This window comes from Macadamia integrifolia, chromosome 3 (assembly GCF_013358625.1).
Source record: "Macadamia integrifolia cultivar HAES 741 chromosome 3, SCU_Mint_v3, whole genome shotgun sequence".
Taxonomy (NCBI): Eukaryota; Viridiplantae; Streptophyta; class Magnoliopsida; order Proteales; family Proteaceae; genus Macadamia; species Macadamia integrifolia.
This window is the reverse complement of record NC_056559.1, coordinates 30,064,486-30,118,694: the sequence shown is the minus strand read 5'-3', so window position 1 is coordinate 30,118,694 and position 54,209 is coordinate 30,064,486. Positions and strand designations below refer to the sequence as shown.

General features: G+C 37.2%; 3 protein-coding genes, 1 long non-coding RNA gene and 1 pseudogene across 5 annotated transcripts; 3 read left to right on the top strand and 2 right to left on the bottom strand.

Moving 5' to 3' along the window:
* Positions 1–9,432: 9,432 nt before the first annotated feature.
* LOC122072662 (glycerol-3-phosphate dehydrogenase SDP6, mitochondrial-like) lies at positions 9,433–21,457 on the top strand. The gene is made up of 7 exons (XM_042637042.1): positions 9,433–9,970; positions 12,500–12,973; positions 17,403–17,734; positions 18,933–19,093; positions 19,638–19,896; positions 20,872–21,169; positions 21,263–21,457. The coding sequence occupies exons 1-7, from the start codon at positions 9,601–9,603 to the stop codon at positions 21,268–21,270; spliced, it is 1,902 nt and encodes a 633-aa protein (XP_042492976.1). The 5' UTR covers positions 9,433–9,600; the 3' UTR covers positions 21,271–21,457.
* Positions 21,458–22,749: 1,292 nt separating this feature from the next.
* On the bottom strand, positions 22,750–27,412 carry LOC122074900 (probable CoA ligase CCL7). The gene is made up of 6 exons (XM_042639888.1): positions 26,320–27,412; positions 25,873–26,062; positions 24,943–25,088; positions 24,010–24,077; positions 23,795–23,897; positions 22,750–23,186 (listed from the first exon to the last, which is right to left on the bottom strand). The coding sequence occupies exons 1-6, from the start codon at positions 27,337–27,339 to the stop codon at positions 23,073–23,075; spliced, it is 1,641 nt and encodes a 546-aa protein (XP_042495822.1). The 5' UTR covers positions 27,340–27,412; the 3' UTR covers positions 22,750–23,072.
* Positions 27,413–29,498: 2,086 nt separating this feature from the next.
* On the top strand, positions 29,499–33,627 carry LOC122073878 (annotated as a pseudogene).
* A 1,378-nt stretch (positions 33,628–35,005) lies between these two features.
* Positions 35,006–39,314, top strand: LOC122073879. 2 transcript variants are annotated; one of them, XR_006138897.1, is made up of 2 exons: positions 35,006–38,721; positions 38,927–39,314. It is a non-coding gene; the product is annotated as an uncharacterized LOC122073879 (long non-coding RNA). The 2 variants fall into 2 exon arrangements; XR_006138896.1 differs by having other exon boundaries at positions 35,006–38,792.
* Positions 39,315–51,348: 12,034 nt separating this feature from the next.
* Positions 51,349–53,105, bottom strand: LOC122072661 (transcription factor RAX2-like). The gene is made up of 3 exons (XM_042637041.1): positions 52,840–53,105; positions 52,575–52,704; positions 51,349–52,477 (listed from the first exon to the last, which is right to left on the bottom strand). The coding sequence occupies exons 1-3, from the start codon at positions 52,973–52,975 to the stop codon at positions 51,682–51,684; spliced, it is 1,062 nt and encodes a 353-aa protein (XP_042492975.1). The 5' UTR covers positions 52,976–53,105; the 3' UTR covers positions 51,349–51,681.
* Positions 53,106–54,209: the final 1,104 nt, after the last annotated feature.

Genomic DNA, 54,209 nt, shown 5'->3' with positions numbered 1-54,209 from the left:
CGGAGGGGCGGTTGTCCAACCCAAAATCTTAGGCATTAGATGGATATATCTTTGGTTCGAAATAACCAATGCGGGATTATAGCTCTATGATTCCCAACATTAACATATCAGAAGATATGCTTGTGCCGTTTTAGTGACGACCTAAGCCCACTGAAGAAGATATGGATGGGCATATCAACTTGCCTCGATCTGGTAGTTCCAACCGTTGGATAAGGTCACTTGTCGAATTTTAAACTAAAATTCTATCATAATTCTCCCATATGTTGGCAATCTTTTCTATGGTTGTCTATGCACGCTTTTAGTCAGACAAACTTATCATAACCCCTGATTAATGCTTTGTTTTACCAGTGGCAAACTCTTTTTTCGTTTGAGACTTGACATGGAAAAAAATCGTCTGCAATTCCGATCTCGTACAATTCCGTGCAATACCACCTTCAGGGGGTGACACGTGTATTGATACCAATGCAATGGTCCAGATCTGATTAAAATGCCTCTTCACTGATTTAATGTTTTATTAGTTGTACCATATCTGGACCATTGTATTGGTATCAATACACGTGTCACCACCTGAAGGTGGTATTGCACGGAATTGTACGAGATCGGAATTGCAGACGATTTCAACCCGACTTGACATCCTTGCAAGGGAAAAAAATCGTCTGCAATTCCGATCTCGTACAATTCTGTGCAATACCACCTTCAGGCGGTGACACGTGTATTGATACCAATACAATGGTCCAGATCTGATTTAAATGTCTTTTCACTGATTTAATGTTTTATTAGTTGTACCAGATCTGGGCCATTGTATTGGTATCAATACACGTGTCACCGCCTAAATGTGGTATTACACGAAATTGTACGAGATCGGAATTGCAAACGATTTCAACCCCCTTGCAAGGGATTTTATGGTCTATATGTTCACAAAATTTCAATTCCAACCAACATGTGTCATGTGGTAGGACTAAATGTCCTTCCATGGTTTCATGGGCATGCCTGTTCATGAAACCTATCCCCATTTAAGCTATGTCTGGGAGTTAAAGAAGCGAAATTAAATCAATATTAAATTAAGAATTTTTGTAATCAATATCATGATTGTGTAATTGATTTTAAAACATTGAAATCTAGTTATTAAATTTTGGGAGACGATTTCCAGCGATGCTAGAGCAGGGGAAGACTCCCATGCCACAACAATCGAAATGTAAGAATCAATTTCGTCAATAGAGATGTAAGAATCAGGGATATGAAAAGGCGTGGGAAAGCATCCCCACACTGGCATGGGTTTTTCCCTTAAATTGCCATTTACTTTGCAACCAAGTCCTGAAAAGAATTATAAAAATAAAAAATAAAAAGGAAAGGAAAAGGCTCTCTAAGCTTAGTACACATACTCACATGAATTATTATATAAATTTTTTAGGGAGAAAGAACTTGCTCGAGTCACCCCGTGATTGATCTGTTACACGAGTCAGGTGTGGTTGTATGTAACCCGTGTCAACCCTCTTGGGCAGGAACCATAAAATTAGGTAGGTTCAAGGGGTTCCTTATTAGTAGAAAGAGCTCCGCTAGTCTAGTGTTGCCTATGCCTAGACATGAGTGGGTGCAAGCCACGTTACCCTCCTTCATGCCTTCACATTTGCTGTGTGCCGGTGTTGTCTATTGTAGACTAGCATGGTTTTTTCTCTCATTTTTTTAAATAAAAATGATGACTTGAAATGTCAGATATGAGACGGTGGAAAGTACTTTGCTTGCTCAGATAATCTTCTACCTAAAACAACAAATATCTAAAAAAGAATAAGGAAAAGAAGGTTGCTGTGAGGACGATGCGGAGATTCCTGTACGTACTCTCTCTCATCCCTGTAGACACCACAGTCTCTCTCATCCCTACTTTGCCCCACATGTGTCCCATCCTCTTCTACACTCCCATTGGTTGGGCATGAGCTACATGACGATTCCATCTCATGCCGCCAGTGTGGTGATTTCCTTCTCTTTTACTTGCAACTTGACAAAAGTGATAAGATTTTTCATTTAATTACATCAAAATTCAAAATATAAAATTTAAAATAATTTTTATAAGAGGGATTGTAGCTTCTACGTGTGCATGGATCAATGAGAGGCCATCAAGAAAGCATAACATGGTGTATTTTGAAATTTAAAAGGAATGGTTCATTTGCCCTCTCATGTGTGGGCGCATAGACATGCTAAAGTAGAGGTTACGCCACTTCTCTCTCTCTCCACTCCACATCGGCTACTGGTTACCAAAATAAAAATATCACCTGCCAGCGTGGTTTTGAGGATACCACAAATATCTCTCCTGCTTCTGCTAGTGCAGTGTATGTTACTAGTGTAGAACTGCTGTGAGAATCTGTAGAAACAAGGGCTAGGGGCTTTGGGGTTTGGGCTTGGGTCTTCTTTATCGGACTTCAAAACCATGGCCACGAGGCTATAGTGACATTTCAGGTGCTCCAATTGACTTGGAACATGATGTGGCATTCACTCATTGGATGGAAACCCATCTACCACGTGCTTAAACGACCGTGCCACGTGGTGTCTTCGTTAATGTATTATCTATCATTTATTCCTTTCCTTCACAGCCATTATTACATTACAGGTCTCAATGAAGAATTGTACTCCACAAATAAAAATAGATCAGATCTTCTCCTTCTTTTCCTCAACCTTTTGACTCTCCTTTCTTAGCTTGCTTATTCTCTCTCTCTCTCCCCACTGCTCCTCTCTTATCTCTTACCAATCTAGCTCGATATAAGTCTCTCTCATCCTCAACTTTCTTACTCTAAAGTCTCTCTCCTCTCTGCTCTTCTCTTTTCTCTCTCTCTCTCTCCTGATAGTTGTGAGATGGGGTGTGGAGCGAGAGCTTGACAGTCAAGATGTCGCGTATGTCTGCATTTGCACCTGCACCCAATAATTAAAACCCTAGATCCCCAGAGAGGCGGGAGAAAGATTTAGAGAGGGTGCAGGTGCATATGCATACAAATGCAATCTGGGCTTTGTGATATCAATGAATGTGTATGTGTGCTTCAACTTTGGATCAGTTGTGTTTTACGTTGATCGATCAGAAGATCAAAGTTAACCTTCCATGGTTCTCTCTCGAGGTAATTATACATGAACGAAACCCATATGGAACCACCTGTGGCTCTTTTTTTTGCATGTAATCTTGATTTAAATTTCCTTCACATGGAGAACTTAAAATTTATTGGATTTCATCTTCTGCTTTGAACTGAGATTTTAGAAAACCACCCCCAAGAAAAAGGGGGAGGGGAGGGTGTATTAATTTTTCTTCTTTCTTGTAGGCTTATCCACCCCCCAAAAGCCAAGATCAGCCATGGCAATGGACCAAGCTTTTACTCTCTCTCTCTCTCTCTCTCTCTCTCTGTGAATGTGGCTACATACATGAGAGAAATTTGGGCCTTCAAAGAGTGTTCATAAAGCTTGGAACTTGAAATTAGCACAGGCAACATCAGAAAAGGTTTATGGACAAACCCAGTTTTACCCAAGAGCTTTTAAATGTTCTTCATGGGATTCTTCATAAGAAGCAGCATCATCAATGAGGAGGAGTTCGCCTCCATCAACAGACATGGTGCAGATCTAAGCCAGCAGCCATCTACATATCAGATTCTGATGATCTTGTTACCACTGTAGGTCTTAGTATTTTTTGGTTCCAATGCCAAACCAGTTCAGCTTAAAAATCCATTCAAAGGCGCTTGTAATCCTATGGTGTACACCACCAAATCTACCTTATTATCCAAATCATCCTGCCATGAGAATTGTGACTAGATAGATAGTGTCACAAGGTATACTACTCAAGGAGAGTTACAACTTAACAACCCTCAAATCCTTGATGGTAGCAGGAGGTGGGTTGGTAGTGACAACCATCAATTATAAACTCCAGTGTACATAATTGATCATGGTAGTATTAAAGCAAAAACATATCTAAGATCCTTTCCTTCTTTTCTGAATATCTTTGATCTTTTCTGAATATCAGAAACCCCAGGTCTGTACCCGCACATTCTAGGGTTTTTTAACAATTTGTTTACATCATCCAATCCAGTTTTGATATACCTAACTATTTTTCTTGGGATTGGATTGCTCTCCATGCTTTCACATCTGGGGTTGTATACCCCTAAGGTGTTGAGCTGTGTACATGTGAGAGGTTGGAGGGAGATTGGAAGGAAAATCTTGGAGAAGATTCAAAAGGAAGGAAAAGAAAGAAGAGAGAACTTCTGGCAGGGAAAGGAAATTGCCTTTTCCCTGTTCCTTTTCATAAAAGATGGGAACTTGGGCAAGTTTGGAGGTTTATCTAAATCTGTAGAAAGGCAACATTATGAAAAGGCGTGAATTAGGGTTTTCATAGGGATAAGGACGAAGTATTTAGGTTTCTATAATGTGCTTAGGCTCTGTTTGGTTGCAAGGGAAGTGGGGAAAAGGAAGTGGAGGGTAAATTTATTTTTCTTTTTAAGAAAATATTTATATTTTTTAATATCTTTGATCTTTTCTGAATATCAGAAACCCCAGGTCTGTACCTGCACATTCTAGGGTTTTTTAACAATTTGTTTACATCATCCAATCCAGTTTTGATATACCTAACTATTTTTCTTGAGATTGGATTGCTCTCCATGCTTTCACATCTGGGGTTGAATACCCCTAAGGTGTTGAGTTGTGTACATGTGAGAGGTTGGAAGGAAAATCTTGGAGAAATTCAAAAGGAAAGAAAAGAAAGAAGACAGAACTTCTGGCAGGGAAAGGAAATTGCCTTTTCCCTATTCCTCTTCATAAAAGATGGGAACTTGGGCAAGTTTGCAGGTTTATCTAAATCTGCAGAAAGGCAACATTATGAAAAGGTGTAAATTAGGGTTTTCATAGGGATAAGGACGAAGTATTTAGGTTTCTATAATGTGCTTAGGCTCTGTTTGGTTGCAAGGGAAGTGGGGTAAAGGAAGTGAAGGTTAAATTTATTTTTCTTTTTAAGAAAATATTTGTATTTTTTAATATCTTTGATCTTTTATGAATATCAGAAACCCTAGGTTTGTACCCGCACATTCTAGGGTTTTTTAACAATTTGTATACATCATCCAATCCAGTTTTGATATATCTAACTATTTTTCTTGGGATTGGATTGCTCTCCATGCTTGCACATCTGGGGTTGTATACCTCTAAGGTGTTGAGCTGTGTACATGTGAGAGGTTGAGGGAGATTGAAAGGAAAATCTTGGAGAAATTCAAAAGGAAGGAAAAGAAAGAAGACAGAACTTCTGGCAGGGAAAGGAAATTGCCTTTTCCCTGTTCCTTTTCATAAAAGATGGGAACTTGGGCAAGTTTGCAGGTTTATCTAAATCTGCAGAAAGGCAACATTATGAAAAGGCGTGAATTAGGGTTTTCATAGGGATAAGGACGAAGTATTTAGGTTTCTATAATGTGCTTAGGCTCTGTTTGGTTGCAAGGGAAGTGGGGAAAAGGAAGTGAAGGGTAAATTTATTTTTCTTTTTAAGAAAATATTTGTATTTTTTAACAGTCAAACGCCGAAAAGTAATTTTTTTTCAAATATATTGTACTTCTTGAATATGTATTTTCACTTCTCTTGCACCCAAACCGAATTGCAACTTTGGAAGATTTTAGTGGGGTTGGGCTTAGACTATGAAAGCTCAACATGTTCTTGAGTTGGGCTAATCCTAGGCTTGTCCCCGCGGGCCTTGCCCATTGGAATTGGGCCCACAATCCACCAGCCCATCTGACAACCATTATCACTGTAAACATACTTAAATCTTTGCATAGGACATATTTTCCATGTCTTTTTCTGCTTATTTTCAAGGGAGACACAAACAGCTTAAAGGCTGAGTTCTTGTCGGAAACTAATGAGATCGCCGGGATTCCTATGAACCAACCGGAAAATCTTGCCGGAACCATTGGAATCTTCATGGATTATGAAATCTGAGGTGTTAAAACCCTATACCCTTAATTATTTAGGGATTATCTAGATGATGCCTTTATCTTATAATTATGTCATTATAAAAAAGGATAGATTTTTCCTTCGTTAGTGGTTGAAGGATGGGACAGTTCAGATGTGACCCCATCACTCTCCTCACCTCCCGACACCCCCCTCTAAAATTGGTCGAGATGGGCCATGGTGAATGGGAATCCATGGGTTTAGAAAAACTCGATCCTTGGAAAAAACTACTGCGAATGTGGACATTTTTTTTAGTACAAATGTAAATGAAAAAAGTTACTCTCATTGAAAGAAAAAAAAAATACAAAATTTTATGATAGTGTTATACTAAAAGGGCAAAAATGTAAGATTATAATTTATGTGACACCTTAATCAATAATAAAACCCCATTTATAAAACCTATACCATCGAGGCCTAACCATTGAACATAAAACTTGAATATCGATTATAAACCTCTTAGGAGCTAAGAGAAGAAAATAAAAGAAAAGAAAAAAGTACTCTTTTTTGTACTTTTTTCTTGGGTGAAGAATTTTTCTTTGCACTTGGTATGTTTTCACCCAATAGAAGATTCAATTTTTTAAATTCAAAATTCCTCTTGGGAATTGTGAAGTTTTCTTTTGCTCGCCAAAAAATTCTGTTGCAAAAACACAAGAAAACATGAGAAAATATGAAAACATAATAAGACAAAAAATGAATAATTACATAATGATTTCCTATGTGTTTATCTCTCTCCCAAAATTCAAAACTTTTTGAATTTTTATTTTTTCTTTTCTGTTCTTCTCTTGGTAACCAAATATATATACTCTTTTTATTTTCTCACAATTTCTTTTCTTTTCTAGATTCTTTTTTCTTTTCTTTTCTTCTCTTGGCTACCAAACATAGCCTTAGGGTTTAAAATTAGAAATCGACTTTCAAATTGATAATCATATTACAATAGGTTAGAATCAGTGACAAATTGGCTAGAATCAGTCAAAACATGATTTCCATAGAAGGATCGGCCAATCCCCATTCTTTAGACCATGAAAGCTCTCATTGTCAATATTGGCATCTCTTCCGTCATCCATGGTGCAGTTAGGAGTGGGAAGAAGAAAGAGATGAGATAATCAAAACAAAGTTGCAGAGTCCAAGGATGAAGGTTGTGCAATAAAGGATAAGGGTAGAATGACAAGCCCTTAATTCCAAGGAGATTAGGATGTGAATGGGATGGTATCAAAAGACATTGCAATTAATTTGTCATTACACCTTAGGGACAACTCCTTATTCCTGTTTAGGAGATTATCACTTTTTCCAATTGTGTTTGTCTATTATAATTAAAACAAAAATAATGTTCACACTTTCTCCCGACACTCTTATCTTTTTCGATCATGTGAGCCCCTTCGCATATAAATTGAGAGGCATTCTCTTTTAGCATATGAGTCCATAGATATGATGTGGGAGATGCGAATATACGAGGATGGAGGATGGAGGATGGGCACGTGTAGGTCTACATTATCAATTTATACTTCCGTCTCGTAATCTGTGCCCCCCTACCATATCTTTATTCAAAATTGTTGCTGGTAAAAGATTTAAAGCTTTCACATTATCTGGACCTCTTAACATCTCCCACGTGGAATCAAATCTAATAAATGAAGACCCAAAAATAAACAATCAAGGGGAACCCAAAAAGAAGAAAAAGAACAATTTAAGTGGTATTTCCAGAATAAACGTAGAAATAAGCTATGAACGAAGAAATGGAAGTCTTTTATTTCCAGCTGGGTAACCTTGGTGGAACCTTACAAAGCGATACCTGAACCTAATTTATTGATCACACTCATCACCCGTGATTAGGAAGACACGCATAGCTCTTCACCCTTCTCCATCTCAAGTCTCAAAAAATCCACATTACTATTGTCTATAGTCTATACCAAATAACAAATTAAAGAGTTTGAGCACGGCTCTGTTGCACATAGGTGCACGCTTCTTTTACATCACGGCTCCTCTCCAACGAGTTGGATAATCTATCATTTACCTCTCACCCTATCAATGTTAGATGAGTTGAACATGCTTGTCAAGACCTATCAACATATAAAGATACACATTCAAATCATTTCAACCATTGAATGGATGAGAGGTAAATAGTTAGCTTTGGAAATGATCTCTTTGTATTTCTTGTATGGATGAGAATGATCAAGTATTTAGTTCAGGATATCAATCGTAGACGATACTGATATTCATACTGATACTAAATTAAAAACTTCATTTTTAAAAATAAAAAATAGAACGATCGTCCTTGAGGCTGTACCTTCTAGATCTTCTTGTTGATTCCATATTAATCCATTGGTTAAGCAAATAAAGAGCAATGCATGGTTGTTCTTCCCAAAATGGGCCAGAAACCTACCCGTTTGGATACGTTCCAAAACTGTAAGGAAACCCTCTCAGACAGCCAAGTTAATGTTTCTCCTTGTGTAAGAATATTGGTCAAACCGGAATAAAAAGTGAAACTAATTGCTCTTAATAAACCGGGTTCACCTTCTATCCGGAATATATATAAAGTACAAACCCAAGGAGAGGTTGACTCTAACCCGAACAAATGGATTGGTCTGTTTATCAGCTCGACCCATGTCTCTCTTAGTAAATAACTTCAATATGAGCAAGATAGGCATAGACTGAATCACTCATTCGATTTTCTTTTATTTGAAAAAAATTATTGTGCTTTATGTTCCCATCTTACCGGATTGCAAATAGATTAGATTCACTGACATCCCTACCTTATTGGAACTTTGTTATTTGTCCCAGAGCTGGAGGTTGAATTAATCGGTCAATTGGTAAAGTTTTAGTTAGGTCGAATCAGTTTTGATCTATTATTGGATGACCATCATGAAACCAAACCATCGAGTAAATTTTTTGATTTTGGTCAATTTTTTATTTGGCTCATTTTATTATTTGTTCTTGAGGAAAATTTTTTATTTTGGTCAGTTTTTTATTTGAATCATTTTATTATTTGTTTTTGTGATCAAGAGTCACGACTACTTTCGATTAATCTTATAATGACTCGAACCAATGATTGCGAGGTTAGTTGGACTAGTAATAATGCCCAAAAAAAAAAAAAAGAGGGACTACTATGGATCGTGGTTTCATCTGATCCGCTATCGGGTTTACAAATGTACACATAAGGAAAGTAATTGATGGGAAAATCCTACTTTTTTTTGGCTTTTGGTTCCTTATCAGGTTACTATTGCCCGGTCGATCTGGTTCGGTTTTATTTTCATAAAACCTAACTCAAAATCAAACCGATAAATATTAAATTTAAAGTCGATCCAACCGGTTCGGATTTCGGACTGAACTTCGCCGCCCTTAGCTGGAATTATCGTCAATTACTCATTCGTCAGTCGTCACGTTAGTTAAGCACCAGACGGATCTCATGAAGAAAAGAGAAGGGTAGTTTTGTAAATTTGTGGTAAACTGATAGTGCATTGAAAAGGTAACCGGAGTCCCAACGCAATCTTTGGAGTTTGTCAGTTTTTTGGGTTCTATTTTAAAGAACCGATCCACCTCTGCGTCTCCAGGAACTGTCCATTTCCTGCAACAGGTAAATTGTAAACTATAAAACGGTTGGAATCCTCAAAATTCAATAAGAAAAAAAGACAGAGGAGAAGAAGAAGAGACACGGTAATGGCAACAGCGATTCGATTGAGGAGGGGCTTAGGAGCTGCCGTAGTTGCCGTGGCCGGAGGCTATGGTGTATTGAGTCTGAGAGATCCAATTCCAAATGTGGCTCAGAGCGATCGAGGAGAGAGTTTCGAGACCTTGAGGAGGAAAATTTCTGACGTGAATGCCACCGTACCCTCTAGGAGATTCCAGGAGTCTACTTTGATTGGTTCAACCGCTGCAAATCCTCTGGACGTTCTTGTCGTAGGCGGTGGCGCCACTGGATGTGGTGTGGCGCTCGACGCCGTCTCTAGGGGCCTTAATGTTGGGCTCGTTGAGAGAGAAGATTTCTCTTCGGGGACTTCCTCAAGGTCCACCAAACTCATTCATGGAGGTATCTTCTGAAATTCCTCAATTACTTGATTGCTTTACTTCTTTTAATACGAGAGAGTTTTTTGGTTCTATAGTGTAGTGATTGCTGATCCTGGTTTTGTGCAACAGCGCAAATTCTTACCTCTAGTGCTTGAATTTGAATACTTTATTCTAGCCAGATTTTGCGCTACTAGATAAAGGATTGCTCTAATTACTTTATGTCAGGATACTGTCTATAGAACTACTCCCAGAAATAGTACTCATGACTGCAAAAAATAAAGAATTTCTTCCACCAAATTAAAAGGCCATTTATCTCTTTTTTTTTTTTTTTTTTTTTTTTCTGAATTCAAAATTAATGGAAATTACCTAAAAAATTTTTCAGATTCAAAAATAACAGTCCATAATAATAATAATAATTGTGCTAATAAGCTTAATAGAAAATCAACCGTTCTAATAAACCTATTTCAATGGCCTTGTCTAACCAATCTAGAAAAATGCGAAGAGCTGAGAAGACTGGAAATGAAAATTGGATGCAATGAGTAGACCAATTTTTGCTTATTACATAAAGGAATAAATCCAAGACATTAGACAAGGGAAAATCTCTCTAAGGAAAGAGTAAAATAACAGAATTTGCAAAACATAAAATTAATAAGCTATGAACAAATAAATGAAATCTACTTTGAAGGTTATCTAGTATCAAGATTCAAATATCCGATGATATTAGGTGTTTGGTTGATTGACTATGTTTTCCTTCTTAGGATCCTTATCAATTAATTTTATAAACTTTCTTCATGCATATTATTCACCCTTATGCTAAAATGTCAAATGAGGATGCTTTTGAGATAATTATATAGACATTGGAACCAGCTTTTGGAAGGAAATTTGATGGAACATATGTAAGTGTTATCTATTAGATTTTATCGCTTTCTAGTTAGTTGCTATGGGTTTTTCATCCTTCCCAACTCCTCTTGAGCTTAGAAGAGGAAGGAGCTTGATTTGGTTCATGGAATTGGAATTCTATTATCTGGATGAAATTTGTGCGGGATCAAATTCATACTTCTGTTTCTATCTTGGGTTGTTCAAACAACTGGGAATTAATATGATCTCCCCCTCTTATACTTTTTGGTTTCTTTATTTTTGAAAATCCTTGTGTGCTGGACTGCCTTGAATGGCTGAGTACTGCTCTCTAAGTTTGATGTTATCTATCCTGTTTTGAAGTTCTAAATTGAATTAAAGGTCCCACTATCATTATAGTAAAAAAATAAAATAAAAAAAAAAAATAAAAAAAAAAAACCTACAAAAGTAATGCCCACTCATGTCTCTCTTGAAAACACCCAAATAGATGGGACAAGTCTTAGTCAGGTTGAGTCCTATGTCTATTGGAAAGAACACCAAGAAATCTGGAAAAATAATGAAAAAGTTTCTAGGAAATTTGCAAGTATTGAAGAGTTTCATTGCCATCGTTAACCATAGAACCAAGGTTTTCTGATGAAGGGTGTGGCACAATGGCAAATGTTTTACGGGACATCTAACCTGCCATAGACCACCTCCTCCAAAATTATGTAGAAAGCAGTATGCAACACAGAAGATTCCACCAAGAATTTAAAACTCAGGACTAGGGATCTGTGCACCCTCTGCCAATCTCGATCTGGGTCATTCGGTATGTTTTGGCCGATATTTTGCTGATCAGACTTGTATCAGTGGATTTGTGTCAAGCCAATTCTGGTACGAATCGGCCGATCCACCCAATCCAATTTACCCCATCCAATCCTAATACTTGAAACCTTGGTTCAATGGAGTTGTATATAAGTTTAGGGAAAAAGAAAGCTGCCCGCTTAAACTACATCTAGACATAGGTGGGCACAAAAAGACGGTGCTGCGCCATTGCCCCATTCGTTGAAGATGCCTCCAAGTGGCCTCCCATTGGTCTGCACGCTGGTGCAGTGGCCGCACAAGCGAGTAGTTTCTCTTGCCCATACTTGATGTCCCAGGGAGCAAATGACACGTATATTACACAACCCACAACCTGTGATAGTATGTTTTAGGGATCTGAGTATTTGGTATAAAGCTCAGTAAGTTGGTTGATAGTACATTTTAGGGATATAATGTGTTGTAGGGATTCTGTAGCAGTTGTCTTCTTCTTTGAATTGGCGATCCTGACAATTTCTAAGCATCGGTGTCTGGTCTCTATGTGGGATTTGTCATTACTGGTGACCTGCTTTTGAGGTTCTCATCCCTATCCTAGAGTTAAAAGTCTATTCACACCTTAGTCTTGGTTGTGGATTTGATGAGGAGTAAAACACAATTAGAGAATTCTGGGTTCAACATAACCTGTGAAGCTCTTGGATGTATTTACAATTGTTTAGTAATGTTATATTTCCAGAAAAACCAGTTTTTGTGTTCACACTAATCATCTTTGGTATCTGGAATGGTCATCAATGTCAGGGAACTTCCATTAACTTGACCCAACACTTGCTTATTTGTTTGCTCTATCACTAAATTGACTTCATTCATTTTCCATGAGTACCTAATTTGTTCTAATTTTTGTCAGGTGTACGGTACTTGGAGAAAGCTGTCTTCAATCTTGACTATGGGCAGCTGAAGCTGGTCTTCCATGCACTTGAAGAGCGTAAACAGGTTATCGACAATGCTCCACACTTATGCCATGCTTTGCCATGCATGACTCCATGTTTCAACTGGTTTGAGACAGTTTACTATTGGTTCGGATTGAAATTCTATGATCTGGTCGCAGGACCACGCTTGCTTCATTTGTCTCGATACTATTCTGTACAAGAATCAGTTGAACTATTTCCAACCCTAGCAAAGAAGGTTGGGGATAGAAACTTGAATGGTACAGTCGTGTACTATGATGGACAGATGAATGACTCTCGACTTAATGTTGGGTTGGCATGCAGTGCTGCATTGGCTGGTGCAGCTGTGCTTAACTATGCAGAAGTGATTACCTTTCTTAAGGATGAGGTTACTGGCCGCATTATTGGTGCACGCATCCGAAACAATATGTCAGGTATGAGTGCTTTATTTTAACTTGTTATGACCAGTTAACAATGGGCTATGACATAATTCCTTTTTTTCCAGCCTTTTTCTATTGTTTTTTTTTTTCAATCCGTAGAACTTTGAATTAACTTTTGTTTATGTGATTGATGTTTTATTTTCTCATGCGTGAGAAACTTCCACTAAGAAAGTAGACTACTCTTGAGAGAATATTAATGAATACCTTCTTAGATGACTATTATATGATCAAGCATATTCAAAATGCATTGCAGTTGCATTATCGTGGCTGGACCGATATGATTGGGCCTGGAAACCCAAACTGAGGCAAACCGGGCCCAAACTGGTATTTTTAGATAAAGGAAAGAGTCTCAATCAATCTGGGGGGCTCTTCCAACTACGTCCCACAGGGTCCCTCTCAGGCTGCACCACCACCACCACTACAGCCACATTTTACACCACCACCATCACCATATGCTGTTGGCCGACCTTTTGATGACGCTCCCTATGGAGCTGAAAGAGGATCCAAATTAAATGTCCTTGATTTATGTGGGGACAATAATCCAGAGCAGTACTTGGACTAGATTCATTGCTTAGAGTCTTTCTTCTGATGATACGGGTTTAATGAGGCCAACAGAATTTTATTTGTAGGAACCAAACTGAAGGGTACGGCTCAAATCTGGTGGATCAAGCACTAGCAATAAAATCGGATTCAAGGCATCTGGGATGGCTGAACTACAAGAGGCTATGAACCGGGGATTTTTTTGCATACTGATTGCAAGCAGCGCATGCGTCTCAAGTTTGTGCTGCTTAGGAAAGACAACATGACCGTTGAGCAATATGTGGCTAAATTTTACTATTTAGCCACTCTATCTGATTTTGAATGGTCCAAAGAGGTCTTGCTGCACAGTTTCGGAATGATTTGCATCCTTATTTTAGTGTTGCATTGGCTTCTAGTCTTATCAAACAAAGTGGCTTTATCAACATCATAGACCCCCGCCAGAAACAAAAGAGATTTGTCTAGATTAATGCGAAGACCTAAAATGCCTTCAAAGAGCTGCAAACTAGACATAATGGTCTCCGAGGAAACAATTATGGCTTTGGAGAAAATCATCAGATCATCCACAAAAGCAAGGTGAGAGAACTTAATGGCCTTGCACTTTGGGATGGGAGAAATGAGCTGCTGGTCTGTGCAACACTGAATACTCTTGAAGAAAACTTTAAGAGCCAAAGAGAAAATATATATAAAGGGCAGCCTTGGCGAATTCCCACAAAGGAAGCAAAGTACCCCGCTAGACCACCATTAGCCAACACTAAGAAGCAAGGAGAAGAGATGCAATGGTAAATCCAATTTACAAAAACTAGGGGAACCCCATCTTGAGTATAGCCTTTGAAATAAAGTCTCACCTCAAGGAATCGAATGCTTTATGGATGTCTATCTGTCTAAGCCTCTCATAATCTCATTACAAAGTAGGATGTTATCATTGATATTTCTACTTGGGATGAAAACCGACGGATTATCATTGACTAGCAAGTCAACCACCAACTTAAGCATGTTGGCAAACACTTTGGCAATGAACTTGTACAAAAGTTGCATAGGAGATGGCCTTGCCATAGCTGAGGCACCTTCCTTTGAGGGGATGAGACAAAGGAAGGTGTGACTGATGTCTTTGATCTGACTTGGGTTGAAAAAGAAACTCTTGATAACCTTGATGAGATCATCTTTGTTAATGTCTTAGGAGGAGGAGGAGAAACCCATATTGAAACCATCCAACCCAGGAGCTCTTTTAGATTTGTGAGAATGGATAGCAACCTCAGTTTCCTCCTCAGAGGGGATATCTTGGAGAATGCTAGAGAAATGGCCGGGGATGAACTTGTTGAGAAGATTCTCAGGATGGGACCAGCTGGAACCAAAGAAGCCTTGAACAACTCCTTAAAATAATTTACTACCATTGCTTTAATATCCTCAACTCTGTGAACTATTGAGCCATCAGGAGCCACAAGCATGGGAATGGAGTTGGCATTGGTTATAAACATCATAGACCTATGGAAATAAGCAGGATTGAGTCTCTAAGCTCCGACTATTTCATTCTAAATTTTTGCCTTAGAAAACTTTCCTTTTTAGCAAGCAGAGATGAGAGATTAGAAGAGGCAATCCAAACCCTGAGAGGAGATATTCCAAAAGGAGTTAGCATTCCAAACTTTGGGAGCACATTTCACATTCCAAAGCTTCCTAGGAAAAGCAATAAGAGGGGAGGAAAAACCCGAACTGGTTTATCCTAAGACTCCTTAAAAATGGAAAGGGAAGTTTGGGTGGGAGGACCACATATCAAAATATTTGAAAGGCTTGGGACCATAGGAGATATAAGGTTGAACTGACAAGGAGATTGGGCAATCGTCAAAGATACCTGGAGTGAATATTTGTTGGGAACAGTAGATCTCAGGATTATCATACGACCTAATTCAGGCCAATCAGAAGCCAAACCAATTAGTTCTCTCACTGGAAGGCAAACTGGTTTCTGCTGGTTGCATTTGTTTTGAAGGTTGAAGAAGAATCTGATGACATTGTTTTATATGTCAACATATCATCTTTTTTTCAAAATATCCCTCCCTCTTATTATTAATTCTGATTTAGCCAACTTTTTTTATGTCCTAGTCTACCCTTATTCTTCAAATACAAATCCCCTTGTATCTCTGCCCATCTCAATCTACCAAACAACCCCTTAAAATCCTTATTATTTACGAAATTTTCATTCCCCTTTAATACTTGGTTTTCTGTTGATTGAGTGGGCCTCTAAGTGATCCAAACCAGGGTTTTCGAATGCCGGATTGCATCATAAACTGACCTTTATATCTTTGTTCTAACTTGCTTACATACTTATGGTTGCAATGTTTTTTATTATTACTCTAAGATTTATTTCACTACCGATTCAGATTATCCAAAATAGAACTTTCACATGCATATGTTAAGGCAATCAGATTTGTAATTTATTACATTTCGAGATCATGGAACTTCTAGCTTATCAAATTTTCTATAAGTTGCTAACTCATTTTCCTTTGTGAAAGCACTTTCAGAAAATTTTTCTTCCATTATTCTTGGAATTTCTCTCTTTCTCACCATGTCATATAGGCTCTTATTCTTGTAACCATAGGTGCCAAGGTGCCGCCTAGGTGTCCAGGTGGTTTTCTTGGGGTCTAACCGTCTGTCGCCTTAGTGCAAGGCACCTCAAAATGGTATCGAACTCTATTTGACACTTATTTATGCACAATATGGTTTAAGTAAATGAGCAAACACCCCTATTTGATTCCAATAAAAATAGTTTAAAAATCAAATTCCAAAATGATAAAAAGTCAAGCTCCTAGTTCAAGAACAAAAACTTGATTTTTGGTTATAGGGCTGATTTTCAACTTTCAAATGTTGGGGTCTTCCCAAATCTGAAAATTCTATAAATCTAATCATAGTAAAACTGTTAAAAACCAAAAGTGGGGTAAAATAATCTTTTGTTTTGATGTCCGTAACTTTATTTTCATTCAAGCTATTTTTAGCAGCATTCACGCACCTAAAATAAGCTTGATCAGAACATAAATTTGTTAATAAAATCGGATTTAAGCAATCTTGGATTTGTTGGAAAGTTGATTTTGTGCTCTACATAATACAAAAAGTCTCGTGTAAAAATAAAACCATTTGACTAGTCAAACTTATTAGAGAACAAGAATATTTATCTAAATGTTGATTTTTTTTATGATATAAGGTATTTATATAGCATACTAAATAATGTTAGAAAAGAGGGGAAATAAAAAAAAATAGCACTGGGGCGCCTTGGTCGCTTAGGCAATGCCTAGGCCGACGCCTTGTCGCTTAAGCGCTTAGGCACCCCTCCATTGCCTTTGGCTGCCTTGACAACTATGCTTGTAATATGAAAAGCTATGTAAACATGGGTAGGCTTTTCTAGTCCGGCTAGTAAAGAGGGTATCTCAAAACTGACATAAAAATCTGCCATATGTCGCTTAAGGTTTGGTGCTCGCATCTTAAGTTTCTGCTGAAACAGAGTTGACCAAGTGGCAAAATAGAGCTTTAAAAATTTATTGAAAAAATCATACTTCTCTACAAATAAATGGAGCACTGAAAATTTAAGGGAATAAGTCAATACATGAGAGGTATATGATTGAACATGTGGTCAATCTAAACCACTTCCTTGATATTCATTCCTTGATATGCAAAACTTGGTGGCCCTAGAGATACCCTCTAGACTGTTGGTCTAGGAAAATTTTACTATAGAATTATACTGCTCTAGAGCTTGTTTTTATGTATTCTACTTATGCATTGTTAATCTCAATAAAAATTTTGTGTTGTGAATATGCTTGCTTTTTCCATTTGCTTATTGGCTGGTGACAAAGTTTCTTTTACTTGTAATGATTCTTTACAACCAATCATCATGCATCAGGAAAAGAGTTCGATACGTATGCCAAAGTTGTTGTGAATGCGGCGGGACCATTTTGTGATGCTGTCAGGAGAATGGCTGACAAAGATGCACCAGCCATGATCTGTCCAAGCAGCGGTGTTCACATCGTTCTTCCTGATTATTATTCTCCCGAGGGGATGGGCTTAATTGTTCCAAAAACTAAGGATGGGCGTGTTGTCTTCATGTTGCCATGGCTGGGGAGAACAGTTGCAGGAACTACAGATTCCAGTACTAAGATTACAATGCTTCCAGAACCTCATGAAGATGAGATACAATTTATCCTAGATGCAATATGTGATTACCTTAATGTCAAGGTTTGAATTATTTCCATACATATACTTCTTATTGCTTGCACTCCATTTCACAAATGGGAATTTCTTATTCTTTCATGGTTTGTTTGCATAGGTTATACCCACTTGGAGACTCCTTCTCACTTTAGCACTTTAACATTTAATTAACTGATTGTTATTTAGTTTTTGGCTGGTAATTCATTTAGAATTATGAATTACCATGAGCTTATCTGGAGATTTGGCTGCCTTTCGTTGGATGTATAGTCCATAGCTCTATGTTGTTACTAAAACTTCAAACTTCTTACCTTATTTCTAGTTTGTAAAAATATTAAACCCATGTATCTATGGTGTGGATTCTTTTTGTTGTCATCCATGGAAACATCTGTTTTTTTTTAGTAAATCGGTGAATGAAGCTATTATATATCATATGTAATTACCAAAATAACCTTGGATGTTGATGCGGCAACACAAATGGGAGCATAGCTTAATTTTTTTTTTTTTTTTCAACTTCTGGATCCTTTATCTTGTGTATACATGATGAATTGCACCCCCCTTAACCACCAAAAAAAAAAAGAAGAAAAGAAAAGAAAGAAAGAAAGAAGAAGAATATGAAATGCTTTTCCCCCCCGAGATTCATGCCTGGGGGTACTTATGCTTTTTTATTCTGTTATGAGGTCTTCTTGCATCATATTTTTTAGTGCTTTAACATTTGGATTTTCCCAACTTAATGGGGTCGGCTACATGGATCATTTTTCTCCATTCAACTTCACCATATAGTCCTAAGCTATGCATGTCTTTCCGCAACATTTCTCCTAGAGTAATTTTAGGCCAACCCCTGGCTCTTCTAGCTCCTTCAATCTGAATTATTCAGTTTCTATGCAGCATTCAAAGGCCCTCTATTGCACATGCCCATGCCACCTCAAACGACTTTCTCTCAACTTATTTTGGCTGGGTTTTTTCTTCCCATCGAAAAGGAAAAAAACTTGTGTTGTTATGATCACCTCAAGATTATGACTTTTATGACACCAGATATTAATAGGAAGCATAAAACCGGCCTCAACTCTGTTCTGCAATCAGTTTGATTTTGGTATTGAAATGTACTAGCATTTTGTGTTTGATGTCGATGGCACAATATGGGCAGCTTTGCATTTATCTCTTCCTATTATCATGTATGAAAAACCATGGTTAGTTTAGTCTGATCTTTTCACCTTAACTCTTTTAGGTTCGTCGAACAGATGTTCTCTCTGCTTGGAGTGGTATTCGTCCATTGGCAATGGATCCTTCAGCAAAGAACACCGAGAGCATTTCCAGAGATCATGTTGTATGTGAAGATTACCCTGGTTTGATCACCATTTCTGGTGGAAAATGGACCACTTATCGGAGGTAATTTTCATCTGGAACAAGTGTCATATTTGTGTATATACAAGAAGGGAAGTGTTTCTTGTGGGGGGAGTGTGGCCCTTGTGCATGTGCAGGGCCAATAGGAGTGCATGTGGAAACATCAGCAGGGGCATCATATTCGCATTTCATTGGGGGGGGGGGGTTGTCTAGGTGCAGCTGGTATGCTCCTCCCACAGAGTTCTTTTTCCCATACAAAAATGTCTGGATGAAGCACCAAAAAATATAAAAAAAGGAAAAAAATCCAGATGGATGTATTTCACCAAGGAAATATTTCCAACACATGTAGAGGGGCCCTTTACTTTTCTTCATGTTTTCATGGCTATCTGGTATATTCTCTATCAAATTTGTTGTGCAACCGTACTACTACCAGCCGTCCAGTTTGTTGTGCTTACTTTTCAGCTTGTTAGTAATTTTTTTTTTCCCTGTGGTACGTCCATTTGTCAAGTAAGCACTAGTTATTATTATTTTTTTTATTTTCTATAGTATGTCTATTTGAATTGATTACCTACTATATAACCTGTTTCAGCATGGCAGAAGATGCACTTGATGCAGCTGTAAAATCTGGCAAGTTGAATCCAACCAATGGGTGTGTGACCAAACGCCTGCGGATTGCTGGTGGAGATGAGTGGGATCCAGCATCATTTACAGTGCTTGCTCAACAATATGTTCGTATGAAGAAGACACATCGTGGTAAAGTTGTTCCTGGGGTAATGGACAGTGCTGTAGCCAAGCATTTAGCACATTCCTATGGTACTTTGGCACAAAGAGTGGCGGCCATAGCTCAGGTTTTTCCTTGCACCACATTAATTCTTTAAATTGTAGTAGTTGCATCTTGAAAAAGGAATTTGAAGTTTCGAACTGGGTTGTCTTTTGATACCAGTTGATGTCTTAAAGCACCCAAAGGACCTCGGCAGATGTGGTTGTGATAGGTCATGTAGAACGGTTGCCCCATACGGAAACAGCCCTCTTTACCTACCCCACTTAGTACTGCCTAAGTGGTCAGATGGAGATTTTTTTTTGGGGGGGGGGGGTGGTTGACGATAAAAAATATACAAGCAATAGAATATATGTAAACTTTTGTATCTAGTTTTTATAATATGGGTTATGTATGAATTGAAATATTGACATGATAATTTAAAAAATCAGCAATTTGCTTGCATGAAGTTTTAGATAAATACATTTACTTCTCTAATAGTCTAATTAGTTCCATAATTCTTTTGCAACTTGTACATCAGTATATGCATTGTAGTGTTGCTTATTTCATAGTTGATATGAAGTGGGAACCTCGGAGTTTTACTAACTTAGCAACTAGAAAGACCAAGATAATCATCAAGTTCTTCAGTATCTTAGAGATTTTAACTAGGGATGGCATTGTGGTGGTTCAAATCGAAGATCCATGCTGTCCCATACGAAGGGTTTAGGGTTTTCTTGGACCTTTATAAAGGTATGGACGGTTTTAGTATGCAGAGATCCCCCCTGGCCCCTTGCCTTGCCTTGCCTTTCCCATCAGGCACCTCCGTTGTCATCTTATGAAATTGGTAAGTCCTTTCGATTCTATGTGGGCCAGGATGGGTAAGATATTTAAGAGGGTAGGTCTTGGTTGGAACTTGACCCATTATTTTGTTGACAATTACTATTTTGTTTCCTGACTTTTCTATTTCTGAAGAATGGATTCATAAGCTTGATTAACTAAATTGGAGTTTAGGAACTATAAGTCTTCCATGGTTGAGCTTTATTAATCAGTTTGTCCAATTCTCCAGAATGAAAACCTAGGGAAGAGGCTTGCTCATGGATATCCTTTTCTAGAGGCAGAGGTTGCATATTGTGCTCGGAATGAGTACTGTGAGTCTGCTGTTGATTTCATTGCTAGGAGATCTAGGATTGCTTTTCTGGACACAGATGCAGCAAGCCGAGCATTGCCACGTATAATTCAGATCCTGGCTGCTGAGCACCAGTGGGATAGATCGAGGGAGAAAGCAGAGTTACAGAAGGCTAAAGAATTCTTGCAAACATTTAAGTCATCTAAAAATGCACAATTCAATGATGGAAAACACACAGGTAAATATCACTGTATCTTTTAGTACTTCTAGTCTTGTTCTTTTGATATTTTCTTTTTAATAAACTCATGGTTTACTAATCTCTGAATTTCAGGGTCATAAAAATGAAATGTGAAGAACCTAAGACTTCTTTCCTTTGTGCCATTTATGCCCTAGCCTTTACCCTGGTTTCCGGGTCTCTCTGTTTGTAGATGCTGCCTTTATGGTTCAATCAACTGCAATGGATTGTATCCATCACACAACTTTTTTCCCTGGAGGAATTAATTATTCATCCATCTTATTCATTAAATTGTGGGCTGAGTCACGAGACATTTTTTAGATTTTTCAATTACCCCCCCTGGAAATTTTGATTGTCTTTCTCATATTCCTGTTTTGAGGAACTTTTGTGGTCGTTGTTGGTGTCACGCTGCTTGAAGTCAATTATCTTCAATTTTCAGTGTAGAATCATAGGTAATAGATGGCAAGCTCCTCTTTTCCTGAGAAATGAGGAGACAACTTATGTTGGCTTATACTTATGAAGTGTTATTTAACTCATCCTGCAACTTTTAAATAATGAAGTTTCTTGTATATTTGTGAAGATAAGCACTTGAATCAAATTTGAAGGATGGGAAACCAACCTCCATTTAAGTTCTCACCTTAGGGTATAAACATAGAGATCTCTATTGAAAAAAAAATGAAGTGCAAGTATGAATTTGAGAATCTTGATTGCAACCCAAGAGGGTGAATTGGAATAATAAAACTCTAAACTCTAATTCGAATGATAAAAGCTGTTGATTGAAACAAAAGGGAAGAACATAAAAGCTTCATCTGTGGAGGAGGAAGAATCCCTCACGGCCGCTACAAGGAGAAGCGGAAGGAGCACTTCTGTGGACTAACCTGATGGAGATGGAAGGTGGTGTTCTCCAATAAATCAAACTCTTACCCAGTTTTTCTTTCAATTGTGATTTTGAAAGCCCCTAAACGGCCACAGGCAGGGTTTAAAAACAGCAATTAGGATCTGTATTGGTCCGGCCGATTCTAATCGATCAGGATCTGAAATGGCCAAACTGGTCTAGCATCGGTGGAAAACAACAAAAACCATAAACCATAGTAGTTTCCGCACAGGATCGGTCCAATCCAAATCGGGATCGGCCTCTGCTGATTATAGTGTTAATTACTTGAATTGCATAAGTTTAAATCTCAACCCAGGTGTCTTTGTAGCTTGAAGATATAAAATGGATATGAGGCTAGAATAGATACATCCATGCATGATGAGCTTGATACCACCTCAAAGATTAAAAATAATATAAAATTGGAAACATTTTTCCTATTGTGGAAGCTTTGTGGTTACAAGAACATTGCACCCTTGTATAAATGGTTTCTGCATTTGGCAATTTTAGTCCATCCAGAGGATTCATGCAATTATCTAGTTTCCTGCACTGAATAGATTCAGCATTCAGAATTTCTCCAGTTGGGTAGACCATAAGACAAGTCAATAACCTCCCCTATTTTTTTTGTGTGCTTCATAATGGTATCTTCTAATAAATCTTACTCTGACAACTGGGATCTCAAAGGGCACAATGTCTCATAAAACAGCTGGTCTCTCCAAGAATTTTGTGGTTTACCTTAATGAAATAATGTGCTTTATCATACAAATTACAGAGGCAACTATCAATAAATGCAGATAACCTAAATGGGGAGATCAATATGAATTTTTTTTTATCTATCCAGATGGAGTCCCTATATAATTCATTATTGAATTACCTCTATTTCCCCTCTACGCAAAATGAAAATCATTCATGAGGAAAAAACATCCATTCCATCTACAATAGCTGTGTTGTAAGCCGAGGCCCTGGAATTATTCCCATTCCTGGTTGATAAACAGTGGAAAAGATGAAGGTGCGGGCGATGATAATCCTAGAACCTCATATTTTGGATCGGACTTTCTCGATAAGCTCTCTTCGAAGGATCTTTCCAGAAGCTGATTTTGGAACAGTGCTGATGAATGTTACACTTCGCAATCTTTTGAAGGGAGCAACCTGTAACAGAAGACAAAACCTTGATACAATAAGTAAATTTAACTCGCTTTTCAACTATTACTTGGATTTTTTTATTTTTTTATTTTTATTATTATTATTTTTTTTAAAATTTATGTCCTAAAACTCTGATATTAGTATGTATAGAATTAGATAACCACTCTACTTACCCCACTTTTGTTTAACAACTAATGCTTAGTACATGGGGGACCTTAAAACTCTAGCCAAAGAGGCCCTTTTGAAGAAACAATATCAATCGAATATGCTATGTAATAGTCCTAAGTTTAGTTAATCTATCTTTGTTTGTTTGAAAAAAAAAAAAAATTACTTGGATTGAATAGGAAAATATGATAGGAAAGTTTAATTACCAATTTACCATGCTTGGTCAGATTTAAGTTAGTTGCACAACAGTGAGAAGTGGATGGGAGCGGGCAATTAAATGTCACTAAGCAAAGAGTAGTGGAGGGGAAAAGACAGATCGGCAATGAGGTCATGTAGTGAATGGGTAACCTGATTCAACAAATTCAGTACTGGACACTCAAGCTAATCTCACAAAGTCATGGATGCGTATATATAGAACAAAAAAGAAGTAAAACACAATTTCCCTCTACCTGCTTTGCAACAAATTTCTGAACTTCTTCTTCACTTATTGAGCTGTTGGGTGAACGGACAACATATGCAATTGGGACCTCACCAGCTTCTTCATCAGGAAATCTATGAGATAAAATAATGCATTACTATCAATAACAGTATTAAACAAATTCTTGATAGATTTTCCTGCAAGTTATGTTAAGAGCTTCAGAATTAATTAAAATCAACAACTTACGGGATAACAACAGCATCTAATATGTCTGAATGAGTGAGAAGAACTCCTTCAAGCTCGGCTGGTGCCACCTAGCAGAATCAAGGAGATGGATGAATATTCTTATATAGCAGAAAGAAAGTCAAGAACAGGAACATGCAGACATTGTGAGAAGAAATTTTTTTTTGTTTTACAAACCCGACAACATCCAGACACATTGAAACCATCCAACCCATTTTGACACAATAAAGCAGAGACAGACTCATGAAGTCTAGATCCATTACCAGAGTAGTTGTCGCAATAGTAGAAAAAAAATAAAGAATTTCACTACATTCTCCTGTCCACTGACCCAGAATTTTCAAGGAAGTCAAGAAGGCAACAAAAGATCATAGGTCATGGTGCAACAACTGAAAAGATGTAACATAAATTCCAGCTAATCTTTTCTAGTTTTATAACCCAAATTTAATAATTGCTAGAGCTTTGATGCTGATTCCATATTTGCATTTAGGATAGGTTAGCATCATCGATTTGTGATTTCCTTTTGTTTTTTAAGAGAGCAAAGCATCAGCAAAATTTCTAAAATACGCTACATCAATCAAAAATCTCAGTGCAAAAATGTGAAGTTCCTAATTAGGGAGGGTCTGCAATTGCATACACCTGTCTGCTTCAAATAGGTCCTCTATGTTAAGATTATTATATATCTATAATTTAAAATATTTAAAAAAAAATCACACACACTCATGCATCAATCCATAGGTGTCAACACCAAGGCACGCTTCCAATGCCTTGTTGACGTCATCTTGATTTTTTCCCTCCTCCAACGCCTAGGATCGCCTAGACTGTGACAACTATGATATTCACATCCCCAAAATGAAACAGGGAACTTTCACCATGAAAGAATGATAAGAAATAATATAACCATAAAGAAATAAACAATCAACACATGGTATGTCTCACCTGGAATCCTTTGTACTTTATGAGCTCTTTTATTCGGTCGACAACAAATAACTGTCCTTCTTCATCGAAATATCCTAGATCTCCAGTATGTAACCAGCCTTTCTTTTCTAAGGTCAACTTTGTAGCCTCAGGATTGTTGAAATAACCTGTAGAAGTCTATAAAATTAGTACTGAAAATGAGTGAATTACTTAAAGAATACTAGTAACTATAAAAATTGATATGCAAAAGGACCCCCAAAAAACACTATTTTACATGAAAGTCAAAATGAATGCATAGCCAGTCCCAAGTTTCTTCCAGAAAGTTCAGATATCCAAATAATAGACCAATATCCAAATTAATTTTCAACCTAATATACAACTCAAGACATAAATAACAAGCATGTTTGATGTAGTTTTTTCTCAAAATGTGCTGCAGGTATGGTTGATCTTTTCATTTTATTAAGACTCTCTGATAACATCTTGTTGACAGAAGAGACAGCAGCTACAAGCACTCTTCTGTGCAGTATAATATTAGAAAGAAAGCTCAACTACAACATAATTTTATCAGGTAATGGATCAATGAGAAATAGCTGCTGCGATTGAATGGCCAACTTATAATGGTGTTTATAACCAAGTTTGACATGAGCAAGAGCCCAGTTGTTGATTTGACAAAGTTCACAATCGGCATAAATTACCTGAGGTAAGATATAGCTGAGCATCGTGTAATAAAATTTGGTAAATATAACGGCCTACATTTTCAGAGTACACATAGTAACTACAAAGGGGTTGTTGCTTGGAGCAATGGTAAAAGGATCTTTCCGCCTGCGCAGTGGTGCGGGTTCGAGTCCTGGGAACCAGCCTCTCCGTAAAGGGGGTAAGGCTGTCTGCCTTTGTGCACTGGGTAACGGCCTTTTTTTTTTAAACTTAGTAACTACAGGTTTCAACACATACCTTGCATTATATTTAGCCCTCGGACCCATATTTCCCCTAATTGATTGGGAGGAAGAGGCTTCAGTGTCTCCACACTAATTATTTGTGATTCAACTCCTGGAACAAGGTGTCCAGTTGAACCAGAATGACGAGGACCTTGTCTCGGATTCTCTAGTGTGATAATTCCACAAGTTTCAGTCATCCCATAGCCCTGTTGAATGACCACAGACAGAGTTCATATCAAAACAGGATGCATCTTTCATACTCAGAGCTACTTTTCGGAAACTGTTGGGTGTGCTTCCAAACATCTCAGTAGAAAGCATCAGAAAGGTAGTAACCCCTCAAGGAACTAAAGCCAAAACTTTTTACATCCTTGACAGTACTATTACATTTTGTTTGGAGCAGAATGCATAAATCCTAGAACTCTAGATTCAAGTTGAAATTTGAATAGAACCATAGAAGCAGTACCTGAAGAACATTGGCGTGAGGCAAGTTCTTAGCACATTCCTCCATTATTTCCTTACTAAGGGGGGCCGCGCCGGAACCAAGGTTCTTGAGAGAAGAGAGATCGTACTTCTTGAGCACACTCTGCTTGGCCAAAGCAATCATGACCGGTGGTACTACAAACATATGGGTCACCCTATACTTCTCCACTGATCTTAGAACCATATCGATTTCGAACTTCGCGAGCGTGACAACCATGTTGCCCCTCTGCAACTGGGCATAGGTAATGATGGAGAGTCCAAATATATGGAACAAGGGAAGGAAGCAGAGGAATATGTTGTGCATCTCGCCGGCGAAATCCTGGTCAATGGTCACCATGAGAGCGGCAGAGATGAAATTGCGGTGTGTAATAATAACGCCCTTGCTTGTCCCCGTGGTGCCAGAGGAGTACAAGAGTGCCGCCGTATCGGCTTGTTTGACCGAAGCCCTGGGGAAATCGGAGACGGGTCCTCTGGCCAAATTAACCAGGTCGGAAAAAGACGTGATTCCAGCTCCGGAGACCACCGAGGGCGAAGCGTTGAGAGGTCCCAAAATCACGGCCGGCAGACCGAAATCCTTAACCTTGTCCCACAGGGAAGGAACGGTGATGACAAGCTTGGGATGAGAGTCCTTGACCTGCTTGGAAAGCTCGGCGGTAGTGTAGAGAGGATTAGCGGTGGTGGCAATGGCTCCAAGTGCGACGATGCCTAGGAAACAGAGAGGGTACTGGATGGAATTAGGGGAGAAGATAAGGACGACATCACCTTTCTTGATACCTAAACGGAGCAGACCATGGGCGACCTTAGCCACCATGGACTTGAACTGGGCGAATGTGAGTGTTTCCCCGGAATCTACGTCGGCGAGTGCAATCTTGTCGGAGTACGCAGAGGAGCTCCTGAATAGGAAAGAAACCATAGAGAGGTTTGGGTCTTTGGGGAAGACGACGGGAGGACGGAGAGATCTGTAGATCCCATCCCTTCCATACCCAGATTTCTCCATTCCCATTTCCTAATTCCCAATTTTTAATGAAATCTTGTAGAGTTGAAGATGAACAGAAGAGAATAAAAATCTTCCAAAATGCTCTAATTATAGTGTGGCGAAGATGATGAATTGGATATATATGGACAAAAGGATTACCACCTGGCAAGAGGTGGGCCCCATTCCTTCCCATTTTCTCTGGTTTCGTTTTCCGGATTCTAGGATTTGCTTCCGCGTCACCATCGCAAAGTATAAAAAAATAAAAATGAGGGCCCACATGTTGGTTTTTTCGATTAGGGTTCCGTACAGGGATGTTATGCCAATCAAACTTTCATAAAATGGCAAAAATACCCTTATTGCATTAATTAAAATCAGAATTGTTACTTTCTCCCATGGATAGAGATAATATTTTGACTTCTAAAAAATAATAACAATTAATATTTAGAAAAATTACATGATTATCTACTTTTGGGTTTCCCTTTACAAAATTACCCACAAAAAATTTTGGTCAACAAAAATACCTAAAATTAGGTTTTCCTTTACAAAATTACCCATTTTAAGTTTAAGTTAACAAAAATACTCAAAATTGAGTTTGGGTTTACAAAACTACCCACTCAAAGTTTTAGTAATAAAAAAATACATGATTATATGTGAAAGGTGAAGAATCATTATTTTGGGTAGTTTTGTAAACCCAAACCTGATTTTTGGTATTTTTGTTAACTAAAACTTTTGGTGGGTAGTTTTGTAAATCCAAACCTAATTTTGGGTATTTTTGTTGATCAAAACTTTTTGTGGGTAATTTTGTAAAAGAAAACACAAAAGTGGGTAATCATATAATTTTTCCTTAATATTTTGGCATCGAAGAGGGTCGACTCTCTTTTTGCTGGAATGAACGGTATCTGGTTGCATGGTTACTTTCATCTAGATCGTATCTGGCAAATAGGATCTGTGGTCCAGCCCCAGTGCATTTCTTTAAATCCGTGAGTCTCACACTGCCCCTCGACCCTCAGTTTTATTGGTTACACCCTCACTAAGACTGATTCAAGACCTCAAAACAAGTTGGTCATTGTGTCCTTATAAAAATTCCTCATAATTGCTTCATATATTATGAAAATATTAAAGTGATTACACCTTGAGTGCAATTCCACTAGTCCAAAGATGTTATGTGTTAAGTGTGAGTACATATAATTGAAATTTACTTTTGGGTCTAAGTCGCAAATCCAAAAAGTTAAAGGGATTATTCGATATATATATTTAAAGCGATTCGTGGAGAACCGAGTATATGGATTTTTTTTTTTTTTGGATGAACGTATAAATGTTGCATAAATAATTGAACAAAAGTTGGTAATGTGATTGAATATGATCATTTCAGCCAAAAAAAAAAAAAAAACCCATGGCCATTTTAGAATATGTGTCACCTTTGGATACCACATGGATGAGCTGGTCCTAAATTTTTTTTGCCATTAATGAAAAAGGGATAGAGTTTAATACCGCACCAATAGAGGAAGGGTCATCAATTGTGTCCAATAATAAGCATTATTGAAGAGAGAAGTGAGAGCTCAAAGGACATTGATATTGTGCTTTTTTATTTTTTTGTCATTGAAAAAAGAGAATCAATCGTGGCATGTTCTATTATGTCTTGCAAGATGTTTTAGCGAAAATCAATATTCCAAGCTAAATTAAGTTATTATAGGAGAAAGAATTTTGCCCTTCTTTGTTCTCCAAGTTCATACGTAATTGGACATGGAAAGATCCAGCTATCCCTGTACGTATAGGATCGTTAAGTCTTTTCATAACTGGATGTGGGGATTAAAGAGGCCAAAGTTCTTTTCCCTTATTATTATTATTATTATTATTATTATTATTATTATTATTACGTTAAACAATGAGAAATTATATATCGTTTTTTTATTTTCCCCCATGTGTGTAGAAAGAAAATTTATTGATGATAAACACACGTAGTAATCATTGCTTCATTTACAACTAGTTCATGTCCAGGCTTGCTGCATTTCATGCGGGGTAGGATCGACATTTTATGCTCCCATGGCACTGCCGCTCTTTCGGGAAAAAGACAAAAAAAAAAAAAAAAACCCACAGTGGGAAAGAGTTTTAAGCTTTGGGGGTTACTTATTGTGGGGACCACTCGTGGGGAAAAAGGGTAGTGTCTCTGAAGATGTGGCGGGAAACCTCAAGGCTCAAGCCAAGGCCTCTTCCGTGCCGTTTTCGTTTACTGAGAGACCTGAAATTTCATTTTCTCTCACTTTAATTTATTGGACTCCTCTCTGCCTCTTCTCTCATCAATCTAATCGTTTCCAAACTTCTGTTTCTTTAAAGTTCCGTTCATTACTATGGCGGAGTCGTCTGCTCTGAGTTTCTCCAGCTTCAGTTGTTCCATATCAACCTTTTCTCCCTCCAGATCCAAAGATACCTCCTCTACGACCCCCACCAGACTCTCATCCTTTCTCTCCAAGGGAAACTCATTGCTTCATCGACGACAACGACAATCCTCTCTTCTCCTCCGATGTGGCGCTAGAGATTCCGGTGCGGGAGACTTCATCGGAGACAATTCTTTCGGTTTCTATCCATGGCAATTCCCCATTACAGATGGAGGAGATGGCGGTGGTAATTCCTTCCTCTCTCGTTTCCTTTTCCGTACCTTCTTGTTTTTATTTTTCTGGGCTTTGGTGTTCCGCCTGCGCTGTAAGACTACTCATCAAATTATGGAATCTTCGTATCTTAGGGTTTATTTTCCAAACTCAGATAAATGAAGCCAACACCGTTTCAACTTTTACCCTTCTTATTCCATTTTCAATTATTTTCATGCCTATTTCTTCTTCTTCTTCTTCTTCTTCTTCTTCTTTAATATTTTGGTTAATATTGCCCCGATGCTCCAGATTTCTTTTGAAATGTACCCAATACATTCGAAGAAATTACTGATTGCCATTTATAGTGAGTCTAGCCAATTCACCACACTGAACTAGATCTTTCCCTAGCTAACATTTTATTATTATAGCTGTTCGCTCATTGTGGTGGTTATGAAAGGAATAATATCAATAATACGTCAAATGTACCATTAAAATTGGATCATCTTCTCAAATAGCCATATTGAAGTCTCTTGGGGGGGGGGGTGATATAGATTGAGCTTTTTTTCCCCAAGCCAACAATTGAGCTTTGTCCATGCGTTTTATCTGAGAATATGACAAAGTAGAGTTATTTACAACAAAACGTTTGTGTGCGTGCATGTCACAGAAATTTTCCTGTTAATACAGAAACTGGTGACATCTGATTTATGTTTTGCAGCTATTCAGTGGGTACCTGAGGATAGAGTCACGCTTTTAACTGCTTATGGTTTAGTACAAATAGGTGGTTCCATGGTCCCTCATCGTCTTTCATCTTCAAATGTATGTATTGTTGAAGTTAACATAATTTGGTTGGGCATCATTTCTTATATGCATTGAGGGACAAGGCTGGGGTTTGGAATTGGGATGGTTGCTGAATTTTTTTGATATTCTTTATGATGGTGAAGAGGGGGAAAAAAATTCATTGTACATGTAATAAGCTGTACACATATATGTACAATTTCATACTAGTCCTATTCTCTAAACAGGCCTGAAAGCCATCACCTAAATCTCTGTGAGACATCTCCTTGACTAACCAAAAGCAGTCCAATCAAACAACATAATCTCGGCCGGCTTATTTTCTCAATATGAAAAGGGCATACCTGATCTGTTCCCTCTCTTATCCCAAAGATTATGCAAATGGGACCATATGCATTGTGAGAACTAAGCAAGCCTGTCATATATCTCCATGGATCAAATTTTCTTCCCTAGTAACATCTCCTTTTAATTAGCATCAAATTCTTTGACGAAATGGAAATGACTTCAATTACCATCTAATTCGTGGGATTCATTTGGATTTATTTGTTGGTCTAAGTTGTAGTCTGTTTTCACTTTGCATCTATTTCTATTTGATCAATATTTTCTGTGTGAAGCCTCAAAGCTATCATTCATCTGAGCACTTGTCATCGTACATAACTACATCCTAAATGTGCAGAAGAAGCAGGGGAGATTGAAGACTTCTCAAAGACTACAGCGTTTTCAGGAGAGTGACTACATGGATCCCAATCAGGGACTGTGCTTGGGTGCACTATTTGATATTGCAGCAACAAATGTAAGGAATTGTTATAATTCTACTTTGTTGGTCATCATTTTATCTTTTAAATGCCCGGTGTGTCTAGGCTCTTATGCATTTGGGAATTTATTATATTAGGGACTTGACATGGGTAGAAGACTCTGCATCTTTGGCTTTTGTCGTTCCATCGAGACGCCGAGTGATGTTGTGGAAGACATTGTCTTGGAGCGTGGTGGAGAGGTTTGTTGTTCTGGGGCCATGCCAATTGATTTAGTTCAATGCCCAATTCACCTGATGACATTGAAAAATTTCAGATATTGAATGGTTCCATTTTATAATGGTAATCTCACCCATCTCATTGGTCAATTCAGCATGCTTGCTATACCTTATACGGGTTGAGAATGGATCCAAAGTTACAAATGACTATGAAAGTGCTATTTTCCTCAACTGTCAGATATTAGTGGTCAGTTTCATCTCCAAAAATTTTTACTATAATTTGAACCATGTTTTAATGCCTATTACTCACTCATTTTTGGCTGAAACTCGATTGGAGAAATGGGTCAAGCATCCTTTACAACCTTCTCTCTACCAAAGTATATCATGTGACAATTTGCTCCGAGCCATTGCGTCGTTATAACTATCATTCAGTTCATATTTATTTTAGCTTGGTGCATTAGAGTTTTCGCAGCCTAGGTATTGCTTGGGTGTGACAGTTTTATCACTAACTGAGGTGGCATCTTCCTCGAGGCAGCTCTTTTGATCTCATTGAGGTTTCAAATATGCCTCTATACTCAGCAAGATGAGATGATTTGTACTCCTTTAGATCGTAGAGCTAAACAACAACTCAAATACACATAAACAACTCCTTGGGGTTGAGTCTGACCCAGCCTGTCAAGGCCCCTTGATAGAGGACTGGAAGATAGAGATGGGATGATGACATTGTTTGTTACTGTTATCTTTTTTACTTTCTTTTGTTGTTGTTCAGCTTATTTACTTTTCATCGGCATCCTAACAAACCCAGGATTCGAGCATTTGTTTATAATTTTCTTTGTGCAATTGGAGGATCTTCTCCGCCTTCTGCTTCTAGGATTCTCAAGAATCATGCTTCTTGAGCTAAAATGTGTGTCCAATAGAATTACTTCCTGTGGAATAATTGACTGATAATCTTGAGAATCTCCCGCCCACCAAAAGGGGGGGGGGTGCTTCTTAGCTTCTGGTTCATGTCTAATCTGGCACGAAATGTTCTCCCAAATATGCCTTTTGCATCGAACAAGGTCTATAGTCAGCACTTATTTTTCTCGAATTTCCTTCGAGACATTGCTTTGTTCAACATTATGGATATCTTGTTTCCATGCTGTCAGCAAATTCATTTCAGTATCATATCTTTCTTTCAATGTTTGTGGTTTAATCCATTTTGAATTCCCATCATTTCAAGTTCTGATCCCCGAGAGAAATGTATGAACATATGTGGTGCATTGCTTCATGTGACATTGTGATCTGATACTCTGATAGTGCAATAACACTCTATTTTCTTACGAGTGAGTATAGTAAATATTTCCTATTGTATGGGGCCACTCATTACATTAGAATATTCAGGGATGATGGACAGTGAAGACACAAAACCTGATCTTCGCTGTCCATCATTCCCTCAATTTTCTGATTAAATATGGTAGCCCATTTTCACCTATAATCACACACATCTTTATCTAAATCTGATCCATAATTTAACATATGATTTCAATATGGAAGTAGATGGGTTCTGTCTGTCCCTTGTTGATAGGTTTGTCTTCAACTCTGAATCCTGTTTGTAAGGCTCCTCCTGGTATACTTCATTATGATCAGGTTGTAGCTGCAGAGAAGGCTAGCAATGGGAGTTTGCATGAAAAGCTTACCATGACTGTAGTTGCCACTTCTGTGGGGTGCCCCCCCTGCTTCTGAGACACTCCACCTTGCTGTCCGGAGTGGTGGTGGAATTGTGGAGGTGTATTGGCAGTGGGATTTTTGTAGTGGCAAGAAGTGATGCTATGATCCTGTGTATTATGTGTATTTCTGTACATAATTTGTTGTAATATCTGTGTACAAAACGCCAAAGTTGTATCTATTGCTTTGTTAAAACCGTGCTGTTATCTGGAAATCCGGATAACGCCATCAATGATAAATTTTCCATTGCAATTTTCTTTTTTATTTGTTTCGCCCCTATTGGTCGGAGTAGGCCGGCTGGCCAGGCTAGTGTTAATCACATCCAGTGTTGTACTAGAACCTTGTCAGTATTGTTAGTCGGAAAGTTATCCGCTTGTGTGTCTATGCCTAGACATAGGCAGGTGCAAAAAGATTGTGCTGTCTCCCATGTGCTGAAGATGCCTCGTGTGGCCCCCCATTGGTTTACATGTTGCCACAATGGCTCTCCCTCTTCTTATGTGTGTCAGGTCTCTGATGTGCTTTTGGATGGTCCATCAAGATGGGGTTGGGTACGTAAAGGCTCCTTTCATGATGTATAGATCTTGTACCAATGCATATAAGTATCTATACATAGATAGGCACCACTATATATGTGTACAAGTAGTACTCGTACGTGCAACAATGTGCACATTTATATATATTGGGTATTATTGTTTTGCAAATATTATAACCCTGTCTTTACTCTCTCTCTGTTATTGTTCTGAGAAACAATTCTTTGCAATGTGTTTTGCTTCATTGCTTTGTTGGATTTTCCCTATCTGGTTTCGCCAATTGCTTAAAACCATTTTTTAAACTGTAGTTAGTGAGCTAGATTACTCTCCAAAATATCAAAGTCTACTTGCAATTCAACAGTGATTCTATGGTTGTTTCATCTTAGAGGTAAAATGCGAAATATCCCTGTTGCACTTATATAAATTACATTTCAAACCTTAAGAAGAGTATTTATTCTGATACGACTCAACTAATTTGGTTCTAATTCAACAATATATGCAGAATGCAAATCCTCTCGGAAACATCAAGCAAGGAGCCAAGCCATCTCTATAATACAAGTCTTATATCTCAACAATGGGTACATATTTCTAACATCAAAGGACCCTCGCATAGCACTATCTTTAGGACTGAAATAAAATATCAGAATTAGAATTGGAATTGGAATTGGCCATTTAAAATCAAAAGTGAAAAAGTTGATGATCTTGGCTTTTTTACAATGAAATTACATTTAGTCTAATTTTTTAAAACTAAAGACCATAATTTTGAACTGAATAAAATATAAAATTGTATGAATTGAAATGAACTTAAACCATTTCTACCAAAGAAAAAAAAAAAAAAAAAAACAAATGAACTTTAACCATACCAAACCCTACAATCTGTGTCCTTATTGAATCGTGTGAAATTATGTGCAATGGGTTCTTTTGATTAGTTGTGTAAAAAAATTGAAAGATTCCAGATTTTATTTCTAATTTTTTTTTGCCTAGTTTTCAACCGGTTGTTTCCCTTGGACCAAATTTAAACCTAATTACGAAGACCATATACAACGTACAAAACCAAAACGAAACCAAATAAAAATTCAATAAACCCGAACTAATTTGGTTGGATTTTGCTCTTGAGGTTATCGGATGATGATGATGATGATGATGATGATGAAGAATAAATAAATTAATAAAAAAAAAAAAAAAAAAGAGGCAAGTCGAACCGATTGAATCCCGCCAATCTTCCGCCGACTCTATTATTCAAAATCTCATGACCGTTTTATCAAGAAAACAAAAAGGTCACCTCATGACCGTTTTATCAAGAAAAACGAAATAGAAACCTCGTGACCGCCTAAACAATTGAAGAAATCCCCAACTCTTCAGATCTAAACCCTCAACCGCCTCAAGTCTCAAGAGTGAAAATGAGCGAGAGCTGGGGCTTGCTAGTCCCTTCTTTAACTTCAAATCCGATTTTATCATTTATTTGTTTGATGATCGTGAAGGCCTCGAGCTCTTGGGAGATTGGAAGTGCCATGGTATTCTCCTTCTCTCTCGATTCTGAAATACACTTTGCTTTCTTTCTTTCCTTTCTGTTTCTCAAGTCTCACCACCAAAGGAAACCTATCTTTCTATCACGTCGCATTCTTCGAGTTAATCATAGAGTGAGAAATCCGTTCAAATGTCGTCGAAATCTTCCGATCGTTCCGACAGGCAGCCGCCGTCTGCATCCACTTAGAGGAGCGCCGCCGGACATCCTCCGTGCGTTCTAAAGTATCTTCCGCCGAATGTTCTGTTGTGAACAATGCAAGAGCTTCCTACTCCAATGCCGATGGCGAAGGTTCCTCTCTCTCTCTCCTTGCAAATTCATATGCATGTGGAATTGGCACAAAGTTTTCCTTCACCAGGTGGTGAAATCCGCCACCTGCATCCTAGGGTTCACAAACCCTCAACCCCTATAGGGTTTTAGACCAGGTGGTGAAGTTCACCACCGCCATCCTAAGGTTCACAAACCCTAAACCGTATTAGAACCTGTCCCAAAAACCCCTCATGATACCCCATTTGTGCATATAAAGCATCCATGGTGAATGGTTTGCCTTTGGAAAACTTGGTCCCAATTTTTATGTGGTTGATGATGATGCACATTACATAAAACTCGAAAGTTTTCTCTGTACCCGAGTTGCTTTATGTTTCTACCTCCCATTGCCCTCTGTAGCCTCAAATATTTGTGGATTACAAACGACCTATCAACTACCCAGTCTTATGTACGACCGTTTGATATCAACCCCAAATCAGGGGGTTTGGGCTTTTAATGCCCTTTTAGAATTATTTTGTTTTAGCTATTTGCTAGCAATTGTCGATTATCAAGTCTCTGTTGAACTGTAATTTTCAACTCAAAACTAAACATGCTGCATCGTAGAGTCTGGACTATATTTATGAAATGATAGGGAAGCAAATTTTACAGAAAACGTTGTTATCATGTTATGGAACAATGTGCAGGACCAAAGTACTCATTACCACTGTTTTGTAGAGTAAGGGGGGAGGGCTGTTTGAAGAAAGAAAAAGGGAAAAATAAGATAACTGTTCATATATTCTGAGACGTTGCTTGCAAATCATCATGGGAAGACCACACGGTATTTTGTGTATTTTTTCCTTATTTGATTGAATTAAGGTTATTTACATCTCATTATATGAAATAGATATTGTTAGTTGAACAATAGTTATCTGTTTGGGACTTGGGATTAGCTGGTGTAATTTTTTAGAATGGGATTTCCAAAGGATGCAGTTATGTGTCTTGAGTACTGCTTTTGTTTGATAGGATGAAATCTATTTGTCAACTACTTCATGCGTGTAAATTAAATCCCATGACATTCTTGGAAAGTACAAGCCAGACGATCTTGAACAGCTCACTGGATTCACCTTACCATAAGCCAAGTTTACAAAATTGGACATAACTCCACTCTGCAAAACACCTTATCCAAAGTAAACAGGGTCAGTTTTGCAAATCCTGTTTTACCATTCCATAATCCACCCTTTCTATAGACATATCAGCAATTTGCTCATAATTGCTCATGTAATGTCAAAAGTTAGGCTCGGACGTCCTTTGGTGATTGTTTATGCTATCAGGAACATCCTGAGCATTTTGTTGGGCAGGGTTAGAAGCAAGTTGGTACTTTTGTTGTTTACCATAGAAAAAAAGAATCTAAAGTTAAGCTTGCATTCTCATCAATCCTTTCTGTTGGACTTTAGAAATGACTTTGTTAATGGCTCCTTGTCAAAGTTCAAGAATAAAGAAACATTTTTCGGGAAGTGTCTCATTTTGATAAGCTTTCTTACTACAGAGCCAGGAAGGGTGCGAGTTGCTGTCAGACTTCGACCAAAATATCTGAAGATAACATTTCTGATTCTGATTTTTCTGATTGTGTTGAATTACAGCCAGAGGTGCTAGATTTTCCATTCATAGAATCATAGGATTTATCATTATTTTCTGTTATTTATTTATTTATTTAACTTTTTTCCCTTTTTCCTTTTGTCTTGGATGATGGGATTGTCCAATGGTTGGTTCTCACTCTCTCCAATGAATTTGGTGGAAATCTCTTTTTTTTTAAGTTTCTTCTCATAAATGCCTTGTTCAGAACTTTGTACAGATCGAAGCTGTGAAGCAAATATAAACTACCTTTTGTCCCCCTCTCTACAGATGAAGAGGTTGAAGTTAAGGTAAAACAATTGGAGCTCTGAATCTTATAAATTTGATGAAGTATTTATTGAAAGTGCTTCTCAGAAGTGAGTTTATGAGGTAATTGCAAAACCTGTCGCTGAGGTAAGTATTGAAGGTGGGCAGTTTTGAAAGCTCAATAACTTTGAGCTTCTGTGCTGATATTGCTATGTACTAACAAAGCTACTATACTTGGTTATAGTGTTAATTAGATACTTGATTATAGTGTTAATTAGGAAAGGAATGGATGGGTTGTTTTGTTTACCAATAAATTGGAAGATTAATAAAAATTTACCTTTACTTTGTCTCTGTAAACATCCCAGAAGCTCAGGCTTTTGATGCTGTTAGTCTCACAGCATATAAAGCGTAAGAAAATCAAAAGTCAAGGAAATCAGGGTTTCCTTCCAACTGAAATTGATTGCAAAAGGACTCTATTTTCATGAATTATACATTCTTTATGAAGGTGACCTGCGTGGTTCTCTCCATTCTCTGTCATGCAAATGTGTGTAGTTGGCACTGCCACTCTTTCTTTTGGCCCAGGGGTGGGGTGGGGTGTGGCCGGAGGCAATTGAGTAGTAAGTAGGGGTAGTAAGTTAATGCTGGTGTTTGGAAATGTTGGCCTATGGTATCAACATTCATAACCACTTTACCGTCTAAACAAACTGAGTTGTTAAATAAACTCAGATTTCTGACAGAAATGAGAGAAGCCAAACATTAGCTGTGTTTTGAACCATTTCTTCATATTAAGCTTTGCAAGAAGTGCAACAACTGTCCTTAATTAACAAGGATCCTCTCCTTTAAAAGAATTTGTCTTGCTCCACATCTTCTCGTTTTCAGCACTTATGGAGATTAACGCTTGTAAGTGAACCAAATGTTGGCTTCTCTGCATAGTTTGTACTCATGTGTGTTGTTGAATAGGTTATTCATGTTGAACATATGATTCATTTTATTGATCTGGCTATTTCTATTGTCTGTTTCTTCTATAGTTGTATTTGAAATCCATACAGGATTTTCTGGCTCCCGAGAAGAATAATATTTCTTTTGTAAAGGACCCGAAGATAGGTGAAGTATCATTGCTTCGTGCTACTGTAGTTAAAGTTCAAGATCTTGGCCATTTTCTGCACTTACTGAAAATTGGTGAGGCAAACCGCTATGCAGAAAATACAAATATGAATATGGAATCTTCATGTGGTCATGCAATTCTTATGGTGTGTCTTGAGTCTTCTATAAGAGTCAAAACAATTTTTTTTTCCCTTGCAGTCGATTAAGGTTGTGCAACATGATTTTTACTCATCTAGGAAACTGATTGCTAGCCAACGTTATTGATCTATCTTTTTTGCAGGTTTTTGTCCGAAGATCAGTCCAAAGAAAAGCTGAGAATGAATGTTCTTCTCAAGAGAGGGATAGTGGACTTGATTTAGCTTCTTACCACGGTGTACCTACCGTTCTGTAAAGCAAGCTGCTGATAGTGGACCTCCCAGGATCTGAGAGAATAGACAAATCTAGTCAGGGTTTTAGTTAATATATCTTAAGTTTTATATAATATTTGCCACATTTAGAATTCATCACAGTCAAATGGTATCAAAAGCATTCCATGTAGTATAATGCTCATTTTTAAGGCTACAATCTTAAATACTCAAGGGGACTTGCAGTTATCTAGGCATCCTTATAGTTGTCCAACTTCCTCAGTAACAAAATATTACTCATCAGGTTGTTTAAATATTCTTGAATTGCAGTTCTCACCATTGGTAGAAATTGATACTTTGAGCACGTTGTACTTGATTAGCTAGTTAATGATTTTACTGAAATGGGTCTTAAAATCCTCTAACTGAAGTCATTGGTTCCTTCAAATTTTGCTTTTACGGGCTTGTTTGGGACTCACCTGCAATTAGCAAGACAGCAACACCAGATTGGTATCTATTCTTGAATTCATACAGTTTGTTAGATAAATTACTTCTCATTACCTTCTATTCGATATTTTTTATTTAATCATTGTATGATATACTTTTTCTTCTTTCATGTGTTGGATGGCATTATGAGTGTCCTGAATAAGTACAGTTACCTAGAGAGCTTCCATCTGCGCTTTCGGGTTTATAGAGGATCTTTGGTCCTTGTGTCCCGTAAAACTTTCAGTATGCTCTTGATCCCTTATTATTCTGATCTCGACGTCTGGTGATGCTCCAGGCAGCGATGGCCACCTGCTAGAAGAGGCCGAATTCATAAATTTCTCACATCTCTTCTCTTGGCAAATGTATTTATGCATTGGCTGAAAAAAGTCTGCATATACCTACAAGAGATTCCAAGCTCTCAAGAGTGTTCATGACTCATTTGGTTGTATCCTTTAATTTTTCTTTTATTAGATAAGCTCTACTGCATGTGGAGGAAATATATATAAGCATACCTAGGATGATATGCAGTTTTATTAATACTTCATTTGCAATTTACCATTACTATTCAAGGTCTTATGTTCAGCTATTTTCTGAAATTAATTAAACTATGAAAAGTTCCATGGATCATCTCATCCACAAATTCTCCAAGTTATGTTTAGTCCAGTATGATAATATCAGAATTGCACTTTTATACTTCATTAAGTTTATGGTCACTCATTTATTGTATTTTTAATTGTCTATGATCAAGTAAATTATCAATATAAGATTTACATTATGGAATTGTACTAACAACAGTATGAGATAAAGTAATATCATCAGTCATAATTGAATATTGATAATCACATTTAGTTAGAACAACAATTTACTTGTTTTAAGATATTTATTTAATATTACTATTTTGTTGGAAATCTGTTCATCATCTACTCTGAGGTGACAAATCTTATTTTGCCCTTCACCCTACATTTTAGCGCACCTTAACTAGTCAAAATGACGAAATATTATCTTAGTTACACACCATATACTTCGTCTTCATTCTACATACCTGAAAACCTTTTGATTCTAGGATTGATCTCGATAACTCTAATTTGGTGTTAATCCTTGCTTTTGTCTCATCTGCGAAAACAATATCATCAACAAAAAGCATACACCAAGAAACATCATCTTGAATGTCCTTGGGTTAATTCATCTACGATGAGTGCAAACAAATAATGGCTTAAAACTTATCCTTGATGTAACCCGTGATTGGGAATTCACTTGCCTTAACACCCCATAGTTCTTACATAGTTATACTAGTCACCACATAATCATACATATTTAATTTTGTCCGCATATATACTTGAAACACTTCTTTTCTCTATTACTTGCCAAATTAACTCTCTAGGAACTTATGTCATAAGCTTTTTATAGGTCAATAAAGATCATATGGAGAAAGGCGTGCTTAGTCCAGCGGTAAGGTAAGAATGTTGACCTGGTGGTCAAGTGGTCAAAACAGCCTTTCAACATTCTGGGGTAAGGCTGCGTAGTTCTCGCCCCCCGGATCTCGCACATTCGGGAGTCTTATGCACTAGGTCCGCCCTTTTTCAAAGATCATATGGAGATCTTTCTTGTAATCTCTAAATTTTTCAATAAGTCTTCTAAATAAGTAAATAACTTTTGTCATGGATCTTCTTGGCATAAAACCAAATTTTTTCTTCATAATATTAGTTTTTAGGTGGGTTTAAATAACCCTCTCTTATAATTTCATAGTATTATTGATTAGTTTTATGCTTCATAATTATTGTAGCTCTGAATATCACATTATTTTGTAAATCAAAACCATTAGCGCCCCCTCCATTCATTTTCTTTGTGCTCATAATCTTATTAAACAACTTGGGTAGTCAAGATAAACCACAGATTCTTAAGCTCTTCCCCACTTCTATCGGGACCAATCTGGCCTTGCCTACTTTCATCCTCCTTAAAACTTCTTTTATTCAAACCCCATATTTTTCGTAATACATTCACGACAAGTGGTGTCTTGATGGGTAATGCAATCTTTCAGGACACTATTACTCGAAGTGTCTCCATTTAATAGGCTGCAAAAATATATGTATTTAAATTGAATATGGTAAAGTAATAATAAGGGATGAGGACATTAATTGAAATTTATAAATGAAATAACAAAAAAGATTATTACAGTTTATCTTACATGTATTAAAAGTGAAGATGGTAAAATACTAATATGGAATGAGGACATTAATTGAAATTTGTAATACAATGGGTTTTACATGTATGAAAAGTGTCAGGTTTGTAAACATTATTCTTTCTGATGAGTGATATCTATTTTACAGGTTTATAAATGATCCCGTAAATTACTGTTTGGAGGGGGGGGGTGTTCCCTGCACCAATGGTGTTAGAAGCTATTGCAACATGGTTAAATGCTCAAACATAGGAATATATTTCTCTGATCATCACCTTGATTTTTCTGTCCAATTTGACGCCATGTGTTACCAGAATAAAGCTTTCAAAATTGTTGGAAGAAGTGAATTCCCTTTGAAATTTAAGGTGTTGAAGGAACAAAGGAAAGTGCCCTTTACATGATGGGGTATACAATTGAGTGGGCCATTGAATTTAAGATGCAGTCATTCCGGAGAATTCCTCGGTCAGAATGATGAAATCATTCCTCCATGTGGTCGAGATAGTTGGCATCGCAGGAAACAATCCCGATGTCACCAATGGAAGAAACCTTTTATCCACTATTCAATTACTGAATATTGTGTTATTATTTATATTTTCGGGTTGGGAAACAGCCTCTTCACGTAGCGGGGTATGGCTGTGTATATTATGACTCTTCCCAGACCCTGCAGTGACAGGAGTCTCATGCACTGGGTACACCTTTTTGTATTACTCAGTCATGTCGACTTGAGTTGGGCTGAGTTTGGTGTTCAGTTTAATATATGTTGAACATCATTGGCCGATCTACAGCATAAGGGTTGCGGTTTTTTTTTTTTTATTCCAAAAATTCATTAAATCTTTGCTGAAATTATTTTAAAATGTCAATAATTATGAAAAATAGTCTGTTATGATTTGAAAATTCAAGAAAATTATTGAACTTATTAGAAATGCATTTCCAATCAAGATTGATTCATAATGTGATGTTTCTTAATTAGTTATTTTTTATTAATTAAATAATTATTACCAAATTATTTTTTTAAAATATTTTTAAATAGGCAAGAATATAGTGCTTTGTTGGGAACTTACAATAACCTTTAATTATTTTTATGAGACATTATTGATGTGTATATGTTAACAATTGGTCTCTTTTTTGTTGGAACAATGTTGGTACCAAGATTTTTGTATTGCACAATGCTGAAAGAGGTGGGGACATTGCATTACTGCATGGGAACCTCTTTCAGCCGACATGAGGAAATCATAGTGTAACCATTGCCAAAAAATCATGTCCGGTGGGGCCACAAGACTAAAGTGGCATCATATTGGTGGGGACAAAAATGTGTTGGGCTGCCCTAATGTTTGTAATGAGATCAAGAGGAGTATGTTAGAGCATTTAAGAGGAGGGAAGCAGAAGAAGAAGGATAAGAGGGCAGTTAGGGAAGAATATCATGTTGTTTGTCTAGAGACGTTGCCAGAGTTGGGGGGAACAAGAATGTGACAGTGATGAACCTGACTTGGATGATGTAGAAAGAGCACAAGAGGTTGAACAACTGAGGAGGACTTTCATAACAAGCGGAGCCCATCTTGAGATTGATGAGGAAAGATGTGTCCAGAGGGCTAGGGGAGTTGGCTCATCTTGATAGGATGAAGAAGACCCTGAGCCATAGACGAGGAGGAGGAGGTTGAGACATAGAGAGCTCGAGATTCCATTGAGGTCCTAGAGTGTGAGGGACCAAGCCCCACCCCCACCACCAATTCGTAACCATAATGTTGAAGTTCTTCAAGCTGATCCTACACTATTTCGGAAGCAGGACTCATGACAATTAAAGTTGAAGCAAGTATGGACCAATCTAAAGAAAGCAGTGGGAATGGCTTTCTCCAAGTGGGCTTTCTATCATGGCATTCCAGCCAATGTAACCACAGGGTCATATGATATTACCAAAACATGTTGGATGAGATTCGTAGGGCTAGGCCAAGTGTGAACGGGCCACCTGCATATCAGATGTACAATGTTTATTTGCCAAAGCAGAAGAAAGAGCCTGGCTTTTGGATCAAGGATGGGTCTAAAACCCAGATGTTTCCGAAACTTTGATTTGTTGCTCATGATATCAGGTCAACTTTTGTGGCTTGTGGTGACCACTGGTTGAAGAGGATTGAGCAGCACTTTCTTTTCCTACTTGGTATTTCGGTTGGTTAGTAACCACTGCCTCATCTGAAAAGGTTTGGCTCAATGGTCCACTCAGCTCAACTATAGCGAGGCACATAAATGGATTAAAAGTCGTAACAAGGGCATTATATATTCAAGTTGTTACTTTCATGCTTAGCGGGGCTATCAAGAATTCGTTATCTCACTCCTCCTTTTATAAAAGTAGGTTGTCTTGGTTTGGACGTAATGCATGTAGGACACTTTGGCTTGACTGACCAATCTATATGGTATGTTAGGTAGACAACCGATATCTTATTATAGTCTGTTGTTATAAGCCTGTGACTGATTTGTAATGGTGTGTCACGTTGATAGCCAGCACTTATAATAATGAGCCATAACTTGTCAATCTTTTTGCATGGATCCTCGTGCTCATCCTTGCTTGGAATCTCCATGTAGCCAACCCCATTAAGTTAGAATAAGGTTTTGGATGTTGTTGTCCACTCGACTCTACTCTTAATTGCCTTAGGGATTAATTGACTAGTAGTAAAATATAAGTGCTACAACTCTAGTCCCAAATTACATAATAGTTGATTCCAAAGCAAAACAAACACCCAAAAATTTTAATTTCTGCTGCATTTGTTTAAGTCCTTATTTTTGGCAAATCAAATGTAAACTTTGTTGTGCAGTATGATAACTTGAAGAGAACTTTCAGGATTTGTAGATCCATGCACTAATAGCCTTCCCAGCTTCATATATTTAACTTCTTAGAACAAATCAAATTAAAAAAAAAAAATGCTGGCACAATGGATTGTTGAAGAGCACACAGTAAGGCAGTTTTATTGGGGGCATAATATTTATGATTCTTGTTTTGGGTGCAGGAAGTCCTGAGTTTGATTCTCAGACTGCACTTTGACACTTAAGAACCCTAAAAAACAAGATTTAAGTCTATTAAAGACTTTGTGGTTTGATTATATTTTCATATGACAAATGCTTGAGTTAATAAGAAAAATAAAAAAGAGGGTTTCTTAAGAGTAATATGTAGCTATATGTACTTTTTTTCCTGACCCATAAGACACATGTAAGTCGAGCAGTTTCTTACAAGTGTGAGCATTGTTTGGATTCAGTATCATTTTACTTCTTCTGTGATCGAGCAAAAAATATTGTTCGCAGCTCAGAATAATGATGGTTGATTGAAAGAAGCAGACTATAAATTACAAGCATCTGGTTAATATTTATTCACCCTATTTCTCTTGCTTGTCCATTTCCTTCTGCGTATAGAGTTAAATCAGTGTTGATGCTTGATGTATCAGTGTCTTTTTAGCCATTAAATAAAAGTGGGTTCAGAATTAGCATTACGTTTTACACTTTCCAGATATGCCATCTTTGCAGTACATACACTTCCTTGAAAGAGCTATGGCTCTTTTTTTTCCCTTCTCATTGTATATCTTTTAAGAAAAAAGTGTCTTTTAAATTACATTTTTAGAACATTTTACTTTCTGATGTCTTCCCATCTCATTATTATTAGTGATTAAGAAACACCAAATAACTTATATATCTGATGATTTCTACAGAGGACAATGCCAGGACTTCATATCCTCTGGAGCATTGAAAGAACTCATTCGCATATCGTATGAGTCATCAAGAGAGAATAGATGTAATTTAGCTAAGAAAACATTGAAGTTGAGTCCAACTTTTCAAGCTAAGTTGCAAAAAAATGTGAGAGACCTAAATGTGGTATTTCAGCATGTCTCTTCCATCTAGTGTTAATTCACGTAAGCTGTGTTAATGGTTTAATCATTAATTGTTCAGTAGATTATATTCTTTACTTAATTGAAATGGTATATTCTGTCTTTGTCCTTTGCCTAATTTTCCTTTTGTTAATCACTTGGTCAATGCATTTGGTTAACAGACTTGGACTTTCTTCTTACTGATGACCCAAACTTCAAAGAGGCTATTATAAGATTCCTTGATGCAATTTCGAAAACATGGAATCAATTATTATACTCTTCCAAGAACGATAGAGGATGAGGTGTGCTCAACTTGTACGATTACATCCTCTTCAAAACTTGAAAATGTAAAAGTTCTTCAAGTCTTCAATAAAATAAGAAACTTTAAATTTAATTTAATCATCCAACTCTTGTCCTTCCATCACATATTTATTAAATAAAAATCCAAATTCTTAATTCCTACCCCTATAATCTTACGATTGAGAATGAAGAAAAATAATAATAAGCCCTAATCAAGGTGCCTATACAAGGTGGGATAGTTGGCACATAAATTAAAAATTATTAGAAATATTGGTGATAGTCATAACAGGATCCTGAATTTTCTAAGGTGTGGCAAGGGTGGTAGTACACTTCCATAAGTTTGGAGTACTTTGGACATAGAACCCTAGTTAGCAAATTCGGATTCGAATATTATTCGGAATAATTTGGTTGGTTAATTTAAGAGTTCAGTCAAAAAAGTGGACAAAATAAAAATCGGATTTGGGAATTATTCGATTACAAAAATAAAAGTTGAGCAAAAAATTTGAAAGTTATTTTTATAATTTATTGCACCTTTTTTATTTATCAAGTAATTAACTTGATATCTACACCTAGAAAGAACAAATTATTGTAGTTCAAATATACAATACAAGCCAAAACACAAGAAAAAATAAATAAATCTTATTAGTATAACGTGTTTTTTAATATTCAAGCCACAATTCATCACTTTTAAACACTAATCAAACAACAATGAAGAAGCCTTGAGAATGTTCCGAAGCTCTAGGACTACTTTTAAAGGAATCCACTACATGGTTTGATCTTAAAAAAAAAATAAAGTGCAAGCTACTGGTATCACTGTAACAGAAGAATGTAAGTACATTATTTAAGAATCTAAAACCCTGAAATATGGAAATTGTAGCCCTCTCAATCTGCAAAGGTTTCATCCAATATCACTGGGCATGTATCGATGGTCATATTCACTTCACAATTCACATAGTGGTTGAAATTAAACCCACTCCAGCAAAAATAGTTATCAGGGATAGATCATGGGAGAAGAAATCGTGGGTTCGCATGAATTTCATTCAATTAAAAAAAAAATCCAAATCTATGAAACAAAACAACAAAAAAAAAAAAAGGGATTTTGAGAAGAGACATTAGAGTTTGATTTCTGACCTTAATGCAGGAAACCTTATCTCGTCTCACAAGATTAAAAAAATAAGATGAAAACAGAGATACATAGAGGTTGATCGTAGCCCAGACGATCTTAGAGATCGCAGAACTGTATGGCAGTGGAGATTGAGAGACGAACGAGGACGACGATGGCGGAAGCAACAGAACCACGGAGGCAGATTCTACTTTCTAATGCAAAGATGTGGTTTCAGTGAACAAGGCTTCTCCTCATTTCTTCACTTTTAGGAACATCCATGCACAAATTAGGCTTTCTAATTCGACCATTCAATTGATCAACTCATATTAGAGCAGATTCCGACATAAAGGAAGTGGATCGGAACGAGGCCGTAGTTTAGAACTTCAGATGAGTGAGGTAGCCTATAGCCGCAAGAGTCCAAGACAAATGCAAACCAGAAGATGGGCAAGTGAAAACCCTACTTCGAAGTTCGGTTTTGCTCTCTTCTTTTTTTTTCTTTTTTTTTTTTTTAAGTGGGTTAATGTTAACCGTTTAATCCATCGTCACGCTTTATTTGCATTTTATATTCAATTTAGAAAAAATCGAGAATTTTACCGAATTTTATTTTTTATTCTAATTCGGTCAGAATTTTTCATTTAATTTGGAAATTTTTTATTCAACTGAATTGCTAACTAGGCATAGAACACAACACATGGGCGTATGCCCCAAAGTATTTTAGACTGTTAGATGTGCACTGCCACCCCTACCTCTCCGTAGAGGAGCTCCATCTGTCAAAACCTTCCCACCTTACAGGCAAGGCTGAGACGAATTGTTGTTCATTGCTTGGGTGGCTAAGTGTTGATCTCCTTCTGACTACATAGACTACATAGAATTAGATTTTTATTTTTATTTTTCTTTTATGAGAAAAGGGAAGAAAGAAACTCCCGGACTAGATGTTGATCTTCTTCCAATTAGATAGATAAAGATTAGGTTTTTTCTAAGAATATTAACCGTAGCTTGCTCCAAAATCCCTGATATTCTTTTCAATTTTAAAAAGTAGGAACTAAAGTTACAAAAAATAGAAACGCCTTCAAAGCAATCGGCCTGCCTCACTCCTATACGTAGGGGTGTCAATCAGTCGGGTTGGTTTGATTTTGATCGGGCTAAATTTGCTTCGGTTTAGGAATGAGGGAGACTAAAATCAATCCATTAAGGAATTTTGGTTTTGGTCTGGTTTGGTTTCGATTTTTCAATATCGGTTTAGATCGATTTATTATCGAACTTGAACCAATGAAATCTTACATTTGGTGTCGAAATATTTGACAAAAACATTTTAAATTTATGACGAAATCATGGTTTATCATTGTACTTGAAAGATAACTAATATTGAAACCAATGGATAACTAATTACCAAGAAGATAATTATTATTGAAATCACAAAATGAATCCTACTATCCAACTAATTTTGAATAGTAAAGAAGGAGATCAATGGAAGCATTGTTATAATTTACAAATCAATTTCCCTATTTATAACCTCATATTTATGGATTTATAACTATTCCCTTTATAATAAAAAATAATCATTTCATATATGTATAACTTCATAATCACTTATTTTTATCGGTATCATTCAGTTTGGTCTTGATTTAATTAATGATTGTTTGATTTAGTTTGGTTTTCAATCGATCTTAATATACCTCAGTCTAGAACCAATCCTTTTGATTTGATCTGATTTTTTCCAATCAATTTTGATCGATTTTATTGATTCAGGCTTGATTTTAACACCTGCCAATAGGTAACAAGTGTTTCTGAGTTCTATCTATTGTAATTTTCTCTTTTTCTTCTCACCTTTCTAGTTGATATATTTCGAGCTCTTATTCATTTTTCTAACCAAAAAAAAAAACTCCTATTCATTTGAGCAAGGTTGGATTTTTTTACTTTTTTTCCTTTTTCTTTCTTTCTTTCTTTCTTTCTTTCTTTCTTTCTTTCTTTTTTTTTTTTTTTTTTTTTTTTTTTAAGAATTTGAGTAAGTTCGTATGAAAAATGGTTTGGTACAAACCCCCTTTTGTCCCTACGAGAGTTTCTTGGCCATTGATCACGGGTCATGACTGTAACGACGTGGAATGCAAGAGAGTTGATCGACAAAATGTCTAGGTCACTAACGAGTCACGACACCCTTGGAGTCAAGAAGGCCGGCGGCCATTGAAGGTGCTTGCAAGTTGCAAGGGCTGCCGTGCGGCCCATGCCTGAGTCTGTATCCCTAATTAAACGAAGTAGCGTTTGTTTCTTCAATTATATATTTTGAAACCCTAGGTTGTTCCTGACCATAACACATTTCCTTTCTAGGGTTTTAGTTGCATACTATATCATCAGGGGTGTATGGCCTTTGGCTTTCCAGAAAAGGGATCAAAATTGGGCTTTGTGAAGTATTTTGTAGGGTAAGCTGTGACCTGATCTTCCAAATCATTCCTCTCCTTCATACTCATTGTTCATAGTAACTTCTTACCAACAAAAGTTCATAGGAACTGGATCCATCGGTTGGTTGGGTCAATTTAATTCTTGTCAAAACCTAGTCCTCTTGAACAAACCCAACCCCTCATGGGGACATGTTCCTTGGTTTTCCAGATCAATCACTCTGGCTGACAAGGATATGGTAGTGATAATCTATCTAAGCTGCTTGTCAAACTGAAGGTACCAGGCCCAGAACAGACCTCTAGTGACTCTACTGCTCCTCACTCCCAGATGGTGAAGAAATTTAAATTGATTTGATTAACTGGAAAAGAAAACCCATTACTGAGGTTGTGACTTTGAAGTACAAAATCAGCCTCTTGGTTCAGAGGATGGTATCATGGTAAGGTTCATTCCAATTTTCAAGAAACCAAATCAAAACATTAAAAATGGATTTTTCATGACAAACTGTCAAACCTCAGAATCATTCAGGAATTCTCTACCTTTAGACCTGTACTCTCCACTAGAAAAGACATTCTTAGAACAAGCTTTTCCCGATGCCTCTTTGATCTGCTGTGTATGTGGTTTTGTTTTTATCGACACTAATATATTACAAATGTCATAGATTTCAAAGTCTAATCAATAATTTAAACCTTCAGAGGGGAAGAAGAAGGGGGAAAAAGGGGGTAGGGGGTGGGGGGGACCAGCAACATAACAAAAAACCCAACAATCAGTGCTAGCCGCTTAAGCCTTAAGGCATGAAATCTTGTGATTGTTTTTCCTAGACTGCTTCCCAATAAGGAGCTTCACTGTTACCATGTTCAAGAAGACTTCAAACACTCCCTCCAATTTTTCAAAACTTTGCAACCCAAGTGGGATTAGTTCCCAGTCATTTTCAGGAAAAACGTGATCATACCCATAATCAAGTTTCAAGTGTTAAGACTTTATCTTGCACCCAAAACAAAGCATTTAGACTTTATAAGAAATCATTTTTTAATCCTATTTTATCTTAACAACAAGTACCTAGTGCAGTTGTTGAGCTATAGTGTGCAAAAAACTCATGTTCACTAGGTCTTAAGTTTTTTGTTGTTATCTACTTCCTCTCCCTACCTTCCAAAGAAAAACCTGACCTTTGGACCTTCATGGTTCAACCGTAAAAATTTGTTCTAAATTATTGAAGAAAAAAGACCAAGTTTCTCTATACCATGGTGATAGGGAATCTTCATATATGAGGACACCTGACCTCTGGATTAGCATTATGAAATATATTTTCAATCTTGTATAGTGTGGAGTGGGAGTTTACTTAATAAAACACATGATTCCAATCACATGGTCATATTACTAGTGGAGAAAGATTTCTTTACTCCACAAATGAAGAAAAACTTAGTCCATAAAAAAAAATGTCACAAGATTCAGATTTTCAAATTAAGAAATAAATTATAGAAAAAAGTTCTATCACAAAGTCACAGTGAAAAATTCTCTCACAATCTCTTTCCTCTACTTCCTACCGATGAAACCGATCACTCTCTCATAGTCTCTCTCCTCCTTGACAATTCATGATACTCTTATTGTCTCCTACTAACAAAATTGATCGTAAGCCTTCTATTAATATTACTTTCCCACGCCAATGTTGTGGGAAACGCTTCACCTGATCTACAATAAGAGGGAAGACCGTGATAAGGATTCTCATTTAACTATTGGATGATTAAATGATATCTTAAGGAGTGTTAATGAGAAAATCTCTTTAACCATTTAGTTTATTTTTTAAATTATTATTTCAATATAATCAAGAGAAGAAATCTTTATTTTTTTAATATGAACTTCAACCAAGTCCAAAATTTCCAACCATGGCAGGCAGCTTGGCCAGACCTGTTAAAAGAATATAAAATTTGAAAAGAAAATTGAGAGAGAGAGAGAGAGAGAGAGTTATTAAATAACAAAAGGAAATATCCACAGAAAATAAAGAAGAAACAGTGTCATGCTTGGATTTGATTCTTGAATTGAATGATGATGTATTCTCCAGTTCCTATGACGTTTAATTTCTGAATTCTGATAAATAGCTAAGTGGAACCGTACGAACACACACACACATACTTATCTGCCCAAAAAGAAATGCACAAAGGAAGCTTTTACCAATGTACTATCAAAAGGTTTTTAAACAACAAAAAAGACTTCTCTCTCTCTCTCTCTCTCTCTCTCTCTCTCTCTCTCTCTCTTACTTCAGTCAATCTCCCGTCACCACTTACCCGATCTGACCAAATGAATGTCCAGTCCTCCAACCCCTCTCCTCTCACCTTACCCGATTCAAATCTTTTTTTCTGATTTTTGCATACAGTCAGTGTCAGTTTCAAACTTTCAATAGTACATGACCCTCCCTTGTGTCTTGTTGTCATCAACAAAGAAGCTGTTACAATTACCATTATTACTGCTAATGAGTTGCTTGATCTCCTCTAGTCCATACTCTAATGGAACTTCTTCTTCCCATAGCCCATTTGGCTTCTCAGTCCACCCATCAATCCCATGACCTCCATTGTTGCCACCCACCAAGAATTTCTTGTTCTCTTCGATCTCATTATAAAGATAAGTCCCCAGACCCATCTGCTGCTGATGCTGCTGATGCTGCTGATGCTGTGCAGCATTAACACCACCACCACCACCACCTCCTCCACCACCATATTCAAATTCAATCTCTTTGCCATAGCTGATCTGGTTGCTGCAACTCCCATCAGAAGAGCTGCAGCTTGGTTCAGTGCCTCCAAACATGAGGAGATTGTCTTTAACTTGGAATTGGTACATGGGACTCACTAAGCTGATCTCCTGGGCTTGGAGAATGGGATAAGTTGTGGTAATAGAAATGTTGGTGTTGCTCAGAAGATTTGTTGGGATAGAAATGGGTTCAGGGCTTGTGAAAGATTCAGTTGGGGTGTAGTAATTAGTGGTACTGTTACCTTTATATGATGATGAAGAAGATAGTGATGGAGATGATGACAGAGTTTTAAGATGCTGAAATGGGAAGGATTGCTGAGGGGGCTTTCTCTGAGAGGAAGTAGAAGGGACAAAACCCATGAGTTTCTTCTTGAGCTTTGTGTTCCAGTAGTTCTTGATATCATTGTCTGTCCTGCCTGGCAAGTGAGAAGCTATCACTGACCATCTGCAGTTATTGTGTGGAATAAGTTCCATAAGACAAAACCAACAGAAGAAGAATAAGTTCCATATGAAAAAAAGGGAAGAAAGAAATTGAAGGTTACCTGCTTCCAATGCTAGCAAAGAGACTACAGATAATCCTATCTTCATCAGCAGAGAATTCTCCATGCTTTATGTTTGGCCTTAGATAGTTAAGCCATCTCAATCTGCAACTCTTCCCACATCTCTTCAAACCTGAGAGAACCAACCCATTCAAGTTTACAAACAGGAACACAAAAAAAGTTTGGAAGAAGAAGAAAAAAGAAAGAACCCAGAAATCAAAATCCATTTTTATGAAAAGGGTTCATCTCTTTTCTGAGTAAATCCTACCAGCTTTGTGTGGAAGAGCAATCCAATTACCACCAGTCCCAAACTTCTCGATGAACTCCTTGAGCTTGGAATCTTCTTCAGGTGACCATGGTCCCTTCTTCACGTTTGCCTTGTCACAGCAAGGAGCCCTCCCCATTTCCCCTCTTGACACAATATTGATCTTCTTGTGTTTCTTTCTGGAAAGACAAGAACCCTTTTAGAGGAATCAATCAATCTCTCTCTAGTCTTCAAACGAGCTTAGGTGTTGTGGTGGTGAAGCCACTACTAATTTGGAAGACTTGTGGGCTTCTGGAGTTTGGAAAGCTATGGATATATTTATTGAGAGATACAAAAGTCAAAGGATGGTTCTCTAATTTCAATCTCTTCTTATTCTTCTAACCTCTTTTTGTATGGATTAGCTAATAGCTAGCTAATGTTACAACTTTCCATCATGAATAAGCCCGTACTCTCTCTCTCTCTCTGTCTCTCTCTCTCTCTCTCTCTCTCTCTCTCTCTCTCTCTCTCTCTCTCTCTCTCTCTCAAAAGAATCCAAATTCCAAAGTCATAGTAAAATACTGAAAAACAATGTAATGAAATACAATCAGAAGATGACTGGCTTTGTGGGCATCTAAGCCTGACTTGTCCAAACCACAAACTGTAATTAAGTCATATGAGAGCTATTTTAGATTTACTCAAACTTTTTTTTTTGGGTAAAATTTTAATTAAACCATGAGAGCCAAAAAATACAAGGAAAGCATTCAAGGAAACTGAAAATTTTTTTTTTCAAGGTATACAAATTTTCACGAAAAATACAAGATACAAGTTTTACTAGGTACCCAAAAAAGTTATATTTTCTGCATCTTGGATTCAAGGAAAGGAAATTTTTTTCAAGAAAAAAAATAATGTTTTATAATAATTTCTTCGAATCAGTAATTTTATTTGTTGATTAGAATTCAAACATCTCTTTTCTTCTGTGTTTTAATGAGATGGAAATTAATCAAAAATAAAAAGAAATACATAAATAGAAATTTTCTAAGAATTCTCAATAGTCAATACTATCCTACATGATAACAAAACAAAAAAATAAAATAAATAAAAACCTACATGAGCTGACTTTGCTCTTTATCAGAAAGATGAAATGCATACAAACTATGGTAAATTTTAGATAATAAATCCAAGTTCTAAACCCTTAAATGCCTTCTCTCTCCCTTACATTCTATACATGAATTTATAGTATGGATAGTACATATATACTGTAGGGTACTAACAAAGAAATCCACTGGTTTATTGGGACCCAACTCCCACAAAGATTTCAAGGACCTGCGTTTGTATTGGCTAATCTAACATCGATCAATCCCTTTTCTTAAAGACAAGACCACCTTGACCTTCTT

What these genes read in the sequence shown, in the direction of transcription:
- LOC122072661 (XM_042637041.1), bottom strand. Translation starts at nt 52,975, where the DNA reads ATGGGGAGGGCTCCTTGCTGTGACAAGGCAAACGTGAAGAAGGGACCA. An exon ending in TGCTCTTCCACACAAAGCTG is followed by an intron (nt 52,705 to 52,839) that starts GTAGGATTTACT and finishes TGGTTCTCTCAG; the next exon opens with GTTTGAAGAGATGTGGGAAG. An exon ending in TTTGCTAGCATTGGAAGCAG is followed by an intron (nt 52,478 to 52,574) that starts GTAACCTTCAAT and finishes CAATAACTGCAG; the next exon opens with ATGGTCAGTGATAGCTTCTC.
- LOC122072662 (XM_042637042.1), top strand. Translation starts at nt 9,601, where the DNA reads ATGGCAACAGCGATTCGATTGAGGAGGGGCTTAGGAGCTGCCGTAGTT. An exon ending in GTGATTACCTTAATGTCAAG is followed by an intron (nt 17,735 to 18,932) that starts GTTTGAATTATT and finishes TAACTCTTTTAG; the next exon opens with GTTCGTCGAACAGATGTTCT. An exon ending in AAATGGACCACTTATCGGAG is followed by an intron (nt 19,094 to 19,637) that starts GTAATTTTCATC and finishes AACCTGTTTCAG; the next exon opens with CATGGCAGAAGATGCACTTG.
- LOC122074900 (XM_042639888.1), bottom strand. Translation starts at nt 27,339, where the DNA reads ATGGGAATGGAGAAATCTGGGTATGGAAGGGATGGGATCTACAGATCT. An exon ending in TTAGATGCTGTTGTTATCCC is followed by an intron (nt 23,898 to 24,009) that starts GTAAGTTGTTGA and finishes TTTATCTCATAG; the next exon opens with ATTTCCTGATGAAGAAGCTG. An exon ending in AGAAATTTGTTGCAAAGCAG is followed by an intron (nt 23,187 to 23,794) that starts GTAGAGGGAAAT and finishes CTTCTGTTACAG; the next exon opens with GTTGCTCCCTTCAAAAGATT.